The following is a 72,089-nucleotide window of genomic DNA, read 5'->3' on the forward strand; positions in this document are numbered from 1 at the left end:
AGTTAATCAATATTCGTTAACTGTGGGTACACTCCACTAAAGACCCACAGTTGCATTCTTTTCACTACATATATTTTTGTGTTCATGGATATTGATCAATAACAGTAAGTTAGTCTTTCACGAGTGTTTATAACTCTAACTAGGTCAAATTACCGTTTTACCCTTGGGTTACCTCTGATTCCTTAAGTGTCAGTGCTCCTCTAATGAACAACATGTTTATAGTCCATTCAATAAATAGAAACCCCTCTCAGGGCAATGAGAGGGTAGAGCTCTTTGTTCAAGTCCCGGAGACACCACTTAAGGGAATACTCATCTACTTTTCCTTAAGGCGGGAAGAAGTGAATTCTATTTTGTATTATTATGTTCCCAGTTCCCCTCTCGGATTTGTCCAGAAAATGGTAGACACATTAGGTTGGTGAACTGGACACCTTCATACCAATCAAAGGACAACCCTTCGTGAATAAGAGTTCATAATATACTCAAGATTAAGATTAAGTTGCCTAGGTCATTAATAACTTGTAGAAATACAAGTTATTGTCTCTTAAAAGTTGGAACAACTATGATATTTATTGATAAAAACACATTCATTCTAAGGAAGAACACATGGAATTCCTTGCACACCATTAACTCATTCAAAAGTAGCATTTTAGTTAAAATCTGCTTCACTAACGCATCTCAACATAGGAATTGAAGAAATTTCACTAAGTGTTATAGACCAGGCTGACGCAACGGCTATGTGTCCAAGGATGCTCAGCGTAGAAAGGATACATTGGCTCCCACTTTTTCTGTCAAATCACCACTTGTAGGTTTGGGCGTTTGACTGGCAGCGTCTAATGGTGGCAGATGGCTGACTCAGGGTATGAAATCTAATGCAAGTCCTGTCAACAGGTTGCTTGGAGTTGCCTATAAAAAGGGAAGTTAGTTGCTGAAAAAGGAGTTAGCCATTTTTACAGAAATAGATACTTAGATATTTTAAAGAGTCAGCTAGTGCTTTAGCTCATTCTGCTATCTACAAGAATGAGATATAAGGGAAGGTCCATTTTCACCATTGATCAAGAGGAACTATTGGAGATAAAGCTCGAGAGAGGAGTCTTCATCACGTTCCTCACCAAGTTGGTTGAACAAGCATTAAAATTGAGCCAAAGAGAACAAAAAATTAGACTATGCGACTTGAATCCTTCATTCTACATCTCATTTCCATCTCTCATTTCACTCTATCAAGTTGAAATTGTTGGACAAATAATTTCTATCTTTAAATCAATCATTGATCATTCACCACTTATCCATTTGTTTACATTCAAATTTATTCGTGTTTGCTAGTTTTCTGACTCAATGAATGTTTGAATTCCATGTGTAATCATTCTGATTAGTTGATTGAAGTTACCAAGTAGTTAAACCACTCGAGAAAGGCATTTAACTATAGATCGCATCAAGTCAGAGCATAGGTACATGTGACATTCGCATTGAGAGATGTTGAACTAGATCTGACTAAGGAACACACCAACACATAACACTAACACTTAGTTTATAAACCAGCATTCATACCATTTTCATCTCACTCTCACCATACTCATAAGCTTGTTACTCCCACTAGGAATCAATGCATATCATTAGTACTAAAGACCATTCATCCATAATTTCCCCTTTTCCCTCTGAAGTTCTACTTCTTCTTGTATGCTTGCATTTAGATTAGTGTACATGATTCACACTTAAGCAAATTTAGGAACCCTCTGCATTAGATGGAAAACAAAATATGTGTTAGACTACTCTAGAATCCTTGCATTTGACTCTGGACTTACCAAGAAACCTAAGCTAGATTTATGCTTGGATCTGATTTAGGAAAGATTGTACGCATTTCACAAGGTGTGCTTACATCCACTCTAACGTATCACCTACTTTTCTTACTTAAAGAGAAGTTAATCCATCATTCATCTCCACTCACCTTATCCACTCATTACCATTCTTTATCTTCATTCATAGCACTTTTAGACTCAAATCATGAGGTGAACAGTCATCATATTGAAATATAAACCTAACTAGTTAACAGTGTTACATCTAGTGGTTACTATTTCGCAGTTCAGTCTTATGCAAACTCATTGCATAGGATACTTCCACTTGCATGTCAACTACACGAATGTATTAGGTCATTATGTTTGTATCAAATACAAAGTGGGACGTATCTATAGTGTTACCAGGATAAGGTGCCCAGCCTTATCTCTATACTATAGACCCTTCAAGTTGTATCTTGAACATTGATCCTTGTATGTTCTATATATAGTTTAAGACTCTGATAACGGGCAGAAATGCACGTTATCATAGTGCTAAGTTTTTAAAAAATGTTGGATTGCGTTGATGAAATACGTTAACTTGCGTCCATTAAGCATCATTTTCATGATATTGCGGTCGCATGCGTTTAGCACATTAAAACAATTGATTTTTGTATTTTTGTGCAGAATATGCGTTAATGCAATGCAAAGATTGCAATCATAGGAATTCATTGGTCGAGCGCAACTTCACCGCAAGGCTTTGCGTTGATCGTACTCGCAAACATTCGCCCGAGAAGAATCGTCGTAACTTGGTCAGCGCAACATGGTGGCCGCATCTGGGTGAAAGGCTAGTTAAGAGCGATGGGACAGAAAGCTGATGACAGTCGAATCCAAATTAAGTTGACAGCCGATAATTATCACAAAGTACATTCAGCTTTATCGGTGATAATTATTCGGTGCATCAGTCAATAATTAAAGCTGTCCCATCTGTACAACTAGGAGAGAGAAGCCACCTTTCACCATGGATGCTCTATAAATACCAAGGGCATTCTTCAGAGAAGGGGTTAAGAAGTTGATCAGTTCGCACGTCTTTGTTCTTAGTTTTCTTTCATTTTAAGGCGGATGCAAGGGAGAAAGTTGTGCCAGTAGATCGTTTCGGTAAGCTTGGGAGAGCGCCAGAAGCTCCAAGGATAGAGAGAGGGTTGACGCCTGCGGAAGCGAGAACATCTTTAGATCAGAATAGAGATTTCAGTGTAAAAAGCCTCAGTCAGCAAGGAATTGCTACTAGGCTCTCTACCTTTACTTTCCATTGTCATTTTGTACTCAACTCATTTATGAAAATGGAATTTCCTTCTCTATATTTGTTCACTCTCTGTTATTCACGCATGAGTAGCTAAATCAGTTGAATGGGTTGAGAAGCATTTAGCTAGCACAACTAGGGAATCTCCATTCTTTGCAATTATCTTGTTTATGTATGCTTCATTTGTCCATTAAAGATACTCGGGAGGGTAGTCTAAGGACAGGATCTAGACTTGGGAAGGTCAGGTTAGAATCTAGACTCGGAAGAGCCAAATTAGAACGCATAAACAAGAGATAGACGCTTAAGAATGAGCACTATTTGTTATCAATGCATCGCATGCATCCTAGAGATAGGATATGATTGTATGCGGTCACCTTGTTTTCATGCATTTTGCATCACGCATAGGACAAGAGTAGAGACTTAGGGATGAGCTCTATGGACATTTTGCATTCAACACATGCGTCCTAGATTTAGAATCATTGCATTTACATTAGAAAATGACTTGTTGTGCATGGTTGTAACATGATCGCATAGTCTGACGCATTCCCAAGTAACGCTAGCTAAAGATCTTCTCAACCCGTTCATCGCATACTCGTTACATCTATTAACGCAACTGTCTTTTCTTAACTCCGCTGTATTTGTTTATTTCTTTTCATCAACGCAAACACAATCCCAACACTTTATTTATTTATCCGGTTACCACAAAATTCTTCATAAAAATTACCAATGCAAACCATTTTCACAAGTCCCTGTGTTCGACCCTGGACTTACTAGGAAACTCAGAGGAATTTACACTTGGATTCCGCTGGGGAAACTTGAGTGCACAACGAAATTCCATCAACCATAACATCCATATTTCCACTTCATAAATACAAGCATCAAGTTTTTGGTGCTGTTGCCGGGGGCTTCAGCAAGATAGTTTGCTAACAATAATTTTTTTTTATTTCTTTGCATAACTCTCAATCTCTGGTGAATTACGACCCATCAAACAAAGAAGAGATGGCGGAGCAGCCTGGAAATGGAGCACCAAATGATAATAATGCCATGGCGAATCCAATTCTGCTGGCAAACGATAGCAATAAGCCCATTAGGGACTATGCATCGCCAAACCTCTATGATTTCTCTCCGGGAATCATGAGGCCTGCCTTCGACAGAAGCAGATTCGAAATGAAACCGGTGATGCTGCAGATGATCCAGACTGCAGGTCAATTCGGAGGAAGGCGTGGCGAGAACCCGCACGCTTACCTCCGAAGTTTTATTGAAATCTGCAATACTTTTTTGTTCCCGAACATCTCTGCTGAAGAAGTTCGACTAACGTTATTCCCATTTTCTCTCTGTGATCAGGCTAGGAAATGGGCATATTCTCTCGAGCTAGGAGAGATCACTTCTTGGGGGCAGGTAGTGGAGAAATTTATAGAGAAGTATTTTCCACCTATCGAGAATGCAAGACGAAGGAAACTGATTACAAATTTTGAACAAGACATGGACGAATCGCTCAGTGATGCTTGGGCGAGGTTTAAAAGGTCGGATTGGGATTTTTCACATAATGGGTTACCAGATTGCCTTCAAATGGAGATTTTCTATCATGGTTTGAATCCTGCTTCGCAGACCATTGCCAATGCGGCAGCCGTTGGTGGTCTGCTTGGTAAAACATACGATGAGGCAAAGAATATCCTGGATCGTATCTCTAAGAACCATGAAAACTGGAGAGAGAGTGACCAGAGATTGAGACTTAAAGACCCTGATGCAAATAACGATGCTATTGTTTCATTACAAAACCAAATGATCGCAATGATGAATTTGATCCAAGGAATGGCGATCAGCAGCCCAACACCGCAAGGTGGGCAAATCAACGCAATCAGTCAAAACACCGCAAAGTGTGCGACTTACGGTGATGGGCATGCGATGGAAGATTGTCCGCAAAATCCACAATCTGTATACTTTGTAAAGAATCATCCCTTTTCAAACACCTACAACCCCGGGTGGAGAAACCACCCCAATTTTTCTTGGAAGAATCAACAACAAAATTTCCAACTTGTGGCGCAAAAAGAAGGGCCACCAGGATTCTTCCCTCACAACAACGGTCAACCGATCAACCAAGCAAGTAGCTCACAATAACCACCGCAATCTTCTTCTTTGGGGAGCCTATTGAAGCAATATATAGAGAAAAACGAAACTGTGCTTCAAAGTCAGGCTACGTACATCCGTAACTTTGAATTACAGATGGGCCAGATTGCAAGTGAGCTGAAAAGTAGGCTGCAAGGGGTGCTGCCAAGTTCAGCTGAACTTCCACGCAACCCAGGGGGATCAGGTAAGGAGCAATGTCAGGTTGTGACATTGCGCAGCGGGAAGACTGTGGAGGGAGAAAAGAAGGAGCATAGTAGAACAACTTCCATTGCAGCTGAACCTGAGATTGCGGTAACGCAAGAAGAAGAAAGAGAAAATGAAGCAGTAGAACCGAAGGTTGCGTCAACCTCAAAGCCAACTGAAACGGGAACCGTGAAAGTTCAGTTACCCCTTTTCCCACAGAGACTAAGGAAGAAGAAAAATGAAGAGGTACAGTACCAACACTTCTTATCTAGGTTAAAAAAATTACATGTTAATATTCCTTTTAGTGAAGCGATTGAGGAAATGCCTGCATACGCCAAGTTTCTGAAGGATATGGTAACTAAGAAGAAGGGTGCTGGAAAATTTGCCACGGTGGCGTTAACGCAAAGTTCCAAATCAATAATCCCACCAAAGATGGGTGATCCTGGGAGCTTTACCATTCCTTGCTCCATAGGAGGACTCTACATTGGGCAAGCCCTATGTGACTTGGGAGCCAGCATAAATTTGATGCCTCTGTCAATCTTTAGACAGCTAAATGTGGGGGAACTTGTGCCCACATCAGTGACTCTCTAACTAACCGACAGATCTTTGGTTCATCTAGAAGGTAAGGTGAAGGATGTGCTAATAACAATTGACAAATTTATTCTGCCAGCCGACTTCATCATTTTAGACTATGAGGCCGATAAAGATGTGCCCATCGTTCTGGGGTGACCTTTTCTATCAATGGGTCGTGCCCAAATTGATGTGCATAAAGGGGAAATCACTATGAGTATCAACGGACAGAAGCTTAAATTTAATATAATTCGTGCCATAAAGTTTTCGGATGAAGAAGACCTGTAAGATTTTGATGATGACTTGAATTTGATTGAAGAAGAAAAGTTTGATGAAGAGTATGAAGAAGAGGATGTCAGTGCATCTGTTACTGCTTGCAAAGTGATCACAACAAAAACAAATAAAGACGAAGAAATGATCGCAAATCAAGAAGTAGAGCCAATAGAAGAACGAAAAATAACACTTGACTTAAAGACCTTACCAACCTATTTGAAGTACGCATTTTTGGGGCTGAATGAGAAGCTGTCAGTGATCATTTCCTCTACGCTCAACAAAGATCAGGAGAATGCGTTGATGAGCATTCTCAAGAAACATGTGCGAGCAATTGGATGGAAGCTCCCTGACATTAGAGGAATTCGCTCTGCGTACTACATGCACTGCATTCGTCTTGTAGATGTCCACAAAGCAACAATTGAACATCAACGCAGTCTCAACCCTATGATGAAGAAGGTCGTCAAGAAGAAGATTATCAAATGGTTAGATGCGGGCATTATCTATCCCATAGTAGATAGCACGTGGGTCAGCCCCGTGCAATGTGTGCCGAAGCAGGATGGAATGACGGTAGTCCCAAATGAGAACAACGAATTAATACCGCAAAGGACCATCACTGGATGGCGTATATGTATGGACTACCGCAACTTGAATGCAGCCACAAAGAAAGATCATTTTCCTCTGTCATTCATCGATCAAATGCTAGAATGACTAGCAGGGAATGATTTTTTACTGCTTCTTGGATGGGTATGTCAGATACAATTAAATCATGATAGCTTCTGAAGATCAAGACAAGACCACATTCACTTGCCCATATGGGATATTTGCTTTTCGTCGCATGCCATTTAACTTCTGCAATGTGCCAAACACGTTCCAAAGGTGCATGATGGCGATCTTTTCAGATTATCTCGAGGACTCTGTGGAAATATTTATGGATGACTTCTCCGTTTATGGGAACACTTATGAAATCTGCTTAGCCAACTTGGAGAAGATTTTGAAAAGATGTGAAGAGACGAATCTGGTGCTCAATTGGGAAAAATGTCATTTCATGGTTAAGGAGGGCATAGTGTTGGGACATAAGGTTCCCGGGATGGATTGGAGGTGGATAAAGCAAAGATTGAAGAAATTGAAAAACTTCCACCTTCAACCAGCGTAAAGGCTGTGCGAAGCTTCTTGGGGCATGCTGGATTCTATAGACGATTTGTCAAGGACTTTTCTAAGATAGCACGACCACTGAGTGCGTTGTTAGAGCTGGACAGAAAATTTGAGTTTGACAACAATTGCCTCAACGCATTCAAATTTTTAAAAGATGCACTGATTACCGCACCCGTCTTGATTGCGCCGGACTGGCACTTCCATTTTAAATCATGTGCGACGCAAGCGGGTATACGATGAGGGCAACTTTAGTGCAAAAGAGAAAAACAATTTTGCATCTCATCGCATATGTGAGTAAAACTTTAAACCCTGCTCAAATAAATTATACCGCCACAGAGAAAAAACTCCTGGTTGTGATTTTTGCGTTGGAAAAATTTCAGGCATACCTGTTGGGAACCAAGGTAATCATCCACACTGATCACTCGGCGATCAAATATTTAATGACAAAGAAGGACGCAAAGCCGAGGTTGATCATATGGGTTCTCCTCCTTCAAGAATTTGATATCGAAATAATTGATCAGAAGGGTCAGAGAATCAAGTTGCTGATCACTTGTCTAGACTGGAAAATCCTGAGGTTGACCGCAACGAGTCTAAGGTGAGTGTCGTATTCTCGGATGAGCAGTTGTTCCACATAGAAGAATTTTCCTGGTATACAGACATCGTCAATTATTTGGTTTGCAAACAATTCCCTAAAGATTACACCTATCATTAATAGAAGAAGCTCAAGCACGAATGCAAAAATTATTATTGGGATGAGCTAAATCTGTATAAAAGAGGTGCAGACCAGATTATTCGATTATGCGTACCGAATGATGCTCAACAACGGATATTGTCACAATGCCATGACTCACCATATGGTAGGCACTTTGGAGGACAGCGCACCACAGCCAAAGTTTTGCGAAGTGGATTCTTTTGGCCTACATTATTCAAGGATGTGGCTGACTACGCAATGAAATGTGATCGGTGCCAATGCACAGGTAACATTTCATGGAAGAACGCAATTGGCAATGAACACTATCTTGAGTTGAATTATTCGATGTATGGGGGATTGATTTCATGGGACCATTCCCTCCTTCGCATGGCAAGCATTACATTTTATTGGTCGTCGATTATGTCTCCAAGTGGGTAGAGGCAATAGCATGCGCTACAAGTGATGCAGCAGTAGTCTCCCAGTTCCTAAAGAAAAATATTTTCACTCGTTATGGCACTCCTTATGCCATCATAAGTGATGAAGGATCCCACTTTGTCAATCATAATATCAAAGAGTTGATGCGCAAGTACAACATCCTCCACAGAGTGGCCACCGCATACCATCCACAAACGAATGGTCAGGCCAAAGTGTCCAATCGTGAAATTAAGTTGATACTTGAGAAGGTAGTAAAGCCTTCATGGAAAGATTGGGCAATGAAGCTTGACGATGCGTTGTGGGCATACCGGACCACATTTAAAACACCAATAGGTATGTTCTTTTATGCGTTGGTATTTGGCAAGGCATGTCATTTACATTTGAAGTTGGAGTATAAGGCACTGTGGGCGGTTAATAAGCTAAATTTTGATTTGAAAAAAGCAGGAGACGCGCGGAAAATACAACTGGTCGAGCTAAAAGAATGGAGGATCAACGCATATGAGAATGCGAAGATTTATAAGGAACGCACCAAGCACTGACATGATAAATGCATATGCACTAAGAACCTCCAAGTCGAGCAAAAGGTCTTACTCTTCAATTCAAGACTGCGGCTCTTCCCGGGAAAATTAAAATCATGCTGGTCCGGTCCTTTCATCATTAAAGAAATATTTCCCCATGGTGTGGTGTATCACTGAGGATGGCAGCCGGACATTTAAGGTTAATGGACAACAAGTTAAAGCATATTACGGAGGTGATTTCCAACCAGAAAAAGTCTCCGTGAAGCTGAAAAAACCCGGACTACCCCCCTACATGATTCTTGAACTCTTATTCCTTCGTCACTTTTACTAGTATTTAGCTATCTGAATCTTACTTAATTTTACTTCCTTAAAAAAAATTGTTGTTTTCTTTTAAATCATTTGACCCTCTCTTTGTCTGTTTACAACGATTAAGGCACAGGATTACGGAGATGTTTCAAGAAGAAGCAAATGATCTCACTCTATCACCGCAATCCACATAACATAGATCGCCGCAAGAATGGATGCGTCAATCACAATACGAGCGACAGCGCAAAATTTAGGGATGTACTTTTCCTTATCTTTATTTCAAATTTTGTGCTATCACATCGCATGTTAGTTTTAAAAGTCTTATCACCGCATCCTCTTTAATTACCACAATGCGGGCGACAGCGCAAAGTTCTTCATAAAAATTACCAACACAAACTGTTTTCACAAGTCCCTGTGTTCGACCCTGGACTTACCAGGAAACTCAGAGGAATTTACACTTGGATTCCGCTGGGAAAACTTGAGTGCACAACGTAATTCTATCAACGCATAACATCCATATTTCAACTTCATAAATACAAGCATCATACTTATAAGGTAGCCTTTGGATTGTAGTTTATTGGATTTAGGGTTATTAAGACAAAAATAGACAAACAACAACATTTGTTGATAACATCTATAACTCTTTATTGATGATGGTCAATTAATAACGTTTACTATCTATGAGTTTTAGGGCATTCCCACTTGAACTAAAACTCTAGTCAATGAGTTGGACATGATATTAAAATCCAAAAGACGGGATTATTGTAAATAAATACAATAAACTAGGATCCATATACTTATTACACATCTCCCACTTACCCTAGATTATATAATATACGTGTCTCGTAAACCTAGACTCTCTAGATGACCCTCAAACACTTTGGCCAAGAGAGAACCTTTATAAATAGATCAACAATAACTATTGTCCCACTGTTGTCACTGTATAAGGTGACGGGCAAGTCCATATTTAGAACCACTTTCAAATTGCTTAGAAACTTCCTTAGCCCAACTATTTCCTTTGCTGCTTCACAAGCAGCCACATATGCAGCTTCCATAGTGGAATCTGCAATACATTCGTGCTTGATGCTACATCACACTATAGCTCCCTCGTTTCAGCGTAAACACTGATCCTAATGTGGATTTCCTAGAATCCTTGTCAGTTTGGAAATCAAAGTCAGTGTATCCTATAAGGATCAACTTTGCTCCATACACCAACTTATAGCCCCTCGTTCTCCAAAGACACTTGAGGATGTTCTTAATCACAGTCCAGTTTTCTAACCCTAGATTGGACTGGTACCTGTTGATTATTAATGCCAGTAAGGAACCCTACATCATTCCCAATGATTAGGATATCATCATATAAAGTACTAGAAAAAGCTACTTTATTGTTCATGATTTTCTTGTAGATATAAGATTCATCAATGTTTTGATCAAAACCAAAAGATTTGATCATTGTATCAAATCTAATGTTCTAAGATCTGGATGCCTGTTTCAACCTATAAATGGATCGATTCAGCTTGCAAACTTTTTACTCCTGACGTCGAGCTATGAACCCATCGGGCTGAGATATAAAGATATTCTCTTCAAGATTGCCATTCAGAAAAAGCAACCTTGACATTCATTTGCCATATCTCATAGTCATAATATGTGGTTATGGACAAGAGAATTCTTATACACTTAAGCATAACAATAGGGAAAAAAGTTTTCTCATAGTCAACCTCTTCCCTCTGGGTATAACCCTTTGCTACAAGTCTAGCTTTGAAAGTTTGTAGCTTCCTAATTGATAACTTGTAGAAATACAAGTTATTTATACTGTTTTATTTAGATATTGCGGCCAAAAGAAAGGAAAATTGCGTCAATTGTAGAGAAATTAGATAAGAAATGTGAGAATTATAAATTGTCGTCAATACACCCACTGACACCATTGCGATGGTAGAAAAAATTATTTCAAGTCTGTTTTGTAGGAAATCAAGACACCGCATGCGTTCATGGCTCAAGATAATCTGAACAATTCATTTATGTCGCATTGCACCCATCATTCAGAAATGAATAGACAATCAATGCAATGACGGCGCATGCGACAATCGATCAAGAGCTAAGCGATCAACGCAATCTCAACCGCATGCGGTAATCAAAAATAGCACTGCATGCGGACAAACGATCGAAGATGCAAAAGAGAAATGCAATTGCGGAGGATCCAGACACGTATACAGCTGACCGTTGTGCATTTCTGAAGGGATTGTTTGCATAATAGAAGGAATATTCACTCCACCATTTCCGGAACTGCCTTAACAATAAAGTGGGGTCCACACTGTAGAGAGTCAAAGCTGAGCCTATAAATAGCCTCTAAAATTCTATGAGAAGATATACTTGATACGGGCATATTTTGATATTTTTATATTAAGAGAGAGACTGGTCTGAAGAGCCTGATCGGAGAAGATCTGGGAAGATTTAAGAGACAAGACTGAGAGGTGAGTCTCAAGGCAAATCCTTTCAATCCCCACCGTTGAAGCTTTGTACCAAGGTCACTTCTACCAGACGAGCAAGCCCGAGAGGGAAGCTCTTCTCTTCATCTATTCCATACACCGGCAAGCAAATCCACCGTTCAGATCTATGTCAAGACATTGCCACTCTTCTATATTTGTCATCAATTGTATTCATCTTCTCAATCTATCATTCACACCATGTATCAGACACTAAATATTAGTATTGAATGTCATGATTATTTCCATCTCCATCTTTCTGTCTATTTCCGTTCCTCCATGAATTGCTTTATCCATGATGTTTTCTTAGTCCCCTGGTAATTAGCATGAATCTAACAAGTAAATTAATCTATGTTAAGGAAATAAACATGTTTAGCTAAAGCATTCTAGACGGCATCTTCACTTCTGCCTTCACCTATGAGAGCAGAAATGAAGATGCCATTTCTCCTGTCGAGAGAAGGTTGGAAGAATGCGTTAACTAAAGCGAGAAGTACTTCCAGAGATGGAAGCAACCTTGCGTTCATTACGTTCATCCTTGTTCACCACAGAGATGTGGGAACACGGCTAATCACCGAGAGGTGTACTCCAAAGGAAAGTGGAACCATAGTTATGTCTTTAATGCAATTAATAACTTGTGATGTTTACACTAGTTATCTTTTCTATTTTTGTTTCATACATAAAGACTTGCCACTACATAACACGACCCTTTGTATAATCTTCACAGTCAGTCTCAAACTCAGTATCCTATATAATGTATCCTGTATCTTGTATTATAATAGCTTAAGTTTACTTTTATCGCACTTTATTTTATTACCGCAACTTTACTTTACCGTATAATTTTACTTTACCGCAACTTTAAATACCTATATAAACACAACTTTTATTAATTGAAAAACCCCTGGTCGCATATATCACGAACGTAACGCATTAACTACGCAATCCCTGTGTTTGACCTCGGATCACTTCGAGAAACTTGCGTTGGAATTATACTTGGATTCAACACAAGGAAAATTGTGACAATGCATAGCATACTACAAACATATAACGCAAACATCTAGAAGTAGTATCGCATAAAGTATGAATAAGCATATCACAACCTCCACATTCCATTTCCATCCCAAGTCAACAAGTTTATGGCAACATGAGCTTGCATGATTCACATTCATCGTTATCCGTCCACATGCTTATTTTCAAGAACATCAAATTTTGCGTACCAAGTTTATGGCGCCATTGCCAGGGACATGAACTTGCATTACATTCATCCATGAGTAGTGTGAATACGCGTTACATAGCATAAGATATATTTTCAGCGTTACACTAGTTACATCTCTCTTTCTTTTATAGATCCATTTGCACCCTATGGGTTTTACCCCTTTAGGTGGATCTACAAGATTCCATACTAAATTTGAGTACATAGACTCCATTTCAAGGTTCATAGCTTTACCTCATTGGTCCTTGTCTACGTCATTCATTGCCTTATAGGACAATGGATCTTCAATACCAGCATCTAGCATGAAAATCTAAGTTTCAATTAAACCCAAGTAGTGGTCAGGTTGTATCATAACTCTCCCACTATATCGAGGCATTCTCAATGATTGAGAAGGACGAGACTGACCTGAAGTGTTGGCTTCTTCATTAACTCTTGACGAAGGACCAACTGCAACAACAACCTTTATTGATTCTTTAGTGGTTTCACTTAATACTAGTTTTCTTTGTGGTTTATGATTAATCATATAGTCTTCCTCTAAAAATGTAGTGTTTTTTGATACAAACACTTTATTTTCTTGAGGTCATAGAATATACCACCTCTCCTTTCCTTAGGGTAACCAAAAAAATTGGCATAATCTTAAACGAGCTTCTAACTTCTTAGGATTTGTCACTAATACATGTGCAAGACAACTCCAGATTCTGAAGTAATGTAAACTCAATTTACACCCCTTCATAACTCGAAAGATGTTCAAAAACACTCTTCGAGGGAATATTGTTCAAGATGTGAACTATAGTCTATACTGCATGCCCCCAATACGAGTTAGGCAATTGAGCATAGCTCATCATAGAACGAACCATATCTAATAAAGTTCTATTGCTCATTTTTGATTCACCGTTATGTTGAGGTGTACCAGGTGCTAAGAATTGGGATTGAATTCCATGTTCTATCATATAGTCTTAGAATTCCAAATCCATGTACTCTCCACTCCGATCAGATCGAAGTATTTCAATTGTTTTACCTAATAGGTTTTCAACTTCAACCTTATACTCTTTGAACTTTTCAAAGGTTTCAAATTTATGTTTTATTAGGTATAAGTAACCATACCTCGAATAATCATCTATGAAAGAAATGAAGTATTCGTACCCTCCTCTAGCCTTTACACTCATTGGACCACAAAGATCTAAATGTATGAGCTCTAAGGGCTTTTTGGCTCTATAACTTTTCCACTAAAAGGTCTTTTATTCATTTTTCCTTCGAGACAGGATTCACATGGAGGTAATGAATCATCTTCTAACTTGCTTAGAAGTTCATTCTTTACCAATCTCCCGATCCTATCGAGATTTGGCCTAATTTCAAATGCCAAAAATTCATATCATTATAATTTGGAGAAATTTTTTGCCTCTTTGTTTGATTATTTGCAGTTTTAAACATCTCATGATTTAAAAGTGCTTTTGATTCAGTTGGTTTACTACATATAAGTTGTTTTCTAGTTTAGCTGAACAAATAATCACACCATTTTTTCTAATAAATGTTTCATTTGAATTAAAAGAAACAGAGTATGATTGTTCAATTAAACAGGTAATAGAAACAAGGTTCTTGTTCATTTGAGAACAATGTATAAGGTTTCTAAAAAAAAAAAACTATTTCCAAAAAATAACTTAGCAACTCCCACTGCACAAGCTGAAATAGCATCTCCCATTCCAACCTTGAGTGTCATTTCACCCTCTCCAAGCTATTGGAAGAGACTAATTCCTTGTAAATAAGAACAAACGTGATTAGTGGCTCCTGAATCCAGTATTCAGGCATCATGGTCACTAAACAAGTTTCTAGAACAAGTAAATCATATTTACTTTCTTTTTCTTTCTTCTTCTCAGCAAGTTACTTGGGGCAATTGCATTTCGAGTGATAATCCACATTATAGTAGAAGTATTTGCCCTTATCAGCCTTAGCTTTGCCCTTGCCTTTTCCAGCAGTGGAAGTCTTCCCCTTTCTTCATTCCTTTTTCTGGATCTTTTTAGAACCAGAGCTCGATGGAACAGACTTAGTTCCAAAGGATGAACCTTTATAGAACTTTTTGGAATGGGTAACATTTGCCTCTCCTTCTACTAGTTCCTTACCTTTCATAAGGTAATGAAAAGCCTATAACTCGTCTAGAAGTGTAGTCAAATTATACTGTATTTTATTCATAATCGCATTGCTGCAGAATTGAAGAAAACTCTTTAGAAGAGATTTTAAAATAAAGGACACTTGACTCTATTTGTCGATGACTACACCGTTCATTTAAGCAATATTGAACTAAACCATCAAGTCGAGAACATGTTTTCTCACTGATTAACTTTTTTCATGTGTACATTGTAAATGTACTTGAGGGCATCGTGTCGGATCTAAATGGATGGTTGTCCAAACATCTCTTGGAGGGTCTCCATTTCTAATGTGCAGATATCATGGCTTCATGTTTCTTGGTAAGAACGTCAAACAGACTTGCCAAGATGTAGACTCGAGTCTTATCATTGGCCTTCGTCCAACAGTCATGACCATCATTCAACACTTGGGATGCATTTCTAGTAGGGACTGGAGGACATTCCTCTGTCAAGACAAACCGCAGATAATCAATAACCTGAATCGTATTCAGGTTAGATTTCCACGTTGCATAGTTTTCACCGGTTAATTTCTCATTTTTAAGCAAAGATATGATTATGGAAGACATGCTAAAACAACAACAATCAATTGACCATATTAGTTATAACCCAGTACTTAATAATCCAATCAATTTAGTAAAAACATATGTAATCATAGAGCCCTAATTAAACTATTAATTTTCGTTTTTGCAATGATACTTCAGAGGTTTAGAGCAACAGCTACTGAAGAGTGATCAGCTACTCCCCTAAATTGAGACAATCTCAACCAATCAGTAACACCAGAATAACTCTTATTCCTATAGTTTTTAGCTACTGTTGTTTCAGTCAAGGATTCATTAACTAATTTAATTCATCTCGTAAGTGTGGTTGTCCTATTTTTAGATCCCAGAGGTACGCTTCAATAAGCTATCGAAGGGAAAGACGACTGTTGAAGATTACCTAAGAAACCATATCCATTGCTAGAGTTTGCATTGTTCCAACTCCTATAATCAGGCCCTCCGAGGGATGGTCACTCCAGGATGACACGCAGGCGAACCATAGGAATCTCATGGTGCAATCTAATGAAGGAGACCGTAGGATACGTTGGTTCACCAAGCTTTAAAGGTCAAAGGTCAAAAGTTGACTTCACTAAGTGAGAAATTCTAAAATAAGTTTTGAATTAATTTTGAATTAAAATTGTATTTAATTAAAATTTGACTAAAGTCAAATGTTGACTTCAAAATAGTCAAAAGTAAAAATATTGACTTCACTTGGTAGAAAGATCCAAGAATAATTTTTAGTGGAAAAATCTAACTTTTATTGAATTTGGTGAGTAATTCATTTGGCAAAGTGTTGATGCCACTTATCCCACTAAATTGAGTGCATTCTGAAGTGTCAAATTTTGATTATCTGAATTTTGCATGAATTGTATGTAATTGCTATGTAAATAGGATGCTTTGATAAAAATTAAAGTTTCTTGGTCATTTGGTGAATTTCAAGTTAGTTGAAAAAGAAATTCTTCTTGGCAACTTAGAGATTCTAAAAGAGTTTTAGAAATTAAGTCCTCAATTCTTTATTGATTTCTATACTAAATTCATCTCTATTTTAGTCACTCATCGGATCCCACCATCCCGTTCTAAGACCGAAGAATAGTCAGAAAGACTCTTATAGTGGTTCATAGCCAGTGCGTAAGGAGATTGGAGCGAAATTGATGGTCAATTTGGAGCTACAAAGGTTGTATTCTCTAACTTTTCTTTTACATTTATTTGCATAATTAGAGTACTAAATATCCATTTTACTTCCGCAGTTCATGTGCACGTTCCAACAATATGCGATATCGGGTCTAGTATAATTCATTAAAAACATAACACTGTCAATAATTTTTGCATATCAAGTTGAGATAAACTTTCACCCTTATTCTACTTAAGACTCGTACTAGGATTATAGGGTGTTCTTACAGGTGTAACATCAAAACTGTCGACAGTTTTTCTGATCTTAACACCAAGTATCACATCAGCCTCACCTAAATCTTTCATTTCAAATTATGAGGATAGAAATAACTTGGCGTCGTTAATTATATCTATATTTGTACCAAAGATCAACATATCATCAACATACAAACAGATAATTACACAGTCAGCCCCAAATGACTATGAGTAAACATAAGTGTCATAACAGTTTATCTTAAAACCATTTAACGTTTAAGATTGACCTGCGTTTTATGAAAGATATCGAGCTGGTTGTGTAATTATATAACGAAATCGAGCTAATTCTGTTTCGTTATACAATTACTTTCCAAACGAAGATATTGTAAATGGTATATGAAATTGACATGTGCTTTATGAAAGAAAACATATATAGTTTCTGATTTTATTATGTGGAAAATGGGATCAGAAACGATTTTACATTAAGAAAAACATGTGATTTGAGATGGTAGTTTGGAAAAAATGTATGTAGAGAAATAATTCTTTGGAAAATACGTGTCAGAAACGTCAAAATTCGTCAACCAAGAGCGAGATTCATTAAACGTGAGCATATACAATCTGGAAGCGAGAGTATGTTAAATTAAAAAGCTAACTGTGTCATTTGAAAACCCAAAATCCTCCCCTTATTCTCACAATTTGTGTTGCTTTGTTTTAGAACCTTCGTACGATTGGCTGTTGTCAGTTTCTATGTATTCTCAAATTTGCCTCTCACATTTGTTTGTTTTTATTTTGTATGTTGTTTGTTGGCTAGTGTAATGTTGACTGTTATACAATATTCCATAGTTTAAACCGTTGATCATATCTCATTCCTTTTTTGTACATGGATATGACTTGACTCAATGATTCAAAAAACAAAGAAAAATTATTCTATCATAATGTGTTGGCAGTCATTCTTTGAAAAATTTTTGCAATTTGTATTTTTATGTCCCCACGCCATCATCTTATAAAACATGATTTAATGTGCTACATATTTCAAACCCATAAGTGAAAGAAAGTGTGATAATGTTATATATTAAACATACATTCACCCATCAATTTAAGCTTTTGGATCCATCCATGACTTAACAAGTACAAGTACGATGATATTGACTCTGATCGCTAAAGATAATATTCCTGGTGGCTGAATTTTCACCGACTTCCTAACGAGAAAAACTGAAGAAATGAACCAAATCGATCATCGTTGAAACCTTGAGATAAAAGTATAAATTTTGAAACCTATGCACTAAATAAATATCTCAACAAGCTTCAGAACAAAGGCGTATTTACCCTAATATTATTTGCACAGATAATTTCAAATCTTAACATCAGTCCAACCATGATTAAAGCAATTTTTTTCATGCACGAGAACAAGCAGTTTGATAGGAAAGAATGGACTGTAGTTGTTCTATAGCATAGCATATCATATCATTAAACATATACCATGAATCGAGCACCACCGATTACAGAGACGGATTCCTTAAGCCATGAAAGAATTAATGAACTGATTTTATATCAACCAAAGTGCAGACAACTCATATAGGTATATTTATAGTATGCCACAGCCATCGGTATCGCCCATGCTAGTCATTCACCGATCGGATCATACATTAATATCCGAGCGCTTTGATCTGGTGGAATTGTTGATCTCCTGGGAGGATGAAAGAGCAAATTTCGGAAGGCTATAATTCTCAGAGGCTGAAAATGGTTGCTGGGGATAAAGCGTTGGAGGTGGAGTAAGATTACGCTGTGCCGGGAGTGGAGGAAGTGCGTTGTACGTGTACGTTTCGCTACTGAAACTGCAATTAGTTGAAACATCAGTATAATAAGCTACAGTCGAGTTAATGTAATATAAGGAAAGGAAGAGATATTATGGAATCACATAAGCATTTTGCAAGTCGCTTACGCACAAGAATTTGTATGTCTTAAATCCTCTTTCAGGCCAATGTGATAATTAACCATATAATAATTAAAAAAGATTCACATATAGAAACCTCCTTCTTTAGTTCTTTCCCTTCTTTGGAGCACCAAGAAACGTCCGAATACAAAGTTTGAACTCATGGCTACTAATTTCCCTTCCACCTACAAAACTGTCCTTTAATACTATATTTCGTGCCCGAGATATAAGCTGAAAAATAACTAATGAACATCCAATCAATCAGAAGTTCATTCAAGATGGAAAACAAAAAATTCTTTTTCATCGTCTCATCCATCTCTAATTACTTTGTTCTAATAAAGGCATACATATCTCAAGCAGCCACCCAACCTCCAGAACTGGTCAAAAAAATTACTAACCTACGATTATGGTGTCAAAAAAACAGCAAATTTATTGTTATGCATAAAGAGAAAAGATAAATGGCTAAACTAGACAAGAATCCTATGTGAGACCCCCAATTACGAAGGTGTATGAGAGGAATAGGGGTAAAAAGGGATGTGTGGACGCTGAAATGAAGGAGGGGACCAGCAAGGAGGGACACCATAGGAAAAACAAACCGTTAGAGGCAGCGGATGCGCGTAGAGGTTCCGTGTACGGAGGGGGGACCAGCGAATTGTGTATTTGTAGGATTTGGGGAAGAGAGAGTAGTGGGGATGTTTTTGGAGTGAGACTCTTGGGAGAGATAGCCTCTCGAATTGCTGATTATCCTTTATTTATGCTTACTGTCTGTGTTAGCTTGCTATTTTGTATTTCTGAACTAGACTCTTGTTTGAACATTATTCTTGGTTGTTATCTAATACTATATTTCGGGGACCCTGATTATTGGAGTTGGGTGTCTAGTTTTGAAGTGTGTTTGTGTTATTTCTTGTGCAGGTGAATCGGATTCCTAACGTCCTATTAATAAACAGTATTGGAATCATCTTGCTATTAGATAAACACCCACTCATTAACATGAAAGCCTATCATTTAAAAGAGGAAAAAACAGCTTTTCAACTTTCAACCAAAAGGGGGAAAAGGAAGCAGCATTTTTCTGAAAAAAGTACCTTGCACGACTGTAGGACTGTTCCTCATCACTGATAGTGTCATCAAGTCGCTGTACAGCTTTTGGAACCGGAGAAATGGACCAAGTGTTTGTTGCAGGTAAATTATCTGAGAAATATCTTCTCCGGATGAGCTGGAAAAAGCAAATCAACACATTGATAGTATGGGGAGAGAAAGGAGCAGTGATTTACAAGTAAAAGAAGAGCAGGAAACAAGAAAATAGCAATAGGAAAACTGACCATGCGAAAAAATTTGGTCACGGCTTCCTTGTCATATCTCGCCTCTTTGGCAGCCTATGTAGAGAAAATCCACCATAAGACTAATGAAAATTGGAATGGTAGAGTAACATTTGCAGCTTGAGAATGTCGAAATTATCATTACAATCTAAAGGAATTGGGTGCTATTTTTTACAAGCACGTTCACTAGTCAATAACCAAGCACACAGAGGTTTAGCTTCATTATTTTACATTGTCATACTAGCGGATTCATCTCTCAAATAATGTCAAACTTTTCTACAGCACAAAGTACTGGTTTGCTTCAAAAAGTTGGAGGAAATAGGGAAGTATAGAAGACATGGATGAAATGGAACCATTTGACCAAACCATCTAACCAATAAACGAATTCAAAGCTATTACCCACAATCTACAATCTAAATAACATATTAGATATTGATTTGGATAAAATACTGATAAATGTGAGGGCAAAATTATGATTCTTACAGCAAGAAGTCCTCCACCGCCCGGGAAACTTTCAGTTAAAGGGATTTCCTCACTGAAGGAAAGCAGACCCTGCTTCTCAACCCACTGGCGAGCAACATCAACTAGATTACCACTACTTCCTCTCGTACCCTCTTTAGCAGCAATATCCGCTTTGTTACCAATAACAATATATGGCACAGGAAGGCCACCAGGGCCTCCAGATCCTAAAGGAGCTGAAAATGTCCCAATCGTTGCAATCTCAACTGCCCACTTCTGTAGGCTTGATTTTGTTCTTCTCTGGGAAAGATCGTGAACAAAAATAACGCCTGTGTACACAATTTAAGCATGAACTGAAATAAAATATATATTAAACTTCAGGAAAAGAAAAGCTTAAGAAAAAAATGTATTCACAGAAAATGTGAAATTACCAAGAAAAAACAGAGAAGGGAGAAAAGGCAAGCCCCAATCCAAGTTACTATATATATATATATATATATATATTGCAAATGACATTAAGAGAACTTAAACTGTAAGAATTACAAGAGACATCAAATTTCCACCATGAAAGAGCAACTCAAGCCATAAAATCTAAAAAGAAATCTCTCAAGAATTGAAGAACAAGCATTTCTCTCTTTTAAAAGGGTGGCCTCCAAAAATTGACGGTTAGAGCCACCTGCCAACCAAGTCCGAAAATTTCCAGCAAAGCAGAAAGTTCTAAAAATGTGTCCTTAGGAATCCAAGTTCATTTTACATAGAGAGCACCAACATGGGAGATAAAGCTAAAAGATAAGCCTTTAAGGTCAGGAGTGCTAACACTTTTATGAACTTTTATGAGTGTGTTCAATAAAAATTAACTTCTTCGGATACTTTTAATACTTACTACCCAAATAGATTCAGTGTTTTAAAAGACACCATCAGGTGTGGGCCTAGGTGCTCGGTGTCACAATCATCCTTTTGGAAGCTTCACTTAGCGATTGTGCGATACTTGTTCTCGCTCAAGAACAAGTCAGCCAATTCGAATTTGGATCGCCGATGGCACACCGAGTGCCTCTCACAACCTCCACCCCCGTTTTGGAGAAAACGGGTTTGGAGGAAAAGGGTTTTGCAAACGTTTGAAAGCATGATTTGAGCAAAGAAAGATTGTAGGCTAGAAAGCAATAAGCAACAACGACAACTTTATAGCATAGCACTCCGGATATGAGGATATGATGATTGGTCTTTCCCCTATATAGTGCATTTTGAACAAAAAGACATCCGCCACCCTTGCATATGAAAACGGGCGAGCGGTCATACACTAAGAAAAGTACATAGCAAGTACACTAACTAGCAAAATGAAATACATAGAATGAAAGCATGGTAAAAAGAGGTGAAGGTGGACATGCGGCCATGGGCAACACGCCCTGGACAAGCATGAGCGTGATATTCTCCCCCACTCAATTGGTTGACGTCCCCATCAACCGACTCTGCTCGAACTCAGCAAATTGTTGAGCAGTTGCCTTAAGGTCTTCTGTGCGCTCCCAATGAACTTCTCTGTCTTGGAGGTTTTTCCACCTCTCCAAGAACTCTCCCAAACCTTGTCCTGGTCTTCTAACTCTGCTGCTTTCTTCCAGCAAGTCTCTCATTGACTTCTTCCTCTGTCGTTCTCTTCGTCATGGCAGACGGACATGACACAACACTACATCGCTCATCAGCATGGTTGAGGTGATAGGGCTTCAATCTACTTACGTGGATGACAGGATGAATCTCCAACCACGACGGTAATTGCACCTGACAAGAGGCTTTTCCAACCTTTTTGGTGACTTCCACCGGTCCTTCATATCTTCTCACGAGGTGACATTCTCTTTGACCTCACAATCGAAACTGCTCTGGATGCAATTTTATCCGTACTTTTTCCCCTAGTAAGAACTCTCGGCATCTGAGCTTCCTTTTCCTCCTCTTTGAAGGCAGGGACTTGTTTAAGTTGTCCGACTCGACAATGCGAAACTTTTCCAAGATGCACAGAATGTCTTGAAGGGCTTTCCCTTCCATGGTTTCAACTGACTCGTGAGTAATGTCCCTCTCCAACTGGAGGGCCGAGATCATCTTTATCTCATTCGGCTGTTTGATCCCGGCATGCACAACGGTGGACGTAGACTCTGTGATCACTAAGCATTTGGCTAGAGGTATCAGTATTACCTTGTGCCCGAGCAAGAATTCTATCCTCAACATCACATCAAAGTCGTCCATTTTAACGATCACGAAATCGGCAAGGCCACTCCAATCCCCCAACTTTACGACTATTCTCTTTACCATTCCTATAATAGGGAAGGCTGCAGAGTTCACTGCTTTCATTTTTCTTGTACCTCCTTCCCAACGGAGATTCGACTGTCTAGAGAAGGATTTGGCAGAAATATGTAAAATTGTCCCTCCTAAAAAGATTATTCCAGAATAAATGGGCAATAGCTAGGAGAAGTGCGCCAGCGGCAAGGACAAAGCTACAAGGATCTCATGCGGCTTTCTTTGTTCTCATGTTAGAGTGAGGGGCCTTATCCATCCACCAATGGAGCCAGCTTTTAGTGAAGATCCGCTATATGCTACATGAAGGGCGGTAAAAGGCAGCTTTGCTCATGAGTTAGTTTCTGTTTTAGACATAAAATTATGGGTGGCTCCAGAGTTGACCACGGTACTCTTGGCCGATCTATTGGTTGACCTAAGCATCTACATACATCAATCCCCCTTTTTCGGGTTCCTCTGTATGAACAACTTTGCCTTTCGAGTCTGAGGCTAATGAGGCTTGAAAGGCATTAAAGACTGCTCGTTTCAGACACTCACTTGCTTTGTGATGCCCTTTGTATATATAACAGAATGGAAGCCGATAAAAATTCTGTTGATTTGGCCCTCGCCACGTATTTCTAGTCTTCGGTTGAAGTGGTTTGTCATCCCCACTAGTGTCTATGTCTCCCCCACTATTTCTCGATGGGCTTGAACAGTTGCTCTTACTCCTTCTAGTTGGGGATCTCAATTGTTGCCTCATCTCTTAAGAATCGTTCGGCCGTTGCGTACGCGACTGGGAGTTCCTGTACTCTTTGTTCATATAATTTTGTTTTTGCCCACAGTTTCAGACCTTCGACAAAATAGAAAACTGTCTTTTTCGGACATATCCCGCATGTCCAACATCAACCCGGAAAATTGTTTCACATAGTCCCTAATAGTGCCAGTATGTTTCAATTCTCATAGCTTACGTCTTGCCAAAATTTCAACATTTTTGGGAAAGAACCAAGAACGCAACTCTTGTTTCAGTCTCTCCCACGTGTCAATGGTGCACCGACCCTCTTGGATGTCTAGGAAACGGGACCTCCACCATAACTTGGCATCCTCAGCTGGATGCATTATCGCCAAATGATCTTTGACTCTTCAATAGTTGTGTTCTTAGCTTTGAAATACTACTCCATATCAAAGATAAAATTTTCTAGCGCTTTCAGGTCATGAGCCCCACAAAAGGACTTAGGTTCGGGTACTTTTACCCTGTTGAATTAGACTGCACCCGCAGCTGGGGTCTGGTTTCCCACCGCTCTCATGGTGAGGTTAACTCTTGAACTGATATCCGCGATCTCTGCCCGGACGACATTGAGAGTGGCTCGAAAGCCTTCGGATAACTTAGTCACCATCTGAATTATCGCTTTCTGTGAGCTGTCTAGTTCCCCGACACGCTCTTCCATAGGGGCAACCGAGCCCGACAAGCCATTCTCACGCTCGAAATTACCAGTTCTTATAGCTTTTGCTTCTAGGGTCTCAACCCTTGTAAACAATTCCTTGACGGGCATCCCATCCAAGCAGTCAACCACCGCGTCGATTTCATTGGCCTTGTCAGAGACGTTTTGAACCAAGTTTCTAGTAACCAAACCTGATTAGGGCTTCTATTAGATAAAGCATTTACTCTTCTATCTCGACCAACCGGTCAACATGGGACTTGCCCAACCGTTACGTAGCAGATATGATCACAGCTTCTCAACTTCACAAGCCAACTTGGCTCTGATACCAACAATCACAATCACCCTTTCGGAAGCTTCACTTAGCGATTGTGCGACACTTGTTCTCGCTCAAGAACAAGTCAGCCAATTCGAATTTGGATCGCCGATGACAATACCTGTCTCTTATACACATCTAGATGTGTATAAGAGACAGCCCTTGCATATGGAAACGGGCAAGCGGTCATACACTAAGAAAAGTACATAGAAAGTAAACTAACTAGCAAAATGAAATACATAGGATGAAAGCATGGTAAAAAGAGGTGGAGATGGACATGAAGCCTTGAGCAACACGCCCTGGACAAGCATGACTGTGACACTAAACACAACTCTAGCACCTGTGCGTTCCATTGAAACCCTAAGGCACTTTAATTAAAAAGCACAAAAAAATTCCTAATCCTAAATGCAAACTAGGTTTTTTTTCCCAACACAATGACGTATTAATTTGTCACAAGTCCACTACAGACCACTTACTCTACCCAGATTTCTCCCAGATTCTTCTTCTCCTACTCTCCTACTCTCCTACTCTAAACTTTCCATCAAGTAATAGAAAGTTTGAAATTTGTTTACCTTTTAAGTTTTATATGAACCTTTCCTATGCTATAAACCATTCATTTCCATGGATGTTTATCCTTATTATTATTATGTATATATTCATCTACATATATATTTATTTATTTTTCTTTATATACAGTGTGCCTCACAAACTATTATGTATTTGACATAACCTAAGTAATGCCTTAGCAGGCTAAGAAACTTCAAAAATATGCCAGACACAAGGATAAACAACCCAAATAGTACCAGTAGGTCCAGTACATTGTCAATGATTAATGCTTACCAAAATTGTCTAGGCAACATGCTTAAAAAAAGACACGCTCATACAAGTTGAAAGTTCTGTAACTAATATTTTTAAAAATAAATATGAAAAATTGACAGGCACAAAGGTCTTACCATTGATCTGAGAATAGAAAAGAGAGCGACAGTCTTTGTAGCGCTCATGCCCTGACACATCCCAAAGTTCAACAAAGAAATCTCTCTCGGCATCACCTTTTATGCTACTTGAAGAGCTACCAGCATTTCCATAGGTGATATGCTATCAAAATTGTAAATAGAACAATAGATAAATAGTGAACTTTCAAGAATAACTGGCATCGCTAGAGACAGAAGGCGAGTCTTACCTTAACTCCAACTGTACAGCCAATAGTTTGAGAAGGACAAGAAATGGAAGCACCGTTTACAATTAGATGAACCAGAGAAGTTTTTCCCACACCTAGAAAAATGTTGAAATTTAATTTATCAAGAGAAATATGGCCGAAATTTTAAATGTGCAGAGAAATGAATGATAGAAAAACAGAAAAATACTTATCAAGTTTATTTATTTATTATTGTCATTACTATTATTTTATTTTTATGAGAAACATAAATCAGTTACGAGCAGTAGACTGTTTTCAGAGAAGCCACGATCTAAGCACCAATAATGAAATTCGACTTTATCTAGTTTTTTAAAGTCACCAACCAATTACGGGCAACAAACTTTTCTAACATACAGGCATAGATAAATTAAGCATTCATGGCATCCAAGATACAAGCACAGCCAGTCATGTTGACCCCTTAGGCTCAGAGAACCCACAATCCAAGCACCAAATATCATCTATCCGATAATTGTATTTTTGAGAAAGATAAAGTCTGATTTCATTATTAGGAGGAAAGAAATACAAATATATACATATATATCTTTAATGAAGAGAACAACTTTCATTGGAAACAAATCAAAGAATACACAAGGACAATGCAAAAAGGAAAACCCATGCCAAAAGGGGCCAGAAAAATCAATAATAACAACAATAATTCAAAGCATAAAAACAGAGAGAGGAAAGAAAGGGACTCAATTTTAGAGAATGAGAGAGAAAGGATAATCACTAAAGTTTGTAGTAATGGAAGCCCAAAGAGGAAATAATCAAGACCCAGACCTCCTCTTGAGAACTCTTTTATCATTGAAGACTCCTATGTCTCATGAAGCCAAATATCCAAATATCCTATAAAGTTACGAAGAAACCAATTTGCCAATCAAACACCCCTATATCACACGAGGGGAAATTGAATAATACCTCCTCCATGATAACCCTGTTTGAGTTGTTGCAAAAGCCATCTAAACACCAAAAGAATGTTGGAGCTTATCCTAAATCGCTAAAGCAAATTGGCAATCCCATATTTTTTAAAAAAAAAATAGAAAACACAACTTTCATTGAGAAAAAAATAGAAGAATATAAAGGCATACAAAAAAAGAAAAGGAAGTAAAAAAGGAAAAAAAAAAAAAGGTCCCTCAAAGAAATGGGGTCCAACTAACTAAAATGTTGCCTAAAGAATAGTTACAGAGGTCTTCAAAAGTGAAACACAAAGGAAGACATAAAACTTCTCCAAGGACCAAAAATCAATAGGGTTCCTCTCCAACCTTCTAAACACTCTATTATTTCTCTCCTCATAACACCCAAGGAATGGCGTACACCCCTGAATACCAAAGAAAGTAACCCTTCTCCCTAAAAGGTAGATGGAGGAGGCAACTCCTCAATTGAACCACTGACACTCCTCTGAGGAGCCAACATTAAACCAAACTCGTGGAAAAAGTAGTTCCTTGTCAACCTTGCAAACTCACAACTCCAAAGCAGATCATCCAAGTCTTTCTCTACCTTTCGACAAAGAATACAATAAAAAGGATCAACTAATGAAACCTTCTTACAAAATATAATCTACACTACTTGTATATATAATATATACACATATTTTAAATGGAGGAAACTATCTTTGATTTGGGGGGGGGGGGTGGTGGGTGGTGTGGTGTTGGGGGAAGAAAAGAGAAACAAAGGGAATACATAAAATACCAACTTACCAAAATGGGCCAAACTAACCTAAAAGGGGCTTTGTTCAAACGAAATGAGACCTAAAAGGCAATTACAAAAAGCTTTACACAAGACCCAAGAGAGGTGTAACACCTAACAAGGGCCACACCTCAATCCAAGGTCTCTATGGAAAAATCATGTTATCATATCAAAATCACTGCAAAAGTAGACTTGGAAATAAGTTTATATTATTTAACCAGTCAGTCTTTCTTTCATTCATCTCTCTATTCCTGTAAAAAGTTGCTTGATATGTTTTTAATTGTACAAGAAAAATTAGAAGGTTAGAATAGAAGGTTAAAGTTTTGAAAGCTAAGAAGATTAGAATAAGTCCTACTTCTCAAGAAAATATCTTCTTCAATCTGTTAAGCCTAAATTATTTTAAAGAACTATCAAATGACAAAGTATTATTTACTAAATCAATTAGGACCTGAAATTAAACCCCACAAAGATTAATTTGCATTTTTACATAGGGAACTTGTTTGCACTTTCACATGATGAATGTTGGCCAATTTGCAATTCAGCTCGGAATTAGTCCAAATCTCAAATGTATTGACCTAGACTGATGAACATGCTCGGGGTCTAAAAACTTCCCTCAAAGATCAATCATTTCTTGAAGTGAAAAATAAGGCAACAGATTTATCACATTCCAGATGAGATGAACTTTCCTCTAAAATCAAACATTTTGCCGCAAATGGAGAATTTTTGCAAACGATTATCAGTCATGAAATCTTTCAGTTTTATGTCCGGGAACACCACAGTGCCAAATCACTCTGATTTTGAAAATTTTAAAAGTCCTTACTGGTCAAGTTCCCATTTAAATATGGATAACTCCAAAGGAGCCCAACTAACCCTCCAACTCCAAGTAACTCTATGAAAATGATCAAAATCAGAACCTCCGCCATTACGCAAATTAAACTCTGAACTCAGCTATGGAAATAACTATCTGCCCATCGAGATTAGCTAAACAGATAATACAGAAATCAAAACCAGAGGATGCTCCCAGTTAACATAACATTTCAGTGGAGTTACCAGGAAAAGAAAAGGTAAGAAGCATTCAATCACAAAAGGCAGAAGAAAAGTCACCAGAACGATTAAAAAATCACCTGAATCACCAACCACAAGCACTCGAACCTGCCCACAGAGAGGACCGCCATTGAGTTCTTTGTGCTCTCTATCACGGTCCTTCCAGAACATGTTTTCTTTCAGACCTTCTAACCCGTATTCACCTCCGAAGACGAATTGAATAATTAAGTACCGTCAAATTGACACAATCTCGACAAAGAAGAATTTCTGAGCATAGGCACCTCTAAGTTCAATCTGAGATCCATATTACATAAGAACTAAATGCAGATCAAAGCTGAAATCGGAGAACCCATATCCAAACATCTCTGAACAGAGTCGATAGTTTCTTGTAGAGGCCCAAAAGCAGAGATCTAGTTGCAGAATCATACAAGAGTGGAGGGTTTGAAGATTGGAGAGCAATGGAAAATGAAGAGAGCATTAACGATCTGGGATATGACCATGAAAGTGAGATTGGTGTGTGAGAGAGATCTGAAAGAGATGAAAAGTTGAGAGTGAAGTCAGATTTGAGAAGCTTGGGAAGAAGAAGAGCGATAACACCGCGCGCGCAAGAAGAGAGATGAAATGAAACCGACGAAACGCATTGGTGAATGTCCGTTTACAAAACGACCCTTGATCGGGGATTTTTGTTTTGTTTTTTAGATTCATTTTAAAAAAAAAAAAATTATTAAAAAATATTCTTAAAAAGTTCAAAAATTCACTAGGTAGAGCGGAAGCGGTTTATAGTTCAAATCATCGTACCTTTATCTTTATTGTAAAAAAAATTATTAGGTAAAGACCTCTCCATTATCACTTATTCAATTCGATGACCTAGTATAGTGAAAAGAAAATGACATGCAAAGGTTGACGACTCCTTTGTTGGGCACCAAGTGTCACGGTCATCTTGTCTAGGGTGTGTTACCCATGGCTGCATGACCATTTGATACCTTTTTATCATGTTTTCATCATATATTTTCATCACATAGTTAGTCATTATGCAAGTTAGTTCACTTTCTTTGTAATTCTCTTTGTAAGTGATCACTCACCACTTTGCGTATGTAAGGGTTGCAATCACAAAAATACTTATAATATACTATATGAGGGTATGACTAACTATCATACCTTCATACTTGGAGTTATAAGCTATTAAGTCGTTCTTGTCTCTTATTGCTTTCTAGCCATACGACAAACTTTCTTTTCTCAAGCATGCTTTCAAACGTTTGCGAAAACCTTTTCCTCTTGATTCGTTTTCTAAAACTATTTTCTCAAGAAATGGGAATGGAGGTATTGTGAGAATGTCCATTGTGGCACCGCCTATTCGAATTTGGATTGGATGAGTTGTTAAAGGGAGAAAACAAGTGTTACACAATCGGTTTGAGACACTTACAAGAGTGAAATCGTGACACCAGTAATCGTTGACTAACTACCTGTGATCATTGGCCATCAACAACTTTTTTTTTTCTCTCTTTTCCCTCCTTCCATTTCTCTTTTTTCCTTCCCTTCCCCTGGATTTCTCATTTTGTTCCCCACCTTCATTTTCACAAAAAATAAAAACGAACTTCTTTTTTCTAGGAGCTTTAATATTGAAGCGTGACATCAATTGTGCTAGGCATGGATCGTCGGATCTTCTTCGTCGTCCACTGCCCATTACCGTCCACTAGTGATTGATTTTTGTTTTTCTTCCTCTTTCTTCTTCTTCCTCCCTCTTCTCTTCTTCTTTTTTTCTCTCTCCTTCTTACTCATTTTTACTTAATAATAATAACTCTTTCATCCATTAAAATGAGGCATCCATCGTGCTGTCGTGGGTCATTAAATTCTCTTCATCACATGCTGTCCAACCAATCATTATTGGTTACCCACTAACGATCACTAACGAATGGTTTTTCTCTCTTTCTTGCTTCCTCATTCGTTTGATTTCTCCTTTTCCATTTCTTCTTCTTCATTTTCATGAAAAAAAAGTAGAAATTGACTGATGGACTAAGAATTCTATTAAATACAAACATCGATCAAAGATAAAATTCATTTTATGACAACAAGAAAAAAAGAGAAATAAATTAGAAAATTTAAAAAAAAAAACAACTAATTTGTTATAATTGTGCTAGTAAACTAAATTTCAAAATTTGTTATCAAAAGCTTAATTTGTTATTAAAGAGAGATAAATTAGAGATTTAAAGCAAAAGTAAATTTGTTATGAATTTATTATAAAACTAAATTTCACAAGATACTATGTTACCAAAATAACTAAATTTGTTTTAAAAAAATAACTAAATCATTGTCATTTATTATCATGAAAATTAATAGAGAAAATTGATTAATTTAAGAGTACAAAATATATAATTAATATAAATTTTGTTTTAAAATCAATAGATTAAAGATTTCATTCAAAATTATCATAAAAATTGATTAATAGTACGGTAGAGGTTATGTCGTTCATAAACACAACCACTAAAATCAGGAGAAAGAAATTGATCAGCCAAACTCATGTATAAATAATTTGCCCCCCAAATACAGGCTTAAAAAACTCAGATTTTCAAACCTTGCATTCCAAATACAGACATTTGTGATTTCGATTCTTTGAAACCTCATCAAATAAGCACATCGTCATTTGATTTTATTACATATGTGTCAAATGCCCCCTAAAGATTTTGTCCTATGTTTAGGGTATGTTTGAATACTTATCCTAGATTGTTTTATGAAAACCAAGTTTTATTTAACTCTTTCAGGATTAAACTCAACTTTTGTATACTAATTTAATTGATCAATCTAGACTAATTATGGAATAAACTCAATAAGAACAAACTATTTAATGGGAATGAGCAAAATTACTTTTCGTGCATTAAATTGTCTTAAGTGATCAAACTCTATATCGTGTCTTTTTTTCTCCTGCCTTTACTCTTGTGATATATGATTGCAAATTGATCCCAATCTTTGATAAAAATTAAAACTTTGTTAAAATTGTCATTTTCTGGAAACAATGTCAAAACCTTGATATAGACAGACGATGAAAGTAATGATACTAAGTGCAAGTGTAGTTTGTCAAACAAGTAATATAAAAGTAAAAGTAGTCCAAGTTTGGAACCCTAGGAAACGAAGTTTGCAAGATTCCAATTTCAATACAAAGACCTCCTCTAGATTTGTAATTGAGGTAAACCAAAAAGTAGTTGGAATTGTTTGTAGTTTTGAATACTGAAAACAAAATAAGGGAAAGCAAACACCAAATGTAAATAGTTTAAGATATAAGAAGAGATTCGAAATAGTTTAAACATAGTGAAAATGCGTCCATAAGGCTACTCAATTAAGCTTAGCTTGTTAGAGTATGCTGTCTATATATGTCTGCATCATTTTTTGTCGAGCTATGCATGATTCAAGCAAAATGCCACCCTTATATGCACCTACTATTTTTTTACCACTTAAAACTATGAGTCAAGTCCAATACCTATTCAACCCTTTTCTAATTGCCTTTAGGAACTTAAGCAATTAAATACATGTTTCTATTCAATTTTAACTTAGATAAATCAAGCAAACAATATTTTATGACTCCCAAGGCTCTTTAACTATTTTTATGTATAAAAAGCAAATTTCTATTTGGAGATACTTTTTCTAGATTGTTTTTGTGAAAATACTTATTTAATCTAATATTTTCAGTATTGAATCTCACACGAACTATATTAATCAAAGTGAACTATTAAAACTAACAATGGAACTTAAATTTGAAGGGAATAATCAAATTAAACCTATAGCAAAAAAGCATTAGATCGTCTTTGATGTTATTTTTAATTAAAAAAAATATAGGTTAAGAAAATAACTAACTTTAAGTATTATGGATACTTTTTTGGTAGGTCTTTAATCACCTTTTCTCCAACGGCGACGTCAAATCACCACTACAAGATCTTCTTTGCTATGTCTCAAACATGTGACCGATGCTTATGGGAGCCTCAAATTCACAATAGATTGGAGAATGAGGGGTCTAGAGAAAATTTCCTATTCTTCAAGGAGGAGATGTGTGAGTTGTATCTAATGGCTCGATATATTAATATATATACATTTGAATCTCATTCTAATCTCCTACCATGTATATTAACCTCTTTGAATATCATTCAAATTTAAAATATATATTTTTCTTTAATATATTTAATATATATATAAATGATTTTAATATATAATTTATCAAATACAATGTATATATTTTCCACTTTTATATTAATCTGTCCAATATAATAAATATTAATTTGAACATTTCAAAATTTTCTCTTAATTAAGTTGATCATTTAGTGTTACTATTAGCTAGCAAGGTACTTTATAGACTTACAAATTATATGCTTAAAGATACAAAATTAATTAATCAAACTTTTAATCAATTAGTCGTAATTCATTACTCCGTTAGTCTCTCCTTGGAAAGTACAAGGTTTTTATTGTTTTCTTTTCTCTTATTCATTTTGTTCTAAATAAAGTTTGTGGTTGATATTTCAATTTGATTGTTGTATGTAATTTCATCTTATTTAAGAACTTAAGTGTATTCTTTTACCTAATGAATCTATTTTCTGTCAGTACAAACTTTATTTTTACTTTTTTACTTTTCTCTTCTTAAAATTCTGAGTTAAAATCTTTTTGAGATTCAAATATGTGGATACCCGACACATATGTATTCTTAAACATTTTTTCTCGGCACTTTAAATTGGATGTTGATGTTGAATTTTAAATATCATTGTTAGGTTAAATTAGTCATTTAGGTTAGAATAGTCGTTTTCCAAAGTTACCACAGTTTGTTGCGAGATTCAATGCTGAAAAAGATTGGATTAAATGTGGTTTGTAAGAATAATCAAGAGAAATATCTGGAAATAGATTTTTGTTTTTCTTGGGATGTCTAGAGCCTCATTGGAGTATAGCAACGATAAATACGTTTGTCAGCAGAGCATCTGACAAGTATTACAAAATCAGCTAGCCAAGTTTTTAATATTATATAATTATTTTCTTTTGCGATCAATTAGAGACTGAAACGTGTCAGCCAATATCTAGTTTTCCCTTTGTTGATTTTGATTCTTAATCTCAAATTAATTCATTTTAATTAATTAATTAATTAATATTTTGATTATAACAAACTTGAACTTATTTATAACAATTTTAGTATTTTGAATGATTTCAACGCAAGTTTAATCACTCAAATAAGAGTTTAAAAGAAAAAGATATGGTCAAAACTAGCTTAACAAAAAAGTTCCCGAGATGATGATGTGGCAGAATTTTTTTCATCAAAGTGGACCAAATCAAAAAATGTCACTTGGAGCAATAGAGGAGCGACACATGGTGAGCTTTTGATTTTTTTTATTGGTTTTAAAAAGAAAATGAATTTAATATTATTTTATGTTTGTGTCCACTAATTTTTGGACACATTGTGAACATTTACTTTTTGTTTAGTTTTAAAAGAAATTATTTTAAAAAATATATTATATTTATTTTTTGTTTGTGTCGGTTAATTTAGTTTAAATCTCAATCATTCAATTTTCTTTTACCAACATCCAAGGATCCAAATTGAATATGGTTTTCATTTACCCCATTTCTTTTTAAATTCTTCATCCTCTTCAAATTTAAAACAATAATTTCACATCTTTTTACAATCCTCCATAATTTATTAAGCCTTCATTGTTGCTCTCTCGAGCTTCAATTTCCTTCTTTTTCATCTTATTATTAAGAGAGATTTATGTATGGTGAGTATTGACTTGTTGTGAGTTCAAAATTTGTAAATCCACACTTTTAGAGCGCTTCTCAAATGTGTTATTTAATTTTTTCAAACATTTTGTAAAGGTTGCTTTTGATCTGACGATTGTAACGGTATAATCCCAATTTATAGAAAGAATTGAGTTTACTCTTGAACTCACAAAAAGAGTGGTGTAGCGGTTGGGCTCTAATATGTGGAAAGAGTCAGTAAGATCATTATACAAAATTCTAAGAGAGGCACTTGAGATTGATACAGGTCGAGTTTGACTAAACTACTATAAAAATTTATGGTGTTAATTTTCTCTATCTCTCTCCTATTTTAATTTTGCAATTAACTTGTAATATATTTTATTACATAAAATTAGTTGCTACAATTTGTTCCTGAATTTGTTTATGTCGATCTCTTGATTATTTTGGATTGATATTATATCTTTAAATTATTATTTAAATTACTTTCTAGCAAAAAGTTTGTTAATTTATTTGTTTGGACCACACTAGAAAAAAAGTTTTAATTAGTTCGATTAAACCTTATTCACCCTTGTCATATCGATCCTAAAGTCTTTCTTCCTTCATTTGAAGCTCGAAAAAAAAAATGGAACAATTCTTAAAAAATTTGTACAAATCCTTTAACCTCTTCAAAGCTTATTTGAGCTTTAAAATTTGTATTTTTTTCATATCAATTAGAGGACTTTTGTTTGTAAGAATTTCTTCTTACAAAGTATTGAGTTTGGATTTGTTTATCTACTCTAGTTTTTCTATCTACCTTTTCATTTTCAAATCTAGTAAGGATTACTCTTGCTCCCAAACAAAAGTTAGATGTAACTATTTGATCCTCAATCTTAGAAAGGACGATCGAGTTTGTTCTTACTCCTAAAAAAAGAATCTTGAAGTGGTAAATTTAAATAGTCAAAGCATTTATTGTGAAATACCTAAAAAAAGTTTGGGGATAGAGTAGGACGATCGTGCTGAATCATTGTAAAATTGTCGATATCAACTTTTCCATCCTTATCCTATTTTAACTTTTGCAATAATTTTTTGTTGTTATAATTTATTGGATAAAATTATTTGCTAGAATTTGTTCATATTATCAATTATTGTCTTTTAGTTTTAGCAATTAATTTATGTTATTATTTGTGAAAATAATTGCTAGAATCCTATTGTGTGATAATTAAATGCCCATATTTGATTAACCGGGGTAGTGTTGATGTTTGCATCTTTATATCAATCTTTATATTAGATTCAAATAAGAATGTTTACAATTATCAATGCGAATTTTCTAATTTATTTTAGAGCTGAACTTGTTAGCATGAACCACTCGTTAAATTATTTATTCGCATAAAGTCTATTAATTTATTTAGTTCAAAGGAACAAAAATAAACTGTCATTAATTTTCCTTTGCAACTTAAATAAAATAAAACCATATAATGAATAACAGAAATATATAGTAGTCTTAACGTTTTTTAAACATAGTAGTTTTAACTTAATCACATTAAAATAGTATAAATATTTCATATTTTATTTTTAACTTAATTAATTTAAAACATTAAAGAATATATTTCATTTTAAAGTTAATCAAATTTTAGATCAAATCATCTCAATTTAGAGTTGATGAAAAAAAAAACTTTATAAAAGTTTTTTTAATATATTGGAAATTATTCTTAATGGTACAATACAGCAAAACAATACATCTATACTATTTGCTAAAATGAATATAACTCAACTGACATAATGATTGTATTATCAACCTCGAGCTTAAAGGTTTGAATTCCCCCAACCCACATGTTGTAAAAAAAAAAAAAAAAAAAACCATCAGATACATTGTTTTTAAAAAAATCTCATTTTATATATAAAATCAAATTAGGATTTCAAATCTAAATTTCCTTTATAAATAGTTAAGTTAAACCTTTAATTTGGATCAGGTACCTCATCTTTTTTTTTTTCTTTTAATTTTGTTAATTCGCTATTCCTAATTTTTTATATAATTTTTTTTGTAGCATTTAAATATTATTATTTTTTTAATTTCGTTCAACATTATTCCACCATTTTGTGTTTCTTTTCTTATTTTTTAAGTTTCTAAGTTTTTTTTTGGGGCATCACCTATAATTTTTCTATATTTCATTATTCATCGTTTTTTTCCTTTTTCTTTCTTTTTTTAGGACTAGAAATAAATTTATTTCGTGGAACTTGAACTTTGTATTTATATTAATTTTGTGGAAAGTAAGTACAATCTTTAATACATAATGTTTTTGATGCTTTCAAAATAATAACTATAGCTTTAAGTTGGTTGATCTTCTTGGACGATCAGCCTTTGGCTTGATGATCTTCTTGGACGATTGGCTTTGGCTTGATGATCTTCTTGGACGACTCTGAGACCTTTGGCTTGATGATCTTCTTGGACGATCGGGCCTTGGGCTTGATGATCTTCTTGGACGATCGGCCTTTGGCTTGATGATCTTCTTGGACGATCGACCTTGGGCTTGATGATCTTCTTGGACGATCGGCCTTTGGCTTGATGATCTTCTTGGATGATCGGCCTTGGGCTTGATGATCTTCTTGGACGATCGACCTTTAGACTTGATGATCTTCTTGGACGATCGACCTTTGGAGTTGATGATCTTCTTGGACGATCGACCTTTGGGCTTAATGATCTTCTTAGAGGATTAGTGTTCGCACGGGGTTTCTGGAGAAACTTGTTTCGTGGAGTTGAACTTCAGTTGGTGTTGATTTCATGCGATGTGGTTCGATCTCTAGTACTTGATCCTCTGATTCTCTTTTAGTCGAATGCGTATGCTTGATTTGAGGAATCGAAACGCGTGATGATCTTGGAGTTGAAGTCTTTGAAGAATGCTTGTATCTTCAAAAGACTTCGATCTTCAGAATATTTGTATCTTCAAAGGACTTCAGTCTTTAAGCGTGGTTAGAATGCTGGTATCTTCAAAGGACTTCGGCTCTATTTATAGAGGTTTCTTATGGACCTTACATGGGCCACCATGAGTTTGAATTGGGTTAGGCTCGAGCGACTTTAATTACCCGGCCCAGTTCAACTTATAATTTTTCCAATAGGCTCGGGCTTTTATTGATGATGTGGCAACTCGTGAATCACCAAAATTTCTCATTCAACAAATGGCCCTTTTCGAGATTTATGCACATCTATACAATGTGAATCTCGGAAAAAATAATTTGGAATCAAAATATGATTTTGACTCTTTTAATTTAATGCATCATCATGATCAAAATATGAGAATTTAGCTCAAAATTTTGATTTGGAATTTTGTTTGTTTAACATACTTTTCACCAATTAAACAAAAGATGAATTTTTAGTCCTTGACTTTTTTTGTTTCCGAATAAACTTTAATTTTAACTAAAGTAGAATTTGTGCTCCACTTTAATTTCAAATTGATTTTTAAGTATTATCCCAAATCCTATCATTTTTTTAGATTTTGGAATATACTCAATTCTTGATGCAAATTTGAGGTAGAACTTTGACTCCGTCTTTCTCCTCCTTCAACTTTGATTTGGTAAAACTTAGAATACGGCATATTTTGATTTGAGACAATATTGATATTACGCCAAAGCTTTGACATTGGGGTAAAATTTGACTAGTACTCGAATTTTGACTTGAATTTGGAATATGATTTTAATTTTATTCTAATAAAATTTGGAGTACACCAAATTTAACTTGAGAATGATTTGATTTTGAATATAATTTGTATTAAATTCAAATTTTTTGTTTATATTTGGATTAAAATCCCATTTATAATTGAAATATTCCAAAATTTGTTTTACCTAAATTTAGCTTTGACTTAGTTCGACTTTTACTCCAAACTTTTAGTGATTAGAAGTGGAATTGAATTTCTACCCAAATCAATTTACTTGAATTTGGAATGAAATTTTAGACTGGAATGCAATCAATTTTGACAAGTTCGGTTTGAGATTAAAAAATTGCTATCCAAATTTTTGACAAATTTAATATTTTACCCTCAATTTAATTTGATTTGAAGATCAAGAAACAATTTAGATTTGGGATAAATTTTGGAAATTGTTAAATTTTATGATTTGAAGAGAGATTGAAATCTAAAGATCTTAACTTGAAATTTGGGTGAATCAACTTTGAGACTGACAACCATTGAATTCCCTCCTATTTTAACAAACTTTAGCTAAATTTGGAACAACAACATTTGGTATTCAAATAACTCCAACGTCAACATTAGAAGACATGTGACCCACCAAATTAGGTGGGATACTATGGAGTTTGGTTAGAGACATATAAAATCACGATTATAACTTAAATACTTTGACTAAATTTGAAACTAACATATTTTTTCTTTTTTCTTTTTTAAAAAATCTTAGTAAGATTTGAGATTAAAATGGAATGTAGATTTTTTTCCAAATCACAACTTTCTTGACTTGCTCAATAAGAAATCTTCATCTATAAATTGAGAAGACAATCAAATGAGCTTCACTATGATTTTCAGAGCTCTTTTTCACCGCCCTTATTTTTTTCAATCTTTTTCTTCTTCTTCTTCGATATCAACGCATGTTTTAGTGTTTCCTTTGCTTTCTTTACTGGAAGTCAAGCTTAGTTGTTGCCGTGCCGGTATCCTCAATTTTTTTATTGTCACCATTTTTTTATCCTCATCTTCAACTTCTTCTTCATCTCCTCTTTTTACCTCACTGTCACGAACGCCTCCATCGGAACGCCGCGCTATCCGTTGTCGTCACCTGGACACGTGGTTGCTGGTGGCCGTCGCGGTAGATCGAGCCATCATCGTCGGTCGTGGTTTCTCTCTCTTTTCTTTTTCTTTTGCACAAACGCAGCTGCCAACTTCAAAGGCCACTATGGTCGTAGTCGGTGCTGTCCGCAGCAATTGATGGTTCTTTGCCGACCTGGAGAGTATAAGGGAGACAATGAGCCGCCGAGAACAGAACTTGAGAAAAAAAGAGAGAAAGATGGGGCGGCTGGAAGAGAAAAAGAGAGACATAAGAAAATTAGGACTTTCTTCTTCTTTCCCTTTTATTCCTCTGTTTTCTTTTCCTAATTTCTTTCTTTTCTTTTCTTTTCTTTTTTTAACTATCTTCTTTTCCTTTTTTTTTTCTTTCCCTAATTTTTTCCTTTTTTTTTTCTTTCCTTTACGATTTCCCTTCCTTTTCTTTATTTCTTCTTTTTTTAACTATCTTCTTTTCCCTTTTTTCTTTCCTTTTTCTTTCCAACTTTTTTTTTTCTCTTTTATTTTTTTTCTCGTTTTCTTTTATTTATTTTTTCTTTTCTTTCTTTTCTTTTGTTTTTTATTTCATCTTATTCTTTTCATTTTTTTTAATTTTCTTTTCTCTTTCACTTTTTTTCTTTTCGATTTTTTTCATTCTTTTCTTTCTCTTCTCTTATAGAAACGAGTAAACTTAGACAATCAATTGATTCTAACTTTTTTTTTTTTTTTTTTGCAATTCTACCCTCTCCTTTTTATTATGCTTAAGCTTTTAAGCTTCCTTTGTCTCATAGGAAAGCATGAACTTAATTTAGCCTAGCGTAAACATCTTATGACAATCTTCTTCGATAATTGAATCTGGAAGAAGCTCCTCCCCTCGTAAAGCACTCTCTTATCTTCTTAGTGGCATTCCGGTTGAATACCTCCACATTCAGGTGATACCCACCTTCACTATGTGGTTCCTTTGCTACTAAAACAGCCTGACTGTCGAATAGTTGCCTTAACCGGTCTCTCACCAACTCCTTCTTTGTGATAGGTCTTCTATCGCATGAGTTAACGTAACAAGAATGAATTTCTTGATTGTGGTGCCCTCCTTTCCATAGTTCCTTCCTTCATTTTTATATGCTCCATCCTCTACCAATGATGAAATCAAAATGAGGTTTGTCCCCTCCTGCGTGTGCTTGCTACTCCGCTTTCTCTTCCTTGATCGTAGTTGGTTCTGCTTTCTCTTGCTGCTCAAGATGGTCGATTGCTGCTGTCGGCTACCTATGCCTGCAGCTGCACCTAAATTTTGAGAGGAGCAAAGATAAATTTCTTTAATTGCCTACCAAATTTCTTTAAGTTGTCTTCGTGACCCTTAAGAATAAATTTCTTTAAGTTGTCTTCGTACCCTTAAAGATAAATTTCTTTAAGTTGTCAATTTTTCGTTGTCTTCGTACCCTTAAAGATAAATTTCTTTAAGTTGTCTTCGTACCCTTAAAGATAAATTTAAGTTGCCTTTGTACCAAGAGATCAAATAATGACGTAATTCAAGTTTTTTTTAACTGAATTGAACTTCAAGTTTTCAAGTTTCTTTCAAGCTGCCTACGTACACTTCATAATGATAGGGATCAAGTCATAACGTAGTTAAAAAATATTTTTTTTATGTGCGTCTGAACTTAAATTTCTCTAAGTTTCCTACGTACCATTTATAATGACAGGAATCAAGTCGTAACGTAGTTCGTACAAGGATTTTTTTTGGGTCGTTCACATTTTAAGTTTATGCGAGTTAGGAGCATCATACAGTTTAGGCTCTTGCAATGAGGAGCTTCTACATTTAAATTAAGCTCTTATTGAGGAGCTTCTACATTTAAATTTCAGAAGCTCTTATTTCATCATCACTTTGATCCTCTTTGTTTATAGGATTCATCAATAGGATGAGTCTTAGCTTCACTATCAAGAAACCTTCTGTATTTATATCAACGGACAATTTCCTTTTCATGCATGAAGAAACACACTGTGAATCTTTTCGTCATTGTTTTCTTCATTAAATGATTGCCTTAAAAAATTTTATCCTTTCTTTATGTTGATCGCTTGTTGTCTTGAGACGATCAAAAGAAGATGTTGACGATCGATCTTTCTTTGATATGAAGATACTCAGCCTCTTGAAAGCTGAAGTTCAAGTTGCAGTAGACATTGGACATTGGTTTTCTTCTATCGTGGCCATACTCATCTTTGGATTGGAGATCGAGTAGCTGAAGGCTTGATATGATCAAAGATATAAAATCTTTGCTTGGTTTCTTTTGAATCATTGACTTCTTTAAAGTTATATGGTTGTTGTCAATTTTCGCTATGCTGACAGCATGACATCCAATAACTTCGGATACTTTCTCTGAATGATTATTGAGAAAGTTTTTTGGGAGAAATTCTACCAAACTTATCAGCCGTCGAAGTTAAGGAAAGTATTCGTCTTCTTCCTTAGCAGGCTTAGGCTTACATATCTCATTTTTCCCTTTTTTTTATGAGTCTTGTTCCTTCTATAACTTTAATAAGAGCGTGACTCTTTTTTAGCGGAATTTGGCTGTCTTCTTTTTTGACGAGTCACAACTATCCACCCTTTATTGTCATCTTCAACAGGATCATTTTTGCTTTGAAAATCTATTATTAGAATCTCTTGTTGGAACCGAACGACTATAGGCCCTAAAAATTCCTGGATGAAGCTTTCTCTTTGATCATGAGATGTAGACGGTGTTGGGACACTTGAAGTCATTGCTACTACCGCGTGATTTGTTTGAGCTATTTCATCAAGCTCTAGTTCATTATTCTTTTCACAAGCCATCTTTAGAATAAACTTCTTTAGCACAAAGCACCTTTCAACTGGTGATTAACGACTCGATGATACTTACAGTAGTTAAGATCATCTACTTTTCTTGCCTATTCTAGTCGCTTGCATTTCGACAGTTGAATAAGTTTTTTCTCTAAGCTCCAACATGTCGGCAACATCAGAGTCAGGGAATGAATAAACCTTCTTCTGTCTTTCTTTAAGAGTTGGGCGATGCTTTTGGCCACCATCATGCTTTCTTTCAGACTTGTTTCTTTTCCTTTGGAGAAAAATTTCAGCTAGGTCATCTGAACGACCATAGATTCTCTTGTGGCACTACCCATAATCTTTTCAGTGCCCTTGGCTTCATTCTTGTATTTTCTCCCTTCAGGGACTAGGAAATCTTTAGTTCCCTTGTTGGCAATACTCAGCTCCATATCATGAGTGCGTGTTGCCAACTCCTCAAATGTACGGGACTTTATCGCTTGCAAAATGTAGAGAAGTTCCCAGTGCATGCCCTGGGTGCACATCTCCATTGTAGATAATTTAGTGAGTTTATCTTTGCAATCCAGACTCAGAGCTCTCCATTAGTTGATGTAGTCGATGACCGACTCTTCTTTCTCCCTGTTTTGTGTTCATCAGCTCCATCATCGTTAACGGTGTGATTTGTGCTGTAGAAGCGGTTGAGGAACTCTCTTTCCAACTATTCCCAACTGTCAATCGCTTCTGGCTCTAGATCAGTATACCAATTGAAAGTGTTTCTTTGAAGGTACGAATAAACTACTTGACTAGCTGGTCTCCTCTGGTTCTTGCATTTTCGTAGGTTTCAATGAAGTGAGCAACATGTTGTTTTGGATTACCCTTTCCATCGAACTATTGGAACTTTATAGGTTGATACCCAGCTGACATCCTCAAGTTGTCGATTCTCTTCATGTATGGCTTGGAGTACATAAAGGAAGATTGCGATGGTCCTCCATACTGAGCCTTTATGGAGTTTGTAATCATATGCTATAGTTGTTGAACTTATAGGGCGACAACAGAGGTAGATTGTTGTGGCTGGTTTTTCTGCAAGACAGTCTTTCCTTTGTCATTGGCTTTTATAGTTGGAGATTAACTCGACTCGGTGGTTTCTCGAGCCTATATTTGATCTCTTAAAGCAGCGATTTCATGATCTCGCTCTTCTATAGCTTTCATTAAGCAATTTATCTTCCTTTCCATCTCTGCCATGGTTGACTCAGCCGTTACGTCAGTCATCATGACAGATACTATATCAAAGTGTAATTCTTTATCTGATGGATCAGAAAGAGAAACATAGCCATCGAACAAGGGATTTTCTCTAATAACGATCCCACCTTTAGGAGATTCCATTAGCTGTTCTGTGATGACAGAGCTTATGTAAGGGTTGCTTGCGACAGTAGCTTTGGATGCAACTTTCTTTGGTGTCATTTGTAGATTTATTGACTTGGATGTCGAGAGAGATGAGAGGTAGAGATGTCCCACTGGGCGTGTCAATTTGTTCACACGAGATTTCAAAAGAAATTTATTTCATGGAACTTGAACTTTGTATTTGTATTAATTTTGTGGAAAGTGAATTCAATCTCTAATACATAATATTTTGATGCTTTCAAAATAAACTATAGTCTTTAAGCTGGTTGACCTTTTTGAATGATCGACCTTTGGGTTTATTGATCTTCTTGGATGATCGGCCTTTGGGCTTGATGATCTTCTTGGACGATCGGCCTTTGGGCTTGTTGATCTTCTTGGATAATTGGCTTTTAGGCTTGATGATCTTCTTGGAGGATTAGTGTTCGCACGAGGCTTCGACTTTTTATTTCTTTTTTCATAAAATCAATATGAAAATGTCAACTTTAGGCTTTGTGAATTAAGGAGGAGAAATTTGTTTCATGGAGTTGAACTTGAGTTGGTGTTGATGTTGATGTTAATTTGATGCGTTATGGTTCGATCTCTAGTACTTGATCATCTGATTCTCTCTCAGTCGAATGCGTACGCTTGATTTGAGGAAGCGAAGCACGTGATGATTTTGGAGTTGAAGTATTGGAAGAATGCTTGTATCTTCAAAGCACTTCGGTCTTCAGAACTTTGATATGTCTTTCTTCAGAACTTTAGTGTCTTCTGATCTTCAGAGCTTTGGAGGAGTTATGTTTTTTAGATCCTTAGAGCTTCAGACTTTAGATTTTCAGAGAGATTTTGGTTCCTCCTACTTCCTCCCAAATGAAGAGATAATGCCTCTATTTATAGAGGTTTTTCATGGGCCTTACATGAACTTGGACTTAATTACTTTAATGGGCTAAAATTGGATTTTACCATGGGTTTGAATTGGGTTGGGACCGAGTGACTTTAATTACTTGGCCCAATCCAACTTATAATTTTTTCAATAGGCTCAGACTTTCATTGATGATGTGGCAACTCGTGATTCGTCGAAATTCTCATTCAACACTCATTTTCCTAATTTTTTAGTATAATTTTCTTTAGCATTCAAGTATTTTTTTTTATTTCGTTTAACATTATTGCCACATTTTTGTGTTTCTTTACTTAATAAGCTTCTAAGTTTTTTTCTGCATTGCGTACAACTTTTCTACTTAAAGGTATCTTTTATTTTTCATCGTTTTTTTTTTCTTTTTTCCTTTTCTTAGGACTAAAAATAGCTACGCATCACACCTTCATTATTTATTTATTTATTAAGGTTTGTTATCTTTTTCAATGTTTTTATTTTTTTTTTTCTTCTTCCTCTAAGATTTTATTTGTTTAATTTTTTTTTACAACTCTATAAGTAATCAACTCCTCCAATTTTTCATGTATTTAAATCAACTCTTTTCTTTTTTTTTTTTTAATTAAAAAAATTGCATTAAGAATACGAACCATCCACGTTTCTTTTTCCTTCTTTTAGTTTATTTTTTTTTCCAACTTCATATGTGACGTCTCTTCCAATTTTTCATTTGTTTCAATTATCCCTCATGTTCTTATTTTATTTTATTTTTTTTTTCTGGTTTCTTGTTTCTTTTTGTTTATTCTTATTAAGAGTTTCTCTTTTTAATTTAAATATATATTTATTAAAATTATATATATGTTTGTAAAATTGCTATTTTTAATCTAAAAATATTTTCATCTTATAAAACTAACATTTTTTTAAACATTACTTTTTCTATCTTTCTTACTTTTTGAGGTTTGAAATGAAAGGTCCCACGTGGAGAAAATATCATTTGTTCTCCTTTCAAGTGTTTATAATTTTATTTTTTCTAATACAACTTTGCAACTCAATTTCTATTTTATACCTTAAACTTCAATTTTATATTTGGTTTTTCACCCTTTTTTTACAAGTTTCAACCAATATTTGTGGTAGATTTGATGTTATTTTTAAAACAAAAATTGGAAAACAAATTTTGGTTGAGATTTCTAGTAAGGATTGAAAAATTTCAAGTAAAAAAAATTCTTATATAAATTTTTTCTTACAATTGAAAACTGAAAAAAATTCAATAAATTTCAATTCTTACGAGAAATTAAATTATCTCAAACTTACAAGAAAAAAAGTTAGAGTTGGAATTGGATTAAAAAACCTAACTTAAGTTGAAGGATAAAAAATAAAATTGATAAAAAGGAGAAAAAAAAGCTTATGAAAGATTTATAGTAAACTAATTTTCTGGTAAAAAGCTTGTTGAAAAATATCCAATAAACTTAAAATTTTGGTTAGTTTGAGTTTAAGTTTAAAGAAATTGGATTGACAACAAATATTCCTGAAAACTTTCTTTAACAAGTTAAATTAATGTCAAAGTCAACTTTTGGGAAGTCAACTTTACGAGGTTGACTTTATCATAAAGGTTGGCTTCTCCAAAGATTGATTATATGAAAAAGTCAACATTCTCGTAAGATTTACTTTTTCATAAGTTGATCTTGATTTTTTTTTTCTTAAGAAAAGTTTTAAGGAATCTTGGTTGTAATCAAATTTCTTTAAACTTAAACCCAAGCTAATTGAAGTTTTCCTTTTAAGTTTATTGGATATTTTCCAGCAAGCTTCTTACTAGGAAATTAGTTTACTAGAAATCTTTTGGTAGCTTTTTTTTCCCCCTTTTTTTTATCAATTCTATTTTTTATACTTCAACTTAAGTTAATATTTTTTTTTTACCCAATTCCAACTCCAACTTTTTTCTTGTAATTCTAAGTTAGTTTAATTTCTCGTAAGAATTGAAATTTATTGAATTTCCCCTTATTTTCAAATTTAAGGAAAATTTTACATAAACTTTTTTTAGGAGATAATTTTCAGTCTTTACAAGAAATCCCACTGAAATTTTATTTTCTATTTTTTTAATAAAAAATAACAACAAATCCATCACAAAATTGGTTGAAACTTACAAAAAAAAATATAGTGAAAAACAAAATGGAAAAATGAAGTTTAAGATTTAGAATTATAATTGGGTTTGAAAAGTTGTATTAGAAAAAGATAAAATGGTAAACACTTAAATGAGAGATAAAATGGTATTTTCATTATGTGGGACCATCCACTTAAAATCTCAAAAAGTAAGAAAGAGTTTAGAAGAAGTAGTTTTTAATAAAAAAATGTTAGTTTTGTAACGTGAAATTTTTTTAGGTTAAAAGTAACAATTTTCCATATATATATATATATATATATATAATTCAATAACTATTTTAATTATCAAATTGCATGAGATTGAGGTTTAGGGTTCTCAAAATCACTATTCATCTTCAACTAGATTGCGGTTAACAAAATAAATTTTAAAAAACAAACTTGAATTTATTAAATGAATGACATAATTATCAATATATAATAGAATCACATATCAACTTCTATAAAGAGGTTCATTTTTTAAAATTTTTATAACACATGCATCACACATTTGTAGTAATAAACTAGCGAACTTATCTTGTTTATCTTAGTTGAAATTGACATTTAAACAATAAGATAAAATAATATAACTTAAAATCTCAACTTTAGAATTGACTTATTAAATATTGGAAAAAAATAAAATAAAATCTAGCTCTTAATGGTATAGTAATAGTAAATAGAAAGTTAGCAAAAAAAGAAAAAAAATAAATTAAGGGATCATAATACCAAGTTAAATAATTATACACTTTAAACATAAGTTTTATAACTCCAAATTAAATAATTATGTACTTAAAACATAGATTAGATAATTCTCTGACTAAACAACTTTATTCCATGACCTAAAATTTGTCTTAATAGCGTAATAAAAAAATAAAATAGATATGTACGTATGTCGTAATACGTACAATAAATGCATGCTAAAATTGTGAAAATATCCAAATCAATAAATGAAAATATCGTAGAATATATGTTACATTAAAAAAGATTGCTTAAAAACCCTTTAACAATAAAATGTAGTTTAATTAGGGAATAAAATGAAGAGAATAAACTCTTCTTAGTTATGGAAAAAGCTAAACCTAAATATGAGCATAATGGTAAGAAAATATACATCAAAATAAAAATCTAAACTTTTTTTTTTTAAAAAAAAAATTTAGATTTTTGAAATCATGATTTTAAAGCAACCCATTTTGCTAATTATTTCAAAAAGCTTTCACATCTAGATTTATCTATGCAAAATTTATACAAAATACAAAATTGATCATATACATGGAAATGAAAGGGGACAATATGAAATTATATTTGGATCAACTTTTTAAAAAATTAAAAAAGTATTTTTAAGTATTTAAAAAGTCAATCCAAATCGAGTGTTAAACTTTTAGGTGGGTGTAGATCTAAAGGATGGAATTTGATTGTAATACACAACAAAGGGGCTCTCATGGTTGTGAACTCCCTCATAAGTTGTAATCACATAGCTTGCATCCTCTCTGTCTCTTTCTACCTTCTTCTTCACATTGCATCCTTCACTTGAACATTTATAGTAATTTCTGTACCCAAAATCATACTAATATTAATCCATGTATTATATATATATATTCCACTTAAACCAATTTTTTATATTTATATTTTAAATTAAATTAAAATTAAAAAACACTTTTGGTCCTTAAAAATTCATGAAAGTAACAATTTAATTCCTGAATTTTTGTTAGTTATGATTTAGTTTCTAAATTTTCAATTTTGTAACAATTTAGTTCCTGAACTTTAGTATGTAATAATCTAGTCCATAACGTAAAACGTTAATAAAAATTAGATATCAATTTTTATTATTTTATGATGTAGACTTTGTATTTTATGAAAATATTGAATATTGAATTAGTTTATTGGTTTATTTATGCAAGAAATCTCATTAAATCTTAACACTAACTTCTAGAATAGGGATTAAATTGTTATAAATTTTAAAGTATAAAGACTAAATTGTTAAAAGATTGAACGTTTAAGGACTATGTTGTTACAAAATTAAAAGTTCATGGACTAAATTGTTATAAATAAAAGTTCAGGAACCAATTATTACATTTATAAAAGTTTATAGACAAAAAGTGATTTTAAACCTTAAATTTAATTATGCAATCAAGTTTTAATTTGATCTTTATAATTTGGTTCAAGCTATCAAAACATTATTAATTACTAGATGTTATAGTTTAGTGTATGCAACAATTTTATCCCAACTTAAAGCTTGGTATTCTCAGTTAAGTTTTGGATAATTTCAATTACTTTTTCTTTCATCAAATTGTGTTATTATAGTTATAAAATTTAGCTTTAGTTTTCAGAAAGTATTTGATTAGCTTTTTTTTTTTTTTTTTTTTTTTTTTTTTTTTTTTTTTTTAACTCTCTTTCAACTTCTTTTATTATAAGTAGGATGTGAGAATTTGAACATCTAATCTTATAGTGAGTATGAATATGTATCAATTGCTGATAATACGTGTTCACTTTGACACTCTTTTAAAGCCTTTTTTTAAAACTTTCTATATGCATATTTTTTAATTGGCCTAATTGTAACTGGCTCCATTAGTTACTTTAAATTTAAAACGGGTGATTCATATCTAATCAAATGTGTAGATATTGTTCAAATTCAAACGTTGAAACCATACTTTCAACTCGTTTTTAAGGCCTCAAGTGGCTTGATGATGTTTGGTAACTATTTAGATTTTTTTTTTTAATTTTAAAAAATTAAACTTATAAACACCAATTTCATCTCAAAATTTATTATTTTATTATCTACTTCCTTCCAATGTTTCAAAAACTAAGCCAATTTTTGAAAACTAAAAAAGAAGTTTTTGTTTTTAAAATTTAGCTAATAATTCAATTCTTGCACTTAAAAAAGATGTAAACTATAGTAAGAAAATGAAAGGAAATAGACTTTATTTTCAAAAACCAAAAACAAAAAACAAAATAGTTACCAAACAGAGCCTTAATTTCCTAATGTTTTTCTATTATTGTTATTTTAGTTTGGAACTATAAGCTCCTTATTTTGATCATTAATGAACACATACGTGCACACTATAGTAGTCAAATTATAGTTCATTTAGGATAAAATTTGTACTATTTACTTTGAGATCAGGATTTAGATTCTCCCGTCCCATATCTGGTAATTATTAATTAGTGATGCGTAATTTAATTATTAGTTCTTTCTAATATCACAGGTAAGAGTGATTAATGTGAGAAGTGTAAGAATAAATTTAAAATGTTGAATAAGAAACATTCAATAAAAATTAACAGAAAATTTAATTAAAGAATGAGTTGAAAAAGACCCAATTTGGGGCCCTTTTCTTTTCTTTTCTCTTTTTTCTTGATTAGGTTCATATTCACAATCTATACATTGGTTAACTTGAATTATTATAATATTTCTTTAAAAAAACTTTAATTGTTAAAATCAATTAATATATTTTTTATAATCAATTATTGGGTATGCTTATATATTTTTTATAATTATTATTAAGACAAAAACTAAAGTTAAAAACTTAAAATAATGAGAGATATACTTTTTTTTCTTATCCTAAATTTTGGGTTTAGTTTCTAATTGATTTCAAACGGTTGCATTTTTATTTAAGTTTTGAATCTGGTTTCATTCAGTCCCTAAACTTAATGATTTGCACTTTTGATTTCAAATTTTTATTAAATATTCACTTTTCGTCTTTAACGTTAATATCTATTAATTAATTTAAAATAATTAAAATAATTATAATTAATTAAGTTTCACTATTTTTTTTTATCATTATTATAATCGAATTTAAATTTTTACTTCAATATTATTTTAAATTAATTATTAGACATTAATGTCAAATATTAAAAATGAGTATTTAGTAAAAAATTAAATGTTAAAAATATAAAATTTAAAACTCAAATTGAAAAAAGAACTCAAATGTCAAAGTAGAGTTCTACTTTTATTTCTTAAAATTTGAACTTGATTTCTATTTAGTTTTTAAGTTTCATAATTTCTACTTTCAATTTCAAATTTTCTCTAAATATTTACTTTTTACTTTTTAACATTATTATCTATTAATTAACTTCAAAGAATAAAAAGAATTATAATTAATTAAATCATTTTTATCATTATTATAAATAAATAAAAATTTCACTTTAAAATTATTTTAAATTAATTAATATGCACCAATACAAGGAATATTCAGTAAAGAAAATTTAAAATTTAAAAATGTTGAATTTAAAATCAAGGAATCAATTTTAAAAAAATTCAAATATCAAGATTAAAATTATAACATTATGGAATAGGAGACTAAATTAAAATCAAACTCACAAAGAATATACTTTTATCTAAAATAAATATTTTATTTCAATTATTCCACGTGTTCTTTAAAGTAATTGGGCAAAGAATGAGAAATATAAAATAATAAAACATGCTTATTCATACAAGAGCCGAAAGCGATAAGAACAAAAGTTGCATCCACTAAACTCCAAAAAGATAAAAATAAGAATAAACATTGAGGAAAAAAAAAGTTCTATCCAAATCCTATATGAATTTTTTTATTCTTATTTTTTAGCCTATTTAAATAAAAAGCAGGAACATATCCATGCCTATTTATTAAATAGGTTGAAATAATTTTTAAATTTTACATATAAAAATTTATTTAAATTACTGACGTTATACTATTTATTAATACACTTAAAATATATTTGGAATACATTTTCGAAGTATTTAATTTAAATAATAAGGAAGAAAATGAAGTGTTTGACAACTACTAAAAATAATGTATTTTAATCAAATTTTATTACAAATATTTAAATAAAAACAAATTTTTAGATAAATATTTTTTTCTCAAATCAATTCAAACAAGCTTTTAATTTAAATATATATTTGAGGTAAATAAATAGCGTATATATACTCCTATATTTTTGTTAAAAGAAAGAATAATTTGCAAGACCAGCATAAATTTTCATCTTTTATATTTCAAACTTTAAAATCAATTATTCAAGATCCCATTTGATTTTATGTTTTTTTCTCTTAGTAAAATAATGTTATGTTTGATAATTTTAGTGAGCGAGATCTTCAAAAATAAACAAATAAAAAAAATTATTTACACAAAATAACAAAATTTAATCTTCTTTTATAGAGGTTGATAAAAGTCTATCATTGTCTATCGATGATAGAAATTGTAGAAGTCTATCACTGATAGACGCTGACAGAAATCTATCAGTGTCTATCAGTGATAGAAATTGATAGAAGTTTATCATTAATAGATGTTGATAGAAGTTTATTAGTGTCTATCAGTGATAGAAATTGATAGAATATCATTGATACATAGTGATAAAACTGATACAAGTCTATCACTGATAGACGTTAATAGAAGTCTATTAGTATATTTTTTTTTATTATTTCTGTAAATAGTTTGACATTTTTTCTATTTTTGAAAGTTTTTCTTTCATAAATTTTTATTATGCTTTTTCTCATATATCTTAAAATTAAGATACATTTTAATTACAAGCAAATAGATATCTTATTGAGGTGAATAAATAGAATTTTCCTGAGATTTAAAAACGCTTTTAAAAACTATGCATACGATGAAACTAGTGTTTAGAAGCTTAAATTTAAAAACCTACGATAAGACAACACGATAGTTCAAGATCCAATTGAACCAATCAAATTCCAGTGTTGAAAAGTTTATAAATATATGCTCCTATACACAAAATGTCGTAAAGAAAAAAAAAAAGAAAAGTTAAAGACTATTTTTTTTTCACACGCCTCCTGTCTCTCCAAAACCAAATGTAAATCACACAACAAATATATATTATCCAAAACTTTTTGTTTTTTTTTTTCTTTTTTTTCTGGGTGCTGTTTTGACTATTCTAGCCGCCTCCAACATGGTGTATGACAGCTGAATAAGACACCTAAAATTACATGTCTAAATCAAAAGAGACCATGAACTAAATTATTCTAACTCAATTTAGTCTAATATACAAACATAGCTCAAACGATAAAGATATTGATAAAACTTCGTTGAGATTAGAGTTTAAATTCTAACCCTTTTACCCTTAAACTTGTCGTATTTTCAGAAAATTAAGTTAATTTTTTGGAGCATGTTCAATTATCTACTTTATACGATTAAAAGTTTGAGTCTAACACCCTCACAGATTATATAAGTATACATATAAAAGAAAAGGATCTTAAATATTTTTTTGGGGGTTTTTTTTGTTGGATTTAATGAATTAAATTACCTGGGATTTGGACTGTTCTTCACAGATTTTTTCCCATACTTTCTCCACTTGTAGCCATCATCCATAATCTCTTGTTCTGATTTGGTTCTGAATGCAACCCTACACCCCATTTCCCCCTTCCTTTTCTTCTCTCCATTTTTGCTTCTTCTGAAAAACACAAAGAGAAAAAACCCTTAAACTCTCAACATATTAGAAAAAAGCAAATTGAATTTAGATCTAATTAAGGAACTTGCATAGAGGTTGATGCTCCCGATGAAACTACTAAACTAGATCCGCTATCGATTACAGCAGAACTACCACCACTGTCGACTTCAGTGATCTTCTCTGAAGAGGTCATGCTTGGGGAGGACGATGCAACTTGGTCGACGTTATTGTTGTCATCGTCGAACACGAAGAAATCGGACATCTCAAAGTCGAAGAAAGAACTGGGATCCAGAATCGGAGGAAAATGAGTGTAATTAGGGTTAGGGTTAAGATTAGAGTTAGGGTTAAGATTAGGGTTTGAATCTTCATAAGGGAAGCTGGCCATTGGGGCAATGGACTTGGGGTGAAAACAAGCAGCTTCTTGTAAGGAGTGGATGAGTTTTTATAATAAAAGAAATAAATATATTTTTTCATATTATAATAAAATATATAAAAAAAGATATATTTGCTTTCTTCTCTCTCTTTCATAGCAGCTTCCTATTAAGAAGATGCTTTGAAAGTTCTTCACTGGGTCCACGTGGCAATCTAAAGTGAGTTCAGTGACGTCACCATCGTGACGTATGTTGCACAATTTATTGTACAATTATGGACCACTTCCCCCTTTTTTCTTTTATTAATTGAGAATTTTTTTTCTTTAAGTACTTTCTTTTATATGTTCAATTACAAATTTTAGACTTTAAATTTGGTTTTTATGTTCGTGAAGTTGTCCGGTTTGTTATTTTTTTTTTAAAAAATTATTTATTTATTTATATTTTTCCTTCTATGTATGAATTTGTATTGCTATAAGTTAACAATTAAAAGCTTTTCAATCTAACTAAACTAAGGAGTATTTTAGGTGTAATAAATGAACTTTATGGTGTGAACAGTTTATTATTTTAGTATTGTATGAATTTGACACGTCACATTAATGTAGAAATCAAGTATATTTGTAAAAAACTATATTGATTTGGAAATAAAATGAGAAAATTAGAGTTATTTATTTTTGAAATGGGCGAATCATTTTAGAGTGCAATCACACACATTATTATGATTATTATTCTTAAAAATTACAATACTTATATTATTTATAAGTTTATCAATTGTGAGGATATGATGAAGTTATAATTTTTATGTTCAACAATTACAAAGTTGAAGATATAACCATCAAACTTTGGTATGGTAATTTGGTGCCTTATTTTTTTAGTCATGTTGGATTGGCCATTAAAATGTTCTTTGCATGATCTATCACAAAACTATCCTTGAATTAATAATCTTAATAAAAGTATATATGAATGCAATAATGAAACTTGTTGTAGTGCGTGTTTCAACAGGTTGGTTTGAGACTGCGTATGTGTAGAGGAGCTAACCTACAAAAGATATCACATCAATGTAGTGTCAAGTCACACGTAATTCGATGCTTAAGTTATGATGAAGTGTTTAGTATGACTAAGCATTTAGTATTGCATAGCTCTTAGTGTGGTGCATCTAGCTTATTCATAATTAAGTTTCATTGCTTGACATATACTTGAGGTTTCGCTCATCACTTATAGTGTCAGATTGGGGGTATGTTGATATGGCAGTACGTCAACAGCAATCAGCTCGACTCATCCATTACCCCTTTTAGAAAGGCAGAGAGCTCAACTCAACGATCTTAGTGATCAAGGTCTAACTTTTCTCTTTCATAAAGCACAAACTCTCTAACTTTTCTCTTTCATAAAGCACAAACTCTTACTGTCTCTTAGGCTTAGAGCCTCTCTAGTGGCCCCAAGCTCAACTATAGTGACCCTTAATATTAGCCTTCTGCCAAGCTAGCTCAAACCTTAGGTCTGGTCGGCGGGATGAAGAGTTGTGTGCGCAATCGATGACGTCAGTAGCAATTATAGCTTCTAACAATTGCATCTATCGAAGGATGATGATTTGTTTATGATGGTTGTGTCAATCCTAAATTGTATTTTTGGGAGGATTTGAATTAACTTCCAATCTTGATGGCAATCATCAAGCTTATGACTTTAATCATTTACTACTTATTTATGATGGGATTGACGCCCTGATTGTGACACCAAACTCGTATCATTTGTTCTGAAATTGATTGTCGAGTAGCAATAATTGAATTGTGCTTGGGTTTTCGATTAGCTTTTATAATTAACAAACGTTCCATGATCAATTTTTAGATTAGAAAGAAATCAATTTGTCAACTAGGCTTTTCCTATTACTTAAATCGTCGTAGCATCTCCCCTAGATCTTAATGTGGGTGCTTGAATTGTGCATGGAATAATGCTTCTCATCCCAGTGGATTGAACATCTATTTAGCAACCCAACTTGTCAGTACTAAATGCATGCATTTTTCAAACCAAAATTAGTTGACCATTTTGACTTAAAACAAAAATTTTCTAAATAAATAAAAGTTTACTGAAATAATTCAAAGAATATTAAAAAAAAAGTTTAGTTTGGGATCCCTTAAATCGTTAATAAAAAAGAAATATTTAATTTAATATTGTAATTCAATGATTCTCATTAAAACATAAAAGACAAACTTAAAAACATGACACTAAGTGAAAACGATAACACTAGTCGCATGGAATCATTGACATAATTCTTCATCAAGCACCTTGATACATTCTTTCCTTTATCTAAAAAATATTGTAATAAAAAAATTAGTATTTAAAATACTGTTGAAATGCCTTGAATCTATTTGCTGGCGTTTCGAATAACCTAGTACGAGGGTCTCGCTTTGAATCTGTTAGCCTATACACTCACACGTAAGCAATGAACAATCATTTTTTTTGTCTTTTATGAAATTTTGAATTCTAAGTTTTTATTGTTTAGGTAAACAAAAGCTATAAAATAATGCTATTACGATCACTAAATAGCTATACCCTTTCTTACCAACGTGAGCATATGACAAAAAAAATAAAAATATGATCCCAAGAGATTATATCTCCAATCACACGCTCTATATTTTTTACTCAAAAGAAAAAGAAGACTATTTTTTCTTTGTTGTTTCTATTATTTGTCAAATTGAACTCTAAAAAATCTAACCAAGTTCGAATAGTATTTATCATCCTTGTGTGTCTCTTATTATTGTGTGATGCAGATTATTGTGCGTATGACATTGGACATTTTGCCACCAGTTAATAAAAAAAAAAAAAAAAATACACGTATAAACATGAAATTGAACACGATATTAACACTAAGTATCTATCGTCCTTGTGTGTCCCTTATTATTATGTAATGTAGATTATTATGCGTATGACATTGGACATTTTGCCACCAGTTAATAAAAAAAAAAAAAAAAATACACGTATAAACATGAAATTGAACACGATATTAACACTAAGTATCTATCGTCCTTGTGTGTCCCTTATTATTATGTAATGTAGATTATTATGCGTATGACATTGGACATTTTGCCACCAATTAATAATAAAAAAACATGTATAAAGATAAAATCGAACATGCAATAAGAAAGTTTTAATTTATTTAAAACGGTTGAAAGACTTATAATACAAATATACTAATTTGAGGATATGTGTTATGCACGTGGTTAAAATTTTAGAACATAAATTTTGGATGAATATACTTTTAATTAAATTTAAAATGTAAATATTGATACTGAGGCATACCCTAGTTTATTGTATATTGTACAATTTTATATTGTATTGTACATTAGTCTCCTGAGTCATTAGGACAAGTAGGAGATTGTTGGGATTGGTGTCCTAATTCTTCCGGAGTCTTGTTGTTTTGTAAAGATACACATTTTTTGATGAATAAAATAATCGCTTTCTAATTCTGGCATTTACTCATATCCAATATACAAAGCTCATTGGTTATTTTATGTGAACTTAAGCATGTATATGTGATATACAAGTGGATCATTTTTAAATGATAACCTAAATAGGTCTGTAGTATAAAGATTAAGGTGGGATACCTGATCCTGGTGACACTAAGGATACGATCCGTTTTTTAGAGGTTTGTATGTTGTTGTAAACTACTACAGATGGTAGATCCTGACCATTCATGTGGAGACGTGCGAGCGAGGGTGTCCTATACAAAAAGTTTGTATAAGACCGGCTACGAGATGACTAGACTCTGTATATAATGTCGTTGATACTAGAGACTTACATCTCACCTAAACGACCATAGGTGACACGACCTTAATCTTGAGTGTTTTGGAAACTCCGGCCTCTGAGGGCGGTCCTTTGATTAGTATGGGTGAGTGGCCAGATTGCCAACTCAACATGCCTATCTTTTTGGGGACTTGTCTGATTTGGGGAGCTGGGAACTCAATTCACAAGATGGAATTCACTCCTTTTCTGAAACAGGGATAAGTAGAGAGATTGCTTCCTTAAGGACTGATTCCGGGGCTTGAACATAGTGGCCACAACTTTTCTTTAGAAAAGAGGACTCAGTCATAGTAGGACTATGACTTATGTTCATTAGAAAGATCAGAGGTACTTAAGAAGTTAGATGTAACTACAGGGGTATAACGGTTATTGGCCCAACTATACTTACGAGCGATCTGTGAAGAGGTGTCGCACTTCTGATTAGTTAAGACGGACACATAATATATCTGTGATAAAGAGAGTTCAGCTGTCGGCCTTTAGTGGAGTGCCTGGCAGTTAACAGATGGTGGATCTCGTGACTAAAGAATTTAGTCAATTATTCACGTACCATTGGAGGTTCGAGCTACAGGTCCATAAGGTCCCCTTGGTAGCTCAATGGATTCAATTGAGGATCAGTTCTTGGTGTTGATTTGAAATGTTCAAATTGACAAGAGGTAATTTGATTATATATGATATGATCGGTATGATGTATGAGATACATCTAGTGGAGGATTAATGTAAATGAGATTACATTAAGTACCATGGAATAGAAAAAAGAACTATGGTTTATATGTTTCATGAGATGAAATATTAAAACTATAGGTTATAAATATAGTATGATAAGTTGGTTATCACTTATATTTAATAATAATAATTATTATTGAATAATTAAATCTTTTCTCAATAACTAATTGAGTGGAAGGTTATTGGTGGTTCATGGTAATCGTGAATTAAAACAAAAATTATTTTCCTAATTTTAGAAAGTTTTTGTCAAAAATGATTTTGAGATTTCTCTCTTGAAAAATCAATTGGCATTAGAGTGTTATTCTGATATTCCAAATTACAACTCTGTATTGAACTTCATTTTTTCAGTCACGGTGGTTCTGCATTTGTATTTAATCGTTAGTGCATTTGTGGATGAGTTGATGAATGTTTCGGGTTTAATTGCCTTTAGTAAAAGCTTTCTGAATTATAACGTGTTAATTTGTAATGACCCTGTGTTTTTTTTTTGGCATAATTAACTTTTCAATCGAGTCTGTAATTCAAAGAGTTTGAGTTGGTGAGTTTTTCGTGATGAAGTTTCGAAGCATGGAGATGCGGTTCTCAGCGAAAAAGAAGACCAAGCATTGGTCGTAGTGTAGCCTCAGGTAAATGATCGTTGGGATTTAACTAAGCGATTGTTTAGATTTTTCTAAATGATGTGTAGTTTTTACTAAACGATCATTTAGCTAATGCTAAGTGATGGGGTAATTCGTTTACTCTATCGCGTAGCATTGGTTGCCTGATCACGTAGGCGTTAGAGCTAGACGATCATAGTGGGAGCATGTGATGCTCATCGTTTAGTAAAGGCGCGTGCTAGACAATCATGTAGTTAACAAGCCTCATCGCTTAGTTACTACCTACGCGATCGTGCGTATACGATATGAAGGCGCTAGCTAAGCGTTCGCTTAGGCGATGGTGCTTCGAGGCATTGTAGTCGTTTAGACGATCGGGGAAGGTGGGTGTTGTGTGGAGTGCGCTAAGCGATTGTGTACCTCAAGCTTCATCGCTTAGTAAAAGGTACACGATCGTGTAGTAATAGCTAAATGATCGTGTAATAATTGCTAAACGATCATTTAGCTCTAGGAGCGTTGGTAAGCGATAGAACAAAGTGTTTGTTTTATTGTGTAAACGATCGCGGGGAGTTTAGTACACGATGGTTGGAGACGTGATGCTTTGCCTGAGCGGTTTAAGACCCGGTTCGCCTGTTTGAACCAAAGACTCCTCGTCTTTGTAATAGTTAGCTTTAAGTTTTGTGTTTTTAAGGCAATTTCACTCGGTTCATCAACATTGTTTAATACATGTGATGATGGTGCTTATATGCCAAAGTGTTTGACATATAGATTAAAACCCACCTTAGGTTGTGCAATTATTCATGCATCATGTATTATAAATGTTATAATCGAGTATGAAGAAATTACTTGAAAGTATGCACATGCATCATGAAATACAAGAGTTATATTTTGCATTGAGGATTATCATGCATAATCCTTTTATTATAACTGTTATAGTCTAAGGGTGAATGGAAGCATGTTTTGCTTGTTTCATTGCTATTTTGTATAAGTGTTATATAAAAGAAGTAACAATGAATGGACAATGCATTGAGCATGACACTTAGGCTATTTATAAGCGTTATGAATGTTAGCTTCGAATTGTGGTGGTTGTTTCTGTTTATAAGTGTTATAAAGGAAATTAGACCTAAATCAATAATTCAGAGTTGCATGCGAACTTAGGATAAACTCAAGTTTTTTAAAAGGGTTTTGGATTGAGATAGACCTAAGTTCAAGTGGTTCTAAAGAGTTTAACCTAGTTTAATCTTTTAAAATTAGTTTAATAGGATTAAATTAGTTGGCATAAAAGATTAAATTGTATTAAATCTATCTATAAGGGACCTTTTGTCTTAGGCGGGTTCTGTCTAGGTTGGGGTACTTAAGCTGATGGAAACGGAACACCCCTACCTGGAAACCTACCTGAAAAGTTGAATTAGATAGATTTTCTGCAAGCATGCGACAGTTGGTCAAAGACTCTGTTAAAGAGTTTAATGGATGATGATCAAAAGTTATTTCAATTATTCAAGGTAAATGTTACTCTTGGGCAAACCTAAAAAGTCACTTAGTTAAAATCCTTAGCCGTGTTTTTTTTGAATAACCTAAACCCTAGGTTATAAAATACTCAGTGGGAGGAAGAGATGTATCTGATATGTCAGTGATTCCACTCATGTTTCTCTCTGAATGTTCACGTCATGAAATTCATGTTTGGCCTCATGGTGCCCTGAGAGCATCTCCCTTCGGATGGTGTTTGCATGAGTCAATATCAAGGTGGACGGAGAGAGTGTTTATAGTAAGTGGGTAAAGGGCGTGTGTCAACACGTCCTATGGTCTCTGTTATTCGTTCACACTGTGAGATCATTTTGTACTCCCTCATGGCACCCTGGGAGCATCCCCCTTCGGATGGGTTTTGTGCAGTTGGTCAAGATCAAGGTGAACTCCAGAAATGGATAGGGTCGCTTTAGGTTTTGCCTCAATCGGATTTTTACCCTTCGAATTGGCTTTTTGAGGTAGACCTCTAGGGCCTAAAATGGCGGGTCACACTTACGGGAGATTGTTAAGTAAGTTAATGATCTCTTAACCAAATCAATGATGGCTAGTCGTAGAGGAGCAAGAGTTGTTCTGATGTTAATGACTGGTTGAGAATTTCTCAATTTAGAGGAGGGATAATTGACCTCCCTTCGGTGACTTTTATCTTAAACCTTTGAAGAGTCATTGCGAAACTAGATGTCCTACGGGGTTCATATTAGTTTTGGTAAAACCTTATTGGATGTGTTTTGTTTTACAACGAGTATTTGCTTAAAACTTAACGTAGGTCAATGTGTTTTTCTTTTCAACAACTCGTTAGTATTTCCATTTAAAGCTTTTAATATGACCAATTACTTACAGTGGAAAGAATCGTGTTTGAGCAAACGACCTCGATCCCACTACTCTCCAAAATAGGAGACAAGACAGTAAATATGATTTATTGGTCTTGGAGACGTGTCTGGTAAAGCATGATGATTCTGCCTGGATCCTTGATTCAGATGCTACCAATCATGTTAATTTCTTTTACCAAGGATTCAGTTCTTGGCAAACGTTGCCATAGGGAGAGATGACTCTTCGAGTCGGTACTGGTGAGGTTGTTTCAGCTGTTGCTGTAGGCAGGCTGAAGTTATTTGTTGACAAGAAACGTTATCTATTACTGGATAATATTTTTGTAGTTTCTCATATTAAGAGGAACTTAATCTCGGTTTCTTGTCTTATTGAACAAGGCTATACCATTTCCTTTTCTAAGAATAAAGCGTTTATTTTCAAGAATGGAATGGAGATTGGTTTTGGTTCAATGGAAAATAACTTATATTTACTAAGGCTGTTAGTCATAAAAGCCTTGTTTAACACTGAAATGTTCAGTACGACAACAACAGCTAAAGGACCAAAGGTTTATCCTAAGGAAAACGTCCATCTTTGGATATGAGGTTAGGTCACATCAACCTCAATAGGATTGAGAAGTTGGTGAAAAGTGGACTTCTAAAGAGTTTAGAAGAAAACTCCTTACTGGTATGTGAATCATGCCTCGAAGGCAAGATGACCAAACAACCTTTTACTGGAAAAGGTTACAGAGCCAAGGAAGCCTTGGAGCTTGTACATTCAGACCTCTGTGGTTTGATGAATGTTAGAGCTCGGGGTGGGTATGAATATTTCATCTTTTTCATAGATGATTATTCAAGGTTTGGATATCTCTACCTAATGCAACGTAAGTTTGAAGCCCTTGACAAGTTCAAGGAGTATAAGGCTGAAGTTGAAAACTTGTTAGGTAAGAAGATAAAAACACTACGATCTGATCGTGGTGGAGAGTATATGGACCTCCAATTCCAAAACTATATGATAAAACATGGGATTGCGTCCCAACTCTCGGCCCCTGGTACAGCTCAGTAGAATGGTGTATCAGAAAGGAGAACCAGAACCTTGTTGGACATGGTTTGGTCTATGATGAGTTATGCTCATCTTCCAGACTCGTTTTGGGATTTTGTAGTGGAGACTGCATGTTACATCCTGAACAACATTCCCTTGAAAAGTGTTTCTGAAACACCCTTTGAGTTATGGAGAGGCCGTAAAGGTAGTTTATGCCACTTCAGAATTTGGGGCTGTCCGACACATGTGCTAGTGACTAACCCAAAGAAGTTGGAACTGCGTTCAAGGGTTTGCCTCCTTGTAGGTACCCCAAGGAAACGAGAGGTAGATACTTCTATAATCCGAGTGAGAACAAAGTGTTTGTTTCTACAAATGCTATCTTCTTGGAAGATGTTGGTATTATTTAGGGACGCGTTCTGTTTTATTTTATTTATTAAGGACGAATGGGTTTGAACATGAAGTCATGCGTTAAACATAACTGATGCGTTTGCTCCAATGCTTCTGAGGTCATGCGTCGGAATAATGATGCGTTAATCTTAGCATGCACTGATCATGCGTTCCTATCACAAGTTTTCTTACGCTTGCGCCAAGTATAACACAAACACAAGTTTCTCAGGTAATCTGAGGTCGAACACGGGGGCTTGCCACTCAATAATATTTTTGAAGTGATACTTTTGAGGCGAAGAATAAAAAATAAAGCATAAAAGTTTAAATGACTTATACACTACTTCTACTCCTAACTAAACAGATTGAGCAATAGGCGGTTTACAATGAGAATAGGTAGAAACACAACAACCAATAACGCATAGTGATGTTTACTATCTTAAATCGTTCGAGTAATCTCAGCTCGTTGTACTAACGCATCACACCTCTCGGTGGTCAACCGCATGACTACATCTCTATAGTGCGTGGTTGCGTTGAGCATAGGATTGTGCCTATCTCTAGGAATAACATGAACCTTGTTTAGTGCGTTTCATCTCTTACCTTCTCAGACAGTTAGACGCGGCTATTTAACTTATAGACAATCAATAGAACATCCCATAGACAGGTCTTGCCACAGACTTTCACCAAGCAAAGAGGATTAACTCACTATACTCGCACAACACACACCTCTCAGTGGGTTGCTACATGCGTCCTATTTCTAGGCTACACAATTAAGCATGTGATTGACTTTGATAAATAAATGCTGAAGATAAACTATGATAGAGATGAAAATGATGAAGAAGACGGTAATGAAGGAGTAAGATTTGCATTGATCACAAAATATCTTAATATCTCAAGCTAAAATGTAATACAATACAGAGATTAGAAGGGAGATGAAGGACTCTACGTCAAGGCTGCCGGTGATGCCATGGTTGAATGGTGGAGATGTCTCTCTCGAGCTCTATCTCCGGAGAATGCTCCGATCGTCACTCGGTCTGGGTTGTGGAGATGAAGAATTCTCACTGGAAATCTCTTTCAAGCTCTCATCTGTGATCACAAACTTCTACCTTGAGGCAGAAGCTCAGATGTCTCAAAATGAAGGCCTCAAGGGCTATTTATAGAACTTGGATGCTGACAGCTGTAATGATAGAGGTATGGTTCATTACTGCTTTTGTCGCGGTATGGGCATTGTCTATCGCCTTATCTTGTTGATACTCCCAAGGTATGCGTCTGAGCTGAATTTAGCTGAAGTTATCAACGCGTTCTACCCATCTTGCGATCTTCTATTATGGCTATCACTCCATGGCCGCAATCTTTATTTGTTCACCGCATTCTCCATGCGTTGGATGCATGCGTTTACTGCAACTTCCATGCGTTGGACGCATGGGGTTACCGTCTGTGTTCATCTTTTGCGGTCGCCTGGCTTCAGCACATGCGTTTTTCTGTGATTGCTTATTACAAACGCATGCGTTTGATTCCTGCGATAGCTACAAAAATAGACACTTTGACACGAAATAATGCATAATATTGGGTCAGTGAGGTTTTAGGTGCTTATTGACGCAAAACTCGTTTTTTCACAAATTCTAAGTATTATCACAACATTTTCTACTTATTAGCCCTCATGATTCTAAATTATAATAACTGGCAAAAATGCCAGTTATCAGAAGAAGACCACATAAGGGATCATAAGCCACGGAGTAAGCTCGTTTTACGTGAGATCTCTAGTGAGACTGAAACTGCTGAGGGTTCAACAAGAGTTGTTGAACAGGCCAATAGATCAATAAGAGTTGTTGAGGTCGAAACGTCTAGTCAATGTTAGGAAACTAATTCTTGAAATTCTTTATTAACGAAACAGTTGGTACAATCTTCTGGAAAAGCAATTGAACGATGAACAACTTCTTTATTAAATGATAAAAGTTAACAAGACCAAATGGTCGCTTACAATTATCACTCGATCGCTTACCAAACGCTAAATGATCGTTTATAGTTTCTACACGATCGCTCAGTATTACTAAACGATCGCTTACTAAATCCTCTGCGATCGCTGACAAACTTTTACACGAACACATATAATTTATTATACGATCGCTTACCAGTTTCTACACAATCGCCTACCAACTGCTATACAATCTCCTACCAAATGCTACACGATCGCTTAGCTCTGCTACATGATCGCCTAGTGGAAATAGACTATGAGTGGCACACTGCGATGGCTTCTCCACGATAGCATCTTCCGAACTCCCACTCTCGAGAGCCCCCTTTCCCCACTTCTGATATTCAGACTTCGCTACCTCTCTTTCTGTTTCCTTCTTCTTTTAAACCTCCACTTCTCCCAACGGAATTGGAAGTCATTCTTAACCGACTCAACCACCTCTCCTTTATTCTTTCTTTCTTGATATTGCCATATAATTGGGATCCTATCATTACCTTCACCCTCCACTTTTACTTTGTCTTCAAGGTAAAGTTCTGGTTCTCCACCCAATTTCTTTAGCTGCGTCACATGAAACACTGAACGTATCGACACTGTTGTCTGAAGATTTAGCTTGTAAGCTATTGATCCGACTTTGTCCATTGATGTGCTCTATAATACTTGGGAGATAATTTCACACTGCTTTTGCTGAACTGAAATTTGGCAATAGGGTTGCAACTTCGGCCATAACCAATCATCAACATCATGTCGCTCCTTGTCAGCAAACTTCTTTATTTTCTCTTGAACCAGCCTCAAATGCTCCTTAAACTTGTACAATGCAACATCTTTGTCTCGCATTTGTTGGCCCAAGGTCACATTGGCCGTACAATTCTTCCTACAGTAAATCAACACTAATGCTTGTCGTCCATACACAATTTGAAAAGGGGCAAAGCGAGTAAAATCATTGTGTGTATTGTTACTCCAATAGTTCACCCAATGCCACCTGTTCATCCATTCTTTTGGTCGTTCACCACAGCAGCACCTCCAACTCATTTCTACGCTGCAATTCACCACCTCTATCTAACCATCCGACTGAGTTTGAGAAACTAAGGTATGATGGAGTTTGGTATCTGACAGTCAGAATAACTCTTGCCAAAAGTGATTCACAAACTCATTGTCTTGGTCCAATACAATGACCTTCGACACCTCCACAGATCGACATGCTTCCATAGTCATTTCTTGTCTAGTAGTCAAGAATTTCCGCAGATCATTCCCTTTCTTAAAGATCAGAATTGGGCTACCATCCTTTTCTTCAAGTCTTCCCAATCTTCGAACGACCCTCTATCTACCTCCGACCGGTACCAGTCTAATGCGATGCCATCGAAATTCACAACCGCCACCATCTCTTCTTAGATCCAATCAAATTTTGAGCTTGAAAATATCGGTCTGCTCTATATAGCCATCATCTGAATCACTTACGCTAAACATCAACATTTCTACTTTCTTGAATTCACTCTGGTCACCATTCCATTCTTCACCGAATGTTTTCACCGAGCTGTTTGTTTTGCACCTCTTATTGGCCTTCGAGCCTTTTACCTCTTCCGTCACCTTTGCTTTTTCTTTGGTCATTTCTATAACATGGGAAACGAGCATTTCTTGATGTTTCTCTGGCCGCAGTTCCAATCTCTCAATGCTCTTCGCTATCAATGCCAACTTCTTCTTTATGGTCGACACCTTCTATATTTCGACTTTGAATCCCAAGATCTCTTGTTCTAGTAATTCTAGTTTCTCTTCAAAACCTTTCTGAACCATGCTTGTCCAGGTGATTACTTTAATACCAATTTGTTAGGAAACTGATTCTTGAATTCTTTATTAACGAAACAGTTGGTACAATCTTCTAGAAAAGTAATTAAACGATGAACAACTTCTTTATTAAACGATAATAGTCAACAAGACCAAACGGTCGCTTTCAATATCATTTGATCGCTTACCAAACGCTAAACGATCGTTTACAGTTTCTACACGATCGTTCAGTATTACTAAACAATCGCTTACTAAATCCTCCACGATTGCTCACAAACTTCTACATGAATGCATACAATCTATTATACGATCGCTTATCAGTTTCTACACGATTGCCTACCAACTGCTATACGATCGCCTACCAAATGCTACACGATCACTTAGCTCTGCTACATGATCACCTAGTGGAAGTAGACGATGAGTGGCACATTGTGATGGCTTCTCCACGGCCTGTCTCTTATACACATCTAGATGTGTATAAGAGACAGTCTTAGCTCCTATACGATCGCCTACCAAATGCTACACGATCACTTAGCTCTGCTACATGATCACCTAGTGGAAGTAGACGATGAGTGGCACATTGTGATGGCTTCTCCACGGCAACGTCTTCCGAACTCCCACTCTCGAGAGCCCCCTTTTCTCACTTCTGATATTCAAACTTCGCTACTTCTCTTTCCGTCTCCTTTTTCTTTTAAACCTCTACTTCTCCCAATGGAATTGGAAGTCATTCTTAACCGATTCAACCACCTCTCCTCTATTCTTTCTTTCTAGATATTGCCACATAATTGGGGTCCTATCAGTCAACCAGTTCAAGAGTTGAGATTGTCTCGACGTAGTGGGAGGGTTATGAATCCCCCGGAACGCTACATGGGTTTGATTAAAGCCCAAAACATCATTATGAATGATGGGGTTGAGGATCCGTTGTCTTTTCAAAAAGCAATGGAGAATGTTGACAAAGATGAATGGGTTAAAGCCATGAACCAGGAATAGAGTCTATGTACTTTAATAACTCTGGGAGCTTGTTGATCCACCTGATGGGGTAAGATCTATTGGGTGTAAGTGGATCTATAAGCGAAAGAGAGGTGTATATGAAAAGGTGCAAACCTTTAAGGCTAGACTCGTGGCAAAGGGTTATACCCAGGTTGAGGGAGTTGACTATGAAGAAACTTTCTCACCTGTTGTCATGCTCAAGTCTATCCGGATTCTCTTGTCCATAGCCACATTTTATGATTATGAAATATGGCAAATAGACGTCAAGACTGCCTTTCTTAATGGTAATCTTGAGGAGACTATCTATATGACTCAGCCAGAGGGGTTCATAGTTCCAGATCAAGAGCAAAGAGTTTACATGCTTAATAGGTCCATTTATGGGCTGAAACAAGCATTTAGATCTTGGAACATCAAATTTGACACTGCTGTCAAGTCATTTGGCTTTGATCAGAATGTTGATGACCCTTGTGTTTAATATATATATATAAAATTATATGTTATATCAAATATGACATATAACCTATAGTTTTTAATATTGATCATATACAATATAACCTATAGTTTCTTTTCTCTTTCACATGGAATTTAATACAAATCACATTTATATCAAATTTAACAATTATGAATCAAATTCATATAATCGATATTTGAATCTTATTCAAATATATATTTCCTCTCATAATGTATAAAATACATTATACCAATTATATCATATATAATTAAAATAACTTAATTATATCATATATAATTAAATCCCTCTATTAATTTGAACAATTCAAATTAATCCAAAAACTGGTTCTCATTTAATCCTATTAAGCTACCAAAGGGACCTCATGGACCTGTAGCTTGAAGCTCCAACAGTACATGAATAATTAATCAAACTTCTTAATTAAATTATTCACCATCTGTTAACTGTTGGACATTTCACTAAAGACCGAAAACTGCTTTCTTCGCACCATAGATATATTTTTGTGTCCATTGGATATAACCAATCAACAATACGATGATCCTTCATAAATTGCTCGTAAGTATAACTAGGCCAAAATTACTGTTTTACCCCTATAGTTACATCTAACTCCTTAAGTACCACTGATCCCTTTAATGAACAATAAATCATAGTCCAATTATGACTAAACCAATCTCAGGCTAGGAGAGGGTGTGGCGCCACATTGTTCAAGCCCTGGAATCAACCCTTAAGAGAGCAATTTATCTACTTACCCTGACATCGAGGAAGAAGTGAATTCCTTCTTGGGTAGTTGTGTTCCCAATTCCCTAATCAGACGAATCCTTAAAATGGTAGGTTCATTGAGTCGAAAATTTGGCCACTCTCACCCATAGAAATCAAAGGACTGTGCTCATAGGCAGGAGTTCATAATTGACTCAGGATTCAAGTCATGTTACCTATGGTCATCCTGGTGAAATGTAAGTCTCTATTATGACCGGCGTTATATAATGAGACTAAACATCTTGTGGTCTGGTCTCATACAAACTCCTTTGTATAGAGTATCCCTGTTCACATGTCTATACATGAATGATCAGGATCTGATCATTTGTAGCACTTTACAACAATTGTAACACCTACACAGTGGGCCATACTTGTAGTGTCAACAGGATAAGGTACCCAGCCTTATCCATCTACTACAGACCATTTAGGTTATCACTTAAGTGTGATCCACCCGTATGTCTCTACAAACATGTTTAAGCTACAAGATAACCTTGGATGCTAGTTTATTGGTTTGTGGTTAATTTAACTAAAATATAGAATAAAATATCATATATTTTATTAAATAAATAATGAGTTTGTTCAACACATTTACAAACTATAGAACCCTACAAGATTTAGGGTATCAACTCTAACAATCTCCCACTTAACCTAAAGCTAGTGGGGTGTACAATATAGTCAAAATACAAAGTACACAAATAATAAACTAGGGCATAACACGTGCCCAGTATAAATCTTCCACTTATTCTAGTCTAGACGTGGCCTGTCTTATAGACCCATACTCTATAGGTGATCCTCAAACACCTTAGCTGTGGGGGCCTTTGTAAACGGATCAACAATGTTTTTAAACATCTTAAATTTATTGCTTGACACATAGACAGTTTCAATAGTAAGATTACTTACCTCGAACATAAATTCCAAAATTAACGTAAGCAATTAGTCTCCAACAAAAATAAGTCTTGAATTAATGCCCCTAACACAAAACATAAACATCCAATTTCAATCTTTGGGGCCAATTCCAAAACATACAAAATTTATTCCAACGATCCCCAATTAACTTACCCAAAAAGAAGCTTGATCAACAATCACTTCCAAGATTTCAAATCCAAAATCTCCCCTAAAAATAGGTTTTAATTCCAATGGAGAACGACTTTAAACCTTCAAAATATGAGAGTTAAGCCAACATTTAATCCAATAATTAGTGGGTGCCCAAAAGACCAACAACAAGGACCACAAATCTTACCAAATTTCGAGCCAACCAAACAGCAGTGCAATCCTTTCAAAAACCTCGATCTAACATTTAAACATGATGGGTATTGACAAGTCAAAGCCAAAACTTAGTGGGCATGCCAAAAATTCTTCAAGAAACCCCTCAAACCAATTAGATCTTGCCTTAAATCCAAGATCTGGTGAAGTTATGGCTGAAGGAAGGCGAAACGATGGTTAGGCGGTGACAGAGAGCGACGAATGGTTGGCTAGGGCAGAGATGGAAGGCGACAGTGTCGAACGAAGGCCAACAGTTTTAGATCTGATTGGATGATGGCACATAACTGAACGAGATCTAGCGTATGTGGCTCAGGAACTTGGCACGACTAGTGGTTCCGTTGGTGGCTGACCGCTGAAGACAGAAGAAAACGTGGATGGTGGTAGAATTTGACGTCGATGGCAGCTATGTTGGGGTTGATGCCCTAAATCTCGTAGGGTTCTATAGTTTGTAATTGTATTGTACAAACATTTTATTTATTTAATAAAATATGAGGTGTTTTATTTGACATTTAGTAGCATTAAACCCACAAACCAATAAACTAACATCCAAGGTTATCATCTGTAGCTTAAACATGTATGTAGAGATATACAAGTGGATCATATTTAAGTAAGGACCTAAATGATCTGTAGTAGATGGATAAGGTTGGATACGTTATCCTAGTGACACTATGAGTACGACCCGCTTTGTTGATGTTACAATTTTTGTAAAGTGCTATAAATGATCTGATCCTGATCATTCATGTGAAGACATGTGAGCGGGGGTATTCTATACAAAATACAAAGGAGTTTGTATAAGACCAGACCATAAAACGACTAGTTTCATTATAATACCGTTCATAATAGAGACTTACATTTCACCAGGATGACTATTGGCGACATACTTGAATCTTGAGTGAGTTGTGAACTTCTACCTATGAGGGCGATCCTTTGATTTGTATGAGTGAGAGTGGCCAAATCGCCAACTCAACAAGCCTACCATTTTGAGGATTCGTCTGATTGGGGAGTTGGGAACACAGCTACACAAGACGAAATTCACTCCTTCCCGGAGGTCGAGGTAAATAGATTAATTACTCTCTTAAATGCTGATTCCAGGACTTGAACAATGTGGCACCACACACTTTCTTGGCCTGAAAGGGGTTTGGTCATAGTTGGACTATGATTTATTTTTCATTAAAGGGATCAGTGGTACTTATGGAGTTAAATGAAACTATAGAGGTAAAATGGTAATTTTGGCCTAGTTGTATTTACGAGAAATTTGTGAAGGATCATCGTACTGTTAATTGGTTATATCCAATGGACACAACGTTGCAATGCTGTGAGACAGAAAGAACTATTCGGTTCGCGTCGGTTTGGTTCAGTTGGTTTGAGTGATTTATGGCCGATTCGGGTGCTTGGCGGTCCGGTTTGTGCGGTTCAAGGCTCGGTTCATTTGTTTTGAACCGGTTGACTGTTAATTTTTGTAATAGATAGTTACTTTGATTAATTAAAATAATATGTGTTATATTAATATAATTAATTTATTTAGGTATCCAATCTCGGTCTATTAATTATGCATTTAATGTATGATTTTAATTATAAATATATGTCATAATGTATGTCATATAGTATAAACTCCCATCATATGTTATGCATTCAATTTTATGCATCATTTATATTATAAATGTTATAATATATATAGTTGCATGATTTAATTATTATAGCATGCTCATGCATCATATAATATAAGTGTTATACTATATGTTTGCATGCATTAATAACATTGTCATGCATCATTTATATTATAATTGTTATAATATATAGTTTAATGTATGTATGGATGAATGTTATTTAATATTTCATTACCTTATTATATAAAAGTTATATATAGTTAGTAATGATATGGAATTGCATGAAGCATGACATTACCTTAGATAATTTATAATTGTTATAATTTACTAAGTATGTCAATGAATGCAATTATATGATTTTAATTTATTTAATTTGTTTATAAAAGTTATAGTTCAATGAAATTAGAAACTAAAATCAATAATTCAGAATTGTATGCAAAACTTAGGTTAAAATCATTTTTAAAATAGTTTAAAAACATTATTCACATAGATCTAAGATCACTTTTCTAATAAGATTAGAAATTAAGTTAAATCTTGACCCAGTTTAAAATAATTAAATTGATTCGTAATTAAAAGATTAAATTTGTAACAAAGGTTAGTTTTTTCTAGGCTGGGGTATTTAAGTTGACGAAAACGTAACACTCGTACCTGGGAACTTACTTGGAAAGGTAAATTAGATAGATTTGTTATAAGCATGCAATGGTTGATTGAAGTTTATTAAAGTGTTTAATAAACATTAATCAAAGTTGTTTAACCATCCAAAGTAAGTGTTACTTTTGGGCAAATTAAACAAACACTTAATTAAAAATCAGTAGTCGAATTTTCCTAAGTTAAATAACCCTAGGTATAACACTCAGTGATACTTCATTTTATCTTTTCACGTTTCTCCCTAAACATTTACACCATGAGATCTATACTTGACCTCGAGACATCTTTTCTTGTGTCCCTCTATGGATGGTGTTTGTATAGATCAATAACAAGGTGAATAGGGAGAGTGTTTATAGTAAGTGGGAGCGGATGTATGTCAACATATCCCACGGTCTCTCTAATTAGTTGGTAGTAAAGTTTCATGCTCGACCTTGTGGCATCTTTGCTTGTGTCCCCTTACGGATGACATTTGCATGATTCTTTACCTCAAGAAATGGATAGGATTACTTTAGTTTTTGTCCCAATTGGTTTTTCTCTCTACGGTTGGCTCATTGGGGCGGAACTCTGAAATCTAAAATGGGGGATTATACTTACAAGAAATGTTAAGCGAGTTTAAAAATTTCTGGACCGAACATGTTGATTGGTAGTTACAGTAATAAGGAGTTGTTTTGTCTATTAGTTAAGATAGTCTCATTTCAGTGAAGG

General features: G+C 34.6%; 2 protein-coding genes across 3 annotated transcripts; both read right to left on the minus strand.

The window, feature by feature from the left end:
* Nucleotides 1-18,360: 18,360 nt before the first annotated feature.
* LOC120088120 (small GTPase LIP1) lies at nucleotides 18,361-29,360 on the minus strand. Its single transcript, XM_039045195.1, has 7 exons — nucleotides 28,775-29,360; nucleotides 25,953-26,044; nucleotides 25,726-25,867; nucleotides 20,789-21,093; nucleotides 20,309-20,362; nucleotides 20,072-20,202; nucleotides 18,361-18,891 (listed from the first exon to the last, which is right to left on the minus strand). Exons 1-7 carry the CDS (start codon nucleotides 28,863-28,865, stop codon nucleotides 18,696-18,698), a joined length of 1,011 nt encoding a protein of 336 aa, XP_038901123.1. The 5' UTR covers nucleotides 28,866-29,360; the 3' UTR covers nucleotides 18,361-18,695.
* Nucleotides 29,361-38,741: 9,381 nt separating this feature from the next.
* Nucleotides 38,742-53,116, minus strand: LOC120088223 (probable WRKY transcription factor 51). Of its 2 annotated transcripts, none has more exons than XM_039045365.1 (3): nucleotides 52,764-53,116; nucleotides 52,531-52,677; nucleotides 38,742-39,329 (listed from the first exon to the last, which is right to left on the minus strand). In XM_039045365.1, the coding sequence occupies exons 1-3, from the start codon at nucleotides 53,057-53,059 to the stop codon at nucleotides 39,161-39,163; spliced, it is 612 nt and encodes a 203-aa protein (XP_038901293.1). In that variant the 5' UTR covers nucleotides 53,060-53,116; the 3' UTR covers nucleotides 38,742-39,160. The 2 variants fall into 2 exon arrangements, with proteins under 2 accessions (XP_038901293.1, XP_038901292.1); XM_039045364.1 differs by lacking the exon at nucleotides 38,742-39,329 and adding an exon at nucleotides 47,500-47,849 and having other exon boundaries at nucleotides 52,764-53,109.
* Between the last annotated feature and the right edge of the window lie 18,973 nt (nucleotides 53,117-72,089).

Source organism: Benincasa hispida, chromosome 10 (genome assembly GCF_009727055.1).
Source record: "Benincasa hispida cultivar B227 chromosome 10, ASM972705v1, whole genome shotgun sequence".
Taxonomy (NCBI): Eukaryota; Viridiplantae; Streptophyta; class Magnoliopsida; order Cucurbitales; family Cucurbitaceae; genus Benincasa; species Benincasa hispida.

Coding starts and splice junctions, on each gene's coding strand:
- LOC120088120 (XM_039045195.1), bottom strand. CDS start 28,865: ATGTTCTGGAAGGACCGTGATAGAGAGCACAAAGAACTCAATGGCGGT. Junction 20,363..20,788: donor GCGGTGGAGGACTTCTTGCT/GTAAGAATCATA, acceptor TTCTCTACATAG/GCTGCCAAAGAGGCGAGATA. Junction 18,892..20,071: donor CAGTCCTACAGTCGTGCAAG/GTACTTTTTTCA, acceptor AACTAATTGCAG/TTTCAGTAGCGAAACGTACA.
- LOC120088223 (XM_039045365.1), bottom strand. CDS start 53,059: ATGGCCAGCTTCCCTTATGAAGATTCAAACCCTAATCTTAACCCTAAC. Junction 52,678..52,763: donor TCGGGAGCATCAACCTCTAT/GCAAGTTCCTTA, acceptor TGTGTTTTTCAG/AAGAAGCAAAAATGGAGAGA. Junction 39,330..52,530: donor AAGAACAGTCCAAATCCCAG/GTAATTTAATTC, acceptor TATACTCTCCAG/GTCGGCAAAGAACCATCAAT.